This window comes from Camelus ferus, chromosome X (genome assembly GCF_009834535.1).
Source record: "Camelus ferus isolate YT-003-E chromosome X, BCGSAC_Cfer_1.0, whole genome shotgun sequence".
In the NCBI taxonomy this organism is placed as follows: Eukaryota; Metazoa; Chordata; class Mammalia; order Artiodactyla; family Camelidae; genus Camelus; species Camelus ferus.
The window spans coordinates 67,513,388-67,585,106 of NC_045732.1; the positions used below are offsets into that span (position 1 = coordinate 67,513,388).

A 71,719-nucleotide genomic window follows, 5' to 3' on the forward strand; every position below is an offset into this window, starting at 1 on the left:
CCCAGGGGTCATGGGAGAATTCATCAGAAGGAGCTCTGGCCTTTTAAGCAGAAAGTTGCTTCAGAAACAGCATAGGCAGATTAGAAAGAGCCTAGACAGATGAGGTGGGTATTTGTCTTTTTTTTTCTGGCCACCTAATATCAAAAGCCTTTCCTCCACTGGGGAATCCTGACCCGGTCTGTTCTGTGCCCCCCTCCATCTACCACCGCTAGGTAGAACACAGGCCCTAGTATCCAGTATTACTCCATATACATTTGTTGCCTGAGTGAATGGGGTCAAACCCAGGTCTGACTCTAAAACACATGCCTTAAAAAATTTCTCATGAAACATTTCATACATGCCGAAGTAGAATAGTATAATGAACCCCTCTGTATTCATTACCAGAGTCAGTATCTCTCAGGATTTTTTCCTGTTAGCTTGATTTATCCCCCTTTCTTTTTCTCTCTTCTTTTATGCTTTGCCTTAATATTTGAGAGGGAATCCCAGGTATTACATCGTTTACCTTTACATACTTCATGATGCATCTCAAAAAATGAGGGATATTTTCGTATACGGCGACAATATCATCATTGCCCCTAACCAAATTAACAATAACCTCTATTAAAACCAGGCTCTTGAGCACTACAGGGTAGTTTCTCCATCCTGCTTTCTTCCTCGGCCCCCAGCAGGAAGCATTTCTCAGACATCTGCTCCTGTACCTCCTCCGAGCTGGAATTACAGTGTGATGTGTATTGGGTACTCACAAGGTGTCCTCTTAGGTAAGCAGGGGGCCCTGACTGCCCTCTCCTTGTTTTCTCCAAGGTCACACAGTCGATTAGTAGCTGATGAATGAGACTCAAGCATTGTAGCTGGGTCTATACAGCCTCAAACACAGCTTGCAAGGAAATTAAATGATGGGCTCCCAGTCCTGGGGACAGTCCTGGTTTCTGTTGCTGTTGAAATCCTTGCCACTCAGCCTCAAGAAAATCCCTTCCCTGGGACAGTGTGATCCTGGCCCATTGGGACAGCCTGATTGATGAGCTCAGAGGTGCCACCTAGGGTCATTTTCCTCCATCTGATTGGAATGCAGCCGCCACCTACAGGCAGGCCAGCCACATCCTGGAGCTCTTCTCTTCTTTACATGTTCCTGGAGCTGACTCAGTGCAGGGAGGGTGGGTTGGGGGCTCATCTCTCTCCTCTTTCTAGGCTTCCACTTGCTTGATCTCTGTTGAAGGAGAGACTCCAAGAGCACCCACCAGTTGAGACAGGGCAAATGTATGAGGCAGCAAAACTCACTCCACTGCTTTTCTGTTCTTGCCTCCTTGTTTCTTAGGTCCTCGGGCTCTCCTGAGGTTCACCTCCATTTCTCATTCCCCAAACCTCTTCCACTCCCCTAATCTCCCACCCAGATTTTCCAGATAAGTCACTCAGAGCCTTGTGTTCCAAAATGAAAACTGGCCAGTGAAGAGAAGGAATCCTTGCTGTTGGCTGGCAGAAGATTGATCAGTCCAGTCCAACTGGGACAACAGAAACCACGGAGTATTTAAGGGAGAAGGAATTCAGTGCAGAGAATTGGTTACCAGCTGATGAGAGGGCTTCTGTGCCAAGCAGAGGCCAGTGAGGCAAATCAGACATTTTAGCCACAGCGAGGAGCCCCTACACTAGAACCTAGGGACTGGGTCACTCGGTGGAAACTGGAGCTGTGGTAAACCTGGTCGTGGCCGGAGGCACGAAAGAGACACAGTCACTGCTGGGGGCATTACACGAGGCAGAAAGGGAGGGAGGGAAATACCCCAGATTCTCTCTTCCTTCTGCTTTCCAATGTCCTACCAGTAACTCCCAGTGGCCAAACCCACCAGAGCCTGGGAAACAACCTTCAAGGGTCCACTCATCCCTCTCCTCCCCTGCCCCCGTCCCTCTCTTGCTACAATATAGAGCAGAGGACGGAAGAGGAAGAGATGGATTAAGGGCAAATAGGCCTGGGACCTGCATGGGCCTAATGGCTGAATATATACTCCTCCTCCTGCCTGCTGTCCTCAACTTATTTGGATGTATCAGGGTCTATCTGGAAAAAGTGCTTTTACCCCAAACCAACAAGAAAAAAAGAGTTTTACATATGAGGCTGGGGATGGAGCCCAAGCCTGCTTCCTTGACTAGCTACCTGCAGGTCTTATCTAGATTCTACCTAGTTCTCTTTTTCCCTCCTTCCCCCACAGTGCCCCTACCCCCTACTCAGAGTCCAACAAAGATAGGCCACTTTGCTTTCTGGCAACGTGTGACGCATTCACTGGATCCCAGGACTATGTAAACCCAACCTTCTTCCCTGCAGGGTTTTGGCTTGTCAACAAAGCTCTGAATTGCAATGTTGTCAGGCTGGTGAACCTGCTGGCATCATAGTCCAGACAACATACCTACTGATGCCTCAGCTGCTCAACAAGTTCAAATGTGTAGGTGAAGGGAGATGCCTGGGAGGGGAAAAAGAAAAGAACCGAACGACATACTTTGCCATGCTTTATCTCACTTAATCTTCACAGCCCCTCAAGGTGGTTGCCCTTCTGCCTGTTTTTTAAAAATAATTTTTTAAAAAAAATTGGAATAATTTTAGATTTACGAAACAGTTGCAAAGACAACTCAGTTTCCCCTAATGTTAACATCTTACATAACCATCTTAGGTCTGCTTTTACCCATGAGGAAATGGGGGCCCAGAGAGGTGAAGTGATTTGTCCAAGGTCACAGAGCTAGAACACTGCAGAAGAAACAGACATAAATCCAGGTTGCACTTACTGCATTACACCATTGGGTTGAATTATTTGTTTCCATCTCATTAGGTGGGAAGTCACTCTCTGAACTGGAGCCTTTCACTTCACCTTGGAGTTGGCTTGCAAACATTATCAGAAGGCACTTACTTCCACAGAGCCACAGAATGTTTACACTAAAACGTACATCTGAGGCCATTTAATTCACGCAAGACAAATAACTTCATTTCATTTGCCAACTTTAATTGAGCGGTAGAGGCTATTTAGGCCCCAGCATTGAGAATGACTATGTTTGCTCCTCAGGAATGGGCACTGTGATCGATTCCTGGTGACCCTCATGGACGCTGATGAAGAGAGTGGTGGAATCCATGTGACACATTAGTTTCCCCTCAGCAAATCTCATTTTACAAAGTATCTGAGGTCCAGGGAGGAGATAGGGTCTTTGCTTCATTAGTGGTACGGCTAAGAACAGAATCCAGGCTCCTGACTCATGGTCTTGGCTTCTGTCTGCTCTACTATGGACTCACAGTAACAATCACAGCAGCTACCACTTAATGAGCGTCTTCTTGCTGCCAAGCACCGTGCCATGTGAGTTCCAACTTCCGTACCTTACCTTTAATCCTCACAACAACCCCGCAAGGTAGGTATTTTTATCCCCAACTTACCTAAACTTGGGGAAGTTCAAAAATGTGCCTAAGGCCCACAGCAAGCCAGTGGTAAAGCTGAAATTTAAACAGAGGATGGTCTGGCTCCAAAACCTAAATCCTGGACTCTCACTTCCTCCAGACACCATGTTGAATTTGTCTTCACAACCTACAGCAGGTGGAGGTGACCCTGGTCCCACTGATTTTGGTGAGGACTAAACTAGTGCAAAATAAAATGATCATTTTTGTTCTGAATAATTTTCAAAAAAAGATTTGCTTGCAGGCCCTTACCTAGATGGAACTGATTTGTTTGGGCTGTTTCATGTTAGATGTGTTAAAAATTGACCTGTTAGAAGAGCTGACGTGAAAGATGACCTGGTTCACTTACAAATAAATGATTAATACAACCTCATTGTGCAGCTAGACTGCATTACTGATTCTCTCACTTGGGAAGCTCAGAAACAACAGGTCAGGCAATAAAATCCATGCTAGCAAAAGACTATACTGTGGGATGACCATGGATGAGTCAGGGAGAATCAGAAGATAATTAACTAAGAGCGAGCTCTATGGAGTGCAAAGATAATTAAAAATTGTTCCTTCTCTAAGCTAAGAGTGTCTGACATTGTCAGCAATGGCAATGAAAAGGAGAAGGGGAAGGGGTGACTAAAGTGGAATTATTAGATATAACATTTAAAAGAAATTGACAAGGACCAAATTTCACCGGGAAGACATTCAATTCAACCAACTATATTTCAGCAATTCACCATTGATTCGGGATGTATTATGCGTGTGGCTGTGGCCTACGTGCTCAGGGGAGCTATGAAGATACAACACTCTTCCCCCTGACAGTTTGCTGAATAGATACCCAAGTTTTGGCAGGATACTAAAGAATCTCTTATCTACAGATACGGGTGCAATTTAGAAAATTGCTTCTGTTAAACAATATTATGTGCGACTGTACACATATCTTATGTGCCAGATGTTCCTGTTAATGTCAGGCTAAACATTCAAACAGCATGGATGCCTGAATAGCAAATGCATTAATTATCTAGGTATATGCAGTTCAGTGGCCAAAACTCTCCTAAATATGAGGAATCCCTTCCTGAGAGGCCCCGACATAGCCTTACTTTTTGTTTATGGCCACGGGGTCCTTTCTAAGTGTTTAATGTCTATGCTACACTGGTTATTATACATTTTTAAAATTGAAGTATAGTTGGTTTACAACTTTGTGTTAATTTCTGGTGTATAGCCTAGTGATTCAGTTATTTATATATATATTTTTTTCTTTCCTTGTCATATTCTTTTTCATTATAGACAATTACAAGATATTGAATATAGTCCCCTGTGCTATACAGTACAACCTTGTTGTTTATCTATTTTATATATAGTAGCTTGTATCTGCAAATTCTGAACTCCTAATTTATTCCTCCACCCTCCCCTTTCCCCCTGGTAACCATAAATTTGTTTTCTATGTCTGTGAGTCTGTTTCTGTTTTGTAAATAAGTTCATTTGTGTCATTTTTAAAGATTCCACATATAAGTGATATCATATGATATTTTTCTTTCTCCTTCTGGCTTACTTCACTTAATATGACAATATCTGGGTCCATCCATGTTGCTGCAAAAGGCATTATTTTATTCTTTTTTATGGCTGAGTAGTATTCCATTGTATATATATATACCACAACTATTTTATTCAATCATCTATTGATGGACATTTAGGTTGCTTCCACATCTTGGCTATTGTAAATAGTGTTGCTATGAGCATTGGGGTGCAGGTGTCTTATTGAATTAGGGTTCCTTCTGGATATATGCCCAGGATTAGGATTGCTGGGTCATATGGTAAGTCTATTCCTAGTCTTTTGAGGTATCTCCATACTGTTTTCCACAATGGTTGCACCAAACTGCATTCCCACCAACAGTGTAGAAGGGTTCCCTTTTCTCCACACCCTCTCCAGCATTTATCATTTGTGGACTTTTCAATGATGTCCATTCTGACTGGTGTGAGGTGATACCTCATTGTAGTTTTGATTTGCATTTTTCTGATAATTAGCGATATTGAGCATTTTTTCATGTGCCTATTGGCCATTTGTATTTGAATATCTCTCTGCTCTGAGGTGTCACTCAAGAATACTCTACCTTGTCTGACTCCTCCTCCAGAGATTGTAATCTCTCACCAATTCTCACTATTTCAGCTCCATCTCCACCTGCCATGTGTTGTTACTTAAATATGCTATTCTCTTCACTTGGAATATATTTTCTTTCCTTGTCTGCCTAACAATTGCTACTTGTCCTTTAAGTTCTATCTTAGATGTCTTCTCTGTGGAGCTTTCCCAATGCCCCCGGGTATCCCACTAGCCCTCCTAGATCTGCCTCTAGTACAATGTGTTCTGTCGCACAGCAGGAGTGTGTTGGCTTGTGGCCACTTGAGTGTGAGCTCCTTGAGAACAAGGACTGGTGTTTTCATGTCTGACTCTCCAGGATACAAAGGAGGGATTCAGGGCTTGGGTGGTGAATGAATGAATGAATGTCCTAGCCCTTTATTATCTTCAGAGACTATTACCAGGCCTTTAAAATTTGGTCTCCCTTTTCTGCCAAGAGGTGGTAAATACAGGCCAGATGGACTTGATACTTAATGAATTTCTACTAAGTACCAGGCATTGTGCTGACCATTTTACACCCACCATCTCACCTCTGAAGGAGATGTTTTGATGTCCATCCTTATTTTACAGATGAGGAAGTGGAAATTCAGAGTGGTGACTTGTCCAGAGGCACATTGCTGGGAGGTTGCAAAGCCAAGATATGAACCTAAGCTTTTGGTCTCCAATGCCTTCTCCCTTCCTTTGTGTGTTTGGAGGGTGGGGCCAGTTCTGGGTCAAATGGTGACGTTAAGTCAAGTTTGTCTTTGGTGCCTTTAGACTCCCAGTGTATCTCAGGGACTCAGTGCCACAATATCTCCCAGCCCCTACGCCCCCCACTATGGCTCCTACAGGTAGCCCATCCCATTAGGAGCTCTATCCTTTCCAGCCCCTCTAAGACCTTGACTTCTGGGCTGTGCTAACCTTTTCCAGGCCACATATTTACATTTTAACAGTGTTCTCCCTGAAAACAGTTTAACCCGGGAGCAGGTGGTCCCTGTGGGAGCTGTTGGGGGACTTCTGTGTTGTGGTGAGTGGGGCAGGTTGTCTGGGAGCCCCTTTCAACATCCACCAGTGAAGCTCTTCCTACAACCAAAGGGTGCTTGGCCCCTCCCTCAGATGACTGAGTTCTCTGAAATCAGACCAACTTGTCTGAATCCAGCTCCACCATTATGTGATTGATGCTGCGATTTGACACAAATTCCTTCACCTCAGTGAACCTCTGTTTCCTCCTTGGAAAAGTGGATGTCATACTAGTTCTCATCTCCTAGGGTTGTTGTCAGGATGACATGAGATAACACGGTACAGTGTCCAGTATGAAATAAGCAGTCTGAAAGGTTAATTCTTCCCTGAAATCTGTTTTTGCTGCCTCCCCCACCCATTGCCACCCAGGTTTTTCTTCTTCCGCTGTTTCATCCCTCACCTCACCAACACTTCTCTTTTTGCAAAACCTCTCCTTCCTCTCCCTCAACCTTTGGCATGACTCCACATCAGACTGTCCAGGTCAATCCTATTTCCACATCTTCTCTCCTGCCATCTGATGGCACAATCAGATTTGAATTCAGAAAACAGAGTCCAACCGTCTGAGGAGGGTTGGCACAGTTCATCTTACTTGAGAATGGTGAGGGCTGACTTGATGGCCCCACATTGTAATCTGATGGGGGTTGAGAGGGCTTCCCCTGTCCCCAGATAGCTCCTTTGTGCCTATGAGTTATGCCACCCACCCTACCATCAGCGCATGATTCCTTTGAGTCCAACTGCCAGGGGTGGTCTGGCAGGGGTACCGGGGCCAGGCAGGGTGATTATCTATACCTGAGTGCAGATTCCTTTATCAGAGACTTTCCCATTAGGGGGTGGAGGGGGAAGGCTTTTAGGGAGCTGACTCCCCAGGGAAGACAAAGACCAGGCCAGCAGGGGTGGGGTGTGGGGGTGTGAGAAATCGGCAGACTGAAGGTTATGTCCCCGGCTCACTTTGGCCTAGGGTGGGCCCCGGGTGTGGCAACAGATGTGTGCTTTGGAATCACCAAGGTTGGGGAGCTAGGACTCAGAGGGAGTGGCTGTAGGCTGAGCTCATCCTGAAATGATGTGGGCTTGGATTCCTAGAGGGCAGAGAGGTGGACCAGGGAGGAGGCCATGCTTTTGTGGGGATCTAAAGACAGAAAGAGGGCTTTGGTTTCTTTCCTCTTTAGGTGTCGGTGATGGTTGCAGGTAGGTGGGTGGTAGCAGAAAATGGCCCCTGAAGCAGGGCAGGGTCTCCTTTTTCTGATTTGGAACAGGAGACCGAGCTCCAGGACTGCCTCCTTTCCTTGAGGAAGCAAACAGCTTCTGAGGGTGTGGTAGGGTTCACTGAGTGTTCTCCCTCAAGGGAGGCTAGTCCCTAAGTGAAGCTGCCTGGCTGGTGGAAGGGAACTGGGTGTTCCCCAATCCAGAGAAGCAGGTGATCAGGTGCCCCTCCCTGTAGGCTTTTCAGTCTGTCTCTTGCCGAGCTCTGCCATCCATTGCAGTCACTGTGGGAGAGGAGGCAAAGCAGCCAGTGTCTCCCTGCCCCTGCTCTTCACTGAACACAGCTTTAAACAGAGGTCAGAGATGTCCACCCCCTGCCCCTCCCGGTGATTCTACCACACCCTGCAGACCCCACATGAGGATGCTGATTCTGAAATTTTGTGGCCATGCCCATAGGGACCATGGGCCAAGTATCTGAAATCACCATAACCATAACAAAAACACTTACTGACCATTTGGTGAATTATTTGAGCTGCATTACCAGAGGCCACTTTATATACAGGGCCTGAAAGGGCCTTGACCCGAGGAGTAATGAGGAGGTTCCCCCTGCTTCACATGCACGCATGCACGTGCATGCGCGCACGCGTACACACACGCACACGCACATGCACAGCCATCTTCCTCAAAACGTGTCCATGGTACCAAGGCTGAAGAGAACGTTACAGACACATGTTCTGCCCGCAGCCAAAAGTCCTCTGTCTTTCCCAAGTCCTATTGCTGGACCAGACTCCCGGTACCCAGATCCATAGTCCCATATCTATCCTTCCCAAGACCCTAAAGCTCTGCAAACTGAGGACCTTTTGTAAGTTTATGGTAAACTCATTTGGCAGCAAAACTTGAACTGGCATGAGGCTATTTATAGTCTTCCTTTATCATGCCCTGTGTGAATATTCATGTGTTTTTGCTCCAGAAATATCAATGTACTTCATTACTGGGTGCTGCCTCAGACCCTGCTAGAGGTGGTATCGAATATGATGCTACATGCACCCTCTGGCCTTTTAAAATTCCAAAGCATTCCAAATTCCTTCTATTATAGGATGCATCCCACTGTCTTGTAATGATCTATTTGCTCTCTCTCCCTCATGAACCTGTGAACTTCTCCAGTGCTCATCACACAGTTCAACATGTGTCTGGGGCTCTACTAATGGTTTAGGACTGAAGAATGAATGGCCTTTAGTGTCTGAGGAGATGCATTGTTGGGAAGTTCTTTCTTAGATCTAACTTAAAGTATCTCATGCTGTGGTTCATGTATTCGGTGCCATCAATAGTGAGGAAGAAAGAACAGCTGGTCAGCCTTCATTCTTTTTTTTTTCCCCCCTCTTGGGGCTAAATCGTCCTTATAATCCTAATACCTTTCACCTTTTCCCCTAGATCCTCTTTTCCAATCCCTTAATCGTCTTCATGGCTATCTTCTGAAGCCTTTACAGGTTCTTTCATTCTGAAATTGTGGCTGAGTGCTTAGATCTGGTTGCAAAGAGCTTGGCCATTACACGTAATAGGTCTCCCCGTTTCTATGGTGAACTTTCCCAATCAGTTTCATTTCGCTGGGCGAAGAAGCTTTGCCTTTTAAAATACACTTACAGGGCAAACTCGAGGGGCCACAAATGACTCTCCCAAGCATGCTGCTTGGTAAAAGGCAGAGGAAACAGCATGATCTGACCATAAGAAACTGTAATTACAGAAAGCCGAAAAGCAACAGGTAATACGTGTAATAGGAACCAGCATGCAAAAAGCACTGTTGATAATTACAGTGACCTCAACCTGCCATTTTTACCTCGGGAGAACTAGCCTTGTTGGTACGCACCTCGTGTGCCTTTTCACTAACAAGTTTGCTAAAGGCCATTTCTGACCACTTATTTCCCATTAAATGCAGGGAGTGAGCCTGATTTGGGCTGGGTTATTGCAAAACCACTGGCTTAAGTTAAACTCCTTGCTCATTAAGCCTGCTAGACTTCCTGTAACTCACGATTTTTCCTTGGCGTAAGTAAAAACATTTGACTCAGAGGCAAAATGTATTGTATTAATAACCGGGAAAAACAAAATACTATAGACTGTAGAATTTTCAGGAGCTGATTCTGTCATCCGCAGAGTGTTGGAACTGCCATTATGATTTCTCATAATAACCCAAAGTGTTTCCTTTTTGGGGTGGAAACTAGACATCCTGTGATAGGAGATTCAGAGATAAATTTTTGCCAGTCAAATTGCTGGGGGAAAAAATCTATTCAGGTGTGCCTGTTGCTTCTCCCAGGCATGAGTCAGAGCCTTTTGTGGGGTTTTGTGCATATGCATTTTTTAAGAGGCGCTGATGGATTTTTACATACAGGTCATTCTTTTTTAAAAGGTCACATTACAATGTTTCTATCCTTTCTCGTGTTGTTATACCGCAGGGGAGGAGATGTAGGATGCCAAACTGCAAAGGGAGGTTGTAAAAAGAGGAATATTGAAATTGGATGACCAAGAGCTCCCAGAGAGGGCCCTTAATGGCAGAGGGGAGCCCCTTCTGGGCGAGTAGGAGGCAGCATAAAAGCCAGATTAACGTGGGGAGGGGGTAAAGCGAGGGGTGGGGGAGGAGCTGTTGTGGGAATGCTTTCTTTACCTCCCCGTCTTCCCAGGCCTGGCTGGTGTGCACCTGAGAATGCTAGTGCGCCAAGGAGGGGAGGACAACCTGCCCTCACTGCTAATGGGAGAGGCTGGAATTTTCTTCCAGAGTTTCTACATGTCTTTGGCCAATGCTCATGACGGCCATTTTCTCTTTTAATGATTATAGTTAAGTTACCTTTTTAGGGAACATTGAGATAGGCTCTATGCCAAATGCTTTACGTACGATATGTCTTGTAATTGTCACAATCCTTCAAAGAAGGTACTATTATGCCCTTCAATTTCTACAGGGAGAAACTGGCTCAGAGAGGTTAGGCAACCTGGGTGAGGTCACACAGCTGGGAAAGCAGGAGAGCCAGAAAAACCCAGATCTGCCCGCCACCAGATCTGGTTCTGAACCATTCTGTGTAAGTTCTTGGAATGTCAAACAGCCCCCCCTTGATGAGCCGAACTGTATTTTTTCCCTTCACCAAATAGAACATCGGGTTGCTTGATTTTGTGAGGCTGTAATTACAGCAACTAAAAGGATGTTAGCCTCCTCTGAAAGACCTAGCTGAAGGGCTTTCTGTTGCTTTGTCTAGGGATTCGTTTTCCCTACCCCACCTCCCCTCTCCAGCTGGATAGCAACCTTCAAGAGAAGATTCTAGACTGATTTTTATATTCTTCTGCTTTCTCTAGCCTGCACAGTGCCACACACATAGTAGGTGCTCAATAAATATTGACCCATTAATGGATATCTGGATGTTCCCTTCAATGGTTTCTGGGTCATTAAAACCTTTAGTTAATGCTAAGCAAACAGGTTAGAACCTTCAAGGGTTTGTTGCCTTAATCTAGCTGCTTATACTGAGATGACTTTTTAATATCATCTCTGCACAGGAGCTGAATGCTGTCTTTGGCACCTGGATGATTGATTGTGTTTTTCCCTTTTCCTCCAAAAGCTCTGGCACCAGGCAGACATGGCTTGAGGTGATTAACCATGCAGCCAACTTTGCCAGACACCTTTTCAGACAATTCTTGAATTTTCTAAGAACGTGGGTGCCGTAGTTAAGTATAGTTCCTAATTAATCTGGCTCCCCAATTCTGGTCTGCTCAATGACTACTTCTCAGATTGCCTTTGTGGGATGAGATAGGATAGAAAAAAAAATGTAAAAAGCATTCTTTTTGCCTGGGAGAAGAGAGCCTTTCAGATTTTCCCAGCCTGGTATCTCTCAGCAGATGCAACTTCAGCCCAGATGCAGACCCATCCTGGTCAGCCTCAAAAAAACACTTTTAACTTGGTCTGGAAGATAAAGTGGAAACATGCAGAATGGGACAAGTAACATTAGCAGAAGCCAGTTTTCAGTGCACACCATGTGATTCCCAGAATAGCAACAATAACTATCATTTTCTGGTGGATTACTGTGTGCTAGGCACTCTGCTAAGCATCTTATAGGCATTCATTTCATCCTAAGAAGGACAGTATGGAGGTAGGTACTATTATTATTACCATTTTCTGAATGAACAAACTGTAGCTCAGAGAGTCTAAGTGAAACTTCTAAAGTCACTCAGCAGTATGAGGTAGACCTTGGGTTCAAGGTCCGTTTGATTTCAGAGCACAGACTCTTGGCTACGGTGCTCTGCAGGGAACTAGGCTGGGTTCTCAAATGTTCGGGGGGCTGTCTGTGCGATGCTGACAAGAAAGCGCTTTAAAAGACTGGTAGAGGAAAGCTCAGAGGGTGGCCAACTCTCCTTCTCTTCCTATTTGCAGAAGAGGATTCTTTTGTCTTTCAATATCCGATGGGAATCTAGGTGTGGGCAAAGGGCTACCGGGATCCGGTGAGACCCAAATTCTAACCTGGCTGTAGTCGGACCTGATCTGCCGATTATCAAAAGCCCTGGCGGGGATGGAGAAGGGGCTGAGGGTTGAGCTGCAGAGTGGAAGGGCCGCCATCTGCCGGTAGCGGCACCCTTGGCATGGCGTAGGAGACTCCGCTGCGGGAGCTGAGCTCAGTGGGGGCACTCAAAGGGAGGGGCAGCAACAGGTTGCGATGCAGTCAAGCAGTTCACTTCGTTGGAAGCTGCAGTCCGACTCAGCCTAGCTGAACCGATGAAGAGGGAGTGAGGCTTATGAGTCCTATCAGACACTGGGAACAAGGATGGGACTCCATTCCTTGGGGGCAGGGGTGAAGGGGATGGGAGTTTGGGGAGAACCAGACAAAGCCCAGTTCCATGGAAACTGAAAGGCTAGACCCGTGACTCGAAACTGAGCGAATACTGCCCCCTAGGGGACTTTGGGGGAAATCTGTGAGCTCATTTAGTGGACAGGAAATGGAGATACTAGATGTCCCCCTCTGCCTGGGACAGTCTTGCAAAATGGAGAATAGTCCAGCATCCTGCATGATTTTTGAGTGTTCTGTTGGACTTCCACGAAGGTGAAAACCCTATTTATAATGATCAGAACATTGACTATAAATATTTTACCTATATGCATAAAAGGTTTTGCTTCCCTACCTCCACACACAGTTTTAATGAAACTATTGTGTAGAGAGAGGGAAGATTGAACTTTTTTTCTTTTCCCAGAGGTTTATCCAGAGTCGGTCATTGTTTAAAAAAAAAAATCAGGCCAACAATTGCGATGTTGCTTTTGGAACTAGAGTCGGTCATCAATGCAACGTCCCTTAGCACTTTGTGTTTGTAGCTGTTGCATTTGTGGGGGTTCTAGCTGAAAGCACAGGCCTCTGCCTACTTCCTTCAGTCTTTCAATGCCATCCTGTGTGAGTATTTACATATTTAAATACATTTTAGTTGAGTATGGATTACTTTCATTTCCTCTTTGCCTGACTGGACATCTCTTGATCTTATGTATGTATGTGGGTTATTACATCTATGTCTTTAATTTCAGGATAATAAAGGGGTGCACCAAAAAACATTTATTATAAAAAGAGGTGTTGATTCTGATAGGGTTGAAAATGTGCTAGCCTGTTGGCTTCCTGTGGGCCAGGACCGTGTCTGTTTTGCTTCCATTTGGCCTAATTAACCCAGTGCCAGGTCAGAGTAGGTGCTGAGTAAATAGTGGGTGGGTGGAGAATGAATAATGAATGTGGACTCAAGCACAGAGCCAAGGAGTCAGGGATCTAGGGCAGCAGAGTTGGGGGAGAAAACTGGTCGGACATGGGGGCTCTTGATCACCTAAAGAGGGCAGGATGCCAGCTCTGAGAAGAGGTCATAGTTCAGAGCCTTCTCCCAAAGCTAGAGTGTCCAGATGTCACGGTCCAGTGCTTTTTACAGGCCTGTTGTCTCATGAGTCATGCTCGGGCCCAGGGACTGAGGTCAGATGATCCCAGTGGTGGAGAGAGATGTGTTCAGACCCTCACTTGCTGGTACCAATCTTAGGAGCCACAAGATCTCACCAGCTTAAAAAAAGGCTGGTCCCAGCATGGCTGTACCTCTTTGCATGGTGTTACCTGGGCTGTGGCAGAGTTGACCCAGGAAACATGAGCCTTGGATGTGGTCCCTACAATATGTCAATGCTCTCTATGTCCACAGTGGGGTCTCAGGCTGCCTGGACCATCAGGTAGATCTAGCCCCCATTTTTCTGTTGTTGGTACTGTTTTTCTCTCTTCTGGCCCCCCTTTCCCAATGATAATGTGCGTACCTCTTCTTCCTGGGTCCTGTCCTCAAAGGTGACTACTCAGTGTCTGACAAGTGAATAGCAGAAGCCTTCAGGGCTCCTGATGAGAGAGTGGGCCCCCACTTTGCCTGGGGATGGGGGGTGAAGGGGAACACACCTCTTAGAGATAAAATACAGAAATGCTGAGGGAGGTATCCAAGCACCTAATGTAATGGGTTGTGGGGAATAGCTCAGTGGTAGAGAGCATGCTAAGCATGTGTGAGGTCCTAGATTCAATCCCCAGTATCGCCATTAAAAAAGAAAAATTTTCCCAAACCTCTGCCTGAAGTCAGAGGTGGAAGCGACCTTGAGGTCATCTGGCTCACTGGATCCCAAACCTGTCTGCAAGTGGAATCACCGGGTGTTTTGTTGAAATATGGATTCAGTGGCCCCTAACATTCAGGCAATCTTATTCAGGAAGTCTGAATGGGGGCTTGGAATCTGCATACTAGTAAGTACTACTGGTGATTTTGATGAGGAGCTTGGCTAGGGAATCCACTCAGGCTGACCCGCTCATTTTACTGGAAGCCACCTGAGTCCCAGAGAACGGAAGTGACTTGCCCCAGGTCACACAGCAAGTCATGGCAGGGTTGGAGCTGGAACTCAGGTCTTTTCCCCCGGTGTTGGTGGTGGGAGGACCTGACACTGTGCCTGGTTGGAGAGATCCTTGGCATGGGAAGAACAGCCTTAAATCTCACTGCAGAGGCTGGCTGCCCACTCTGCCCGTAGGTAGGGGACAGAGGGGATGTTATGAAGTGGTTTTACCTTATTACCAGCAGTAAATTTACTGCAGGGTTTAGGAGAAAAGCAACAAAATACCCACCAAGATTAGTAGGACGATAAGAACCTGCCAATATGTTCAGCTGTGTCCACCCATGGAAAGCCAAGCGAAATAATAGTGGCAATTATCCACCTATTTTGTTCGAACACTTTGACCGAAAATCTCCTGGTACTGAGGGAAAACATGAGTTAAAAAAAAAAAAAGGCCACCTCAAGTGGCCTGAATGACTTCAACCCCCACTTCACTTTTCTTTTTCTCTGGAGACACCTTCCTGCCCACCTGTCTCCTGGAGGTGTGACAGTGTCCACGTGCCCAGGGAAATATGGACGGAGAGGGGAAGGCTTGTACAGGAGACACCACGTGAAATGGACTACGAGGTCAGGCTGTCTTGGGGATAGTGTAAACCCTTGTCCTTTTAAGATAAGCTTTTGAATTCTAGGCCTGTTCTAGCTAGGACCTCAGAAGAAGCCCCAGAAGTCTCCAAATGGCCAGAGTGATGGCTTTGGCCTAATTCGAGGCAGGCCCCTTGGAAGACTCCTGGGAAGGCAGCTGCTCCATCAGCCACTGAATGAAAACAAGCCAGATTTCTTTATTTAGAATAGACACTTCCTATTTTGATTCTGAAATGGCAAATCTGTCTGCCCTCTGCCCCCCAGCCCTCTGCAGCCAAAGCTACCTCAATGGGAGATAGCCCAGCCCAGGTCAGCAGGTGTTTGCCTATTCATAAGCAGCAGGGCTGCCACGGGGGCTGCAGTCCTATCTCTGCGCGAGAGGTCAGGGGGCTTATTGGAAAGGGAAAGGGCCGCGGCCGTGGCCGTAGCCGTGGCCTCAGACCGTGAATTTCGGCATGGGTCGAGAGGGTGGTTCAAGTGTGCTCGTGGGTGGAGCTGCGGCGAGCTCAGTTATGTCTTGCCTGCCATAGGAGTCAGCCCCTCCTTCAATTTCTGTTCAGTTCTGCCACCACTAATTTGCTATGTGACCCCAAGCAAGGCTCTTCCTTTCTGTGGGCCCCACCTCACCATCTTTGGGGAAAAGGACACACCATTTAATTCGGGGTAGCATTTATTGTGACAACTGGCCTGCCACTGGGAAAAAATAAAACCAAATCTCCACCTCCCTCCTTATTCCCAGATAGATCTCAGTTTAGTCAAAGATTTAAATTTTTAAAAAGAGAAACCTTTGAAAGATTGGAAGAAAGCATCAGAGAATTTTTTTTAAATATTGAGATTGGCAGTCTTTGCAAAGCAAGAAAAAACCCTAGGAGCTATAAAGAAAAAAGAATGACAGATTGGACCATGAAAAAACTGAACACCTTGGCTATGGCAAAAGACATCTCATGCAACGTTGAAAGATTAAGGACAAACCAGGATAAAGTCAAAGTCAGACAGAGGCTTATTATTCATAATATTTCAAGAGCTCCATTATGGGAAGTGCACTATTTTCTTTCCAGCACTCACCATGATCTGCAATTACATTATTCAGTGATTTGCTTATTATCTGCTTCTTCCACCTACATGTCCGCTTCATGAAAGCTGAGGCTTTGCTTATTCCCCACTGTATCCCTAGTCTGAGGGCAGTATCTGGCACACAGTAGGTGCTCGATAAATACATATTGAAAGAATGAATGAGGGAGCTTCTATAGATCAGTGAGAACATGATGAACCATCCACTGGAAAATGGTCAAAGAATAATGAACAGGCAATTCACAGAGAGGACACAAAAGGTTTATGCCCTATAAAAGCGTTCACAATCTTGGTAATAATTCAGTAAGAATAATGCAAATTAAAACAGTGTTGAGATGGTTGATATGTCATTTTTCATGCCTCAGATTGGCAGAAATTTAAAAGGTTGCTAACACCCAGTGTAGATGAGGATATGGTGAAACAGGCACATGTGTTTCAGTGCGCATCTGTATTAGCACAACTTCTGAAGAGCAACTTGAAATATTATTTGACCCAGCAAGTATTCTTTTAGTTTATCCTTTTGAAATCCTCCATGTATAAGGATCTTCATTTCAACATTATTTGTAAATAGCAAAAAAATGGAAATAACCTGAATGATGTCAGTGGAGGACAGGTGTTATAATTTATAAATAATTTATAGCATGTTTGAATAATGGCAGACTAAGCTTCATGAGGCTAATGATGAAGAATTTGGACTCTGTGGTCAGACTACCTGGGTTTGACTTCCTCCTCTAGTCCTTGTGAGCTGTGTGACCTTGCCCAAGTTGCTAAACCTCTCTGTGCCTCCATTTTCTCATCTGTAAAATAATGCCTCCTTCATAAAGTTGTGAAGAGTAATGAGATAATCCCTATGGCATATGAAATACTTAAACAGTACCTGGTACAGACCATTCAATAATCGCCACCCATTACTATCCCTACTACTACTGTAATGATGGCAGTGACAATGTAGCCACAAATAAGGGCAAGCTAGATCTATATATACTGATACACATAGCTAGATCATTATGTATTGATACTTTTTATTCTGATTGATGTCTCCAATACAGTATTGTGATAGAAGCAAGTTGCAGAAAATTTAGTACAAGAGGATCTGATTTTCGTAAAGGATATTATATATTATTCATAGGAAAAAATCTGGAAGGATAGACAGATTGTCAGCAGTGGTTACCTCTGGGGAAAGGGATAGGGGAGGTGGATTTTCACTTCAGTAATGGTTAGAATTGTTTGAAACAAGCACGTGTTAGTTTTATAATAAACAAAAGATGTAAAGGGAAAAAAAAGCTTCATTTGGAAGTCTGAGGACAGTTAATCCCACCGAGCCTCACATCCCCCAGTTCTTGGCTACAGCCCAAACGTGAGCCTCCCTGCCCATCATCTGTCCTCTCCCATACCGTCCCCATTCTGCTCTGTGCTCCCGTTCCCCACCACCCCTGGCTCACCCACCTCCCTACTACTGCCCCCTCCCGCTCTTCTCTGGACCCTCTGGAAACCCCACCCCATGGGAAATAATTCCCCCTACACTCTAAATAAGCATCGCAGAACACCGTTCTCTACCTCCGCGCCTGGAAGCGCTGAAACCTGTCTCCGCGGAGGAGCCCACGGCTTTGCCTGCAGCGCCCTCTGGTGGACACTTCTCAGACTCCACACCATAGACACCCTAGGGCTGGGAGGTGGGGTCTGTGCTCTAGCTTCCCCTGTTTGCGTCCAGATCGTTACTCCTCCGCCTTCGGCCAAGAACTCCTCCTTCTGATGCCATCTGGCTACAGCACCCTCTTCTCTCCTCTCCTCTCCTCATCGACTCTTCTTTTTAGCCACCCCTCCTGGTCAAACCACCCCCCTCACCCATTCAACGAAGAGTTCGACATCTGGCTCACTGTCTTCTTCTCCACCCCAAGTCCTGACATCATCCTGGGTGAGTTGACATCCATGATCCATGTGCAGGACACACTCCCATTCTAGCCGTACCATCCTTCATCATCGGTCGGAACTGCTTCATCTCAGAACCCACCATTATCCATATCCTGCCCACTGACCTCAAAGCTCATCCTTTTGCCTCAAGAGGATCTCCAAGCTCTTGAGCCCCCTTCATTCTCCCACCCAGTCAGCCCTTCCCACCTTCCTTCCTTCCCCCCATCCTTGAAAATGATGATGATGATAAAAATAATAACGAATATGTATGTGCCAGGCACATACTAAGCATCTTACAACATCATTTCAATAACTCCATGTAATTCTCACAATAACTTTACGAGACAGGTATTGTCTTTTTTTTTTTTTTTTAATGAGGTGACTGGGGCTCAGAGAGGTTGAGTGACTTACCCAAAGTCCCACAGCTAGTACAGGACAGAGATGAGATTTGAAGCCAGGTCTGTTTGCTTAACTCCTGGAGTGTAGACTTCAGGATCTTGCCTATATCCTCAGCTCCCTTGCCCCTTGTCTTTCTGACACATCCACTAGGCAAAAACCCAAGCCTGGATAAATTTAACTGACAGCCTCCTCCTCGTTGCTTACACCCAGATGGAGGAACACTGCTGGAGAAAATCCGATCACTTTGTTGATTAGTCCCACTCAAAAGTCATAGTTTCCAACCTCAGCTGGGCCCTCAACTCGGCTAAACAATCCTTCTGAGTAACTGTCCTGACAACAGCACTTTCAAACTTTCTCCACTGCCCTCTGGAGTCAGACTGTCTGAGTTAGAATCCTGCCTCGGCCACTTCCCTGCTCCATACCGTGCCAGCCTTTAAGGAAGGGTGAGGTGGAAGGCAAGGGAATGAGGGGAAGGGGTCGGAACATGTCTTGAGTGTCTTCTGGGTACCAGCCACTGTGCCAGGTGCTTTGCATGCAGTATCTCATCTAGTTCTTCCAGAAGCTCCAGAAGGGAGATGCTATGGTTATTCTTGCTTTACAGAGGAGACTAAGGCACAGAGAAGTTAAGTCACCCACTAAGGTGACACAGCGTGTAAGTGGAGAAGCCATCTCAATCGTTTAGACCCTCCTTATCTTAATCGATGACTGTGACAGCCTGCTAAATGGTCCCCCTATTACCTCTCTCATATCCTTCCCATCTGCCCTCCATTCTGTTGCTGGGGCAATTTTCTTCGAATGTGTATCTGACTGTGCCACTACCCTGCTTAAATTAAATCTTTCCGAAGCTCCCCCACAGTCTTCAGAATGAAACCGAAACCTTTAATTTTCATGATTTGCCCCCCTCCTTCTGTTCTTGCTGCGTCCACTGCCGTCTGCCTAGGATCCAACCATTCTGGACTATTTTTGGCTACCTGATGACACCTTGTTTTCTCCTAACGTCATGCCTTTGTGTATGTTCTGCCTGGTCTACCCGATCTCCTGCTCCCCGCCGCCAGCCCATCTCCAGTGCTTCTCTTCTGTGCGTTCACAGCATTTATGCATTGATCACAGGCGCGCTCTAATTTCTCGCTGACTTGTCTGTTTCTCTTGCTAAACTGGGAGCTACTTGAGGGCGGGGACTGTGATTTTGTCATCTCTATCTCCGCACTCCCCGAGGCATAGCATCAGAACCCGGTTCAATCCATGTTTGTCGAATGGCTGACTGACTGAATGAATGGAGTCAATGAGGGAAGAAAAAGCCCTCACTTGGAAAGTTTAGTGACATGAGCTTTATGGTATCTGGTTCTTGGCTGAAGCTGCTGCAGTTTTTCCCTATGACTACAGTGCTGTAAAAATATGTCTGCACGTGGATAAAGACTGGAAGAGAACTTTCCACACAAAATTAAGAGTTTTGTTAGAGTGGTGAGTTGATGGATGCTTTTTTTTCCTGTTTTCAAAATGTTCTCTAGCGCTGCTTTCCGAGTGTTTTGGCAATGTAGCAGACACTGTAGAAATAGAATCTGGGGCTCTCGTGCAGGAGTCGACAACCAATGTGTATTGATGTCCAGTGTACCCTGTTGGGTTCTGGGTGCTGTGGGGAGGGTGGTGGGTAGAGAGGAGTCATTCTGATTCAGGTTCACATGGCCAGGAGTCTCGCCAATTTGGTTGGATTTGCTGGAATAAAATGAGAACTTTCAAGAATTTTCCAAACTCCTGGGTTGAGGTATTTTTTCTCCCAAAGCTGGGCAGCAAACAAAGATGGCTTTTGTTTGCAGTAAAATACTCATTCCTTCTTCTTCTTCTTCTTCTTCTTCTTCTTCTTTTTTTTTTTTTTTTGTCCTGCAAAGTGACTTCTGCAACTTTGGGGGATAGATTTAACTGAGTGGGGAAATGGATGGCCCATGTTCGCGTGGCTTAGAAATGACCCCAACTATTTCCCTTTTCTGGCTCTCGAATAAAATGTTTAGGAATTTCATTGGCAAAACGATGAAATTGTTCCTTTACTGTGGCAGGATTTCCAAAACTACATATCGTGTGTTAACCCAGAAGAGGCAAATAAAATAAAATAAAATAAAATTAGGAAGCAGCGCTTTCCAAGATTCAGATGATGAGTATGCTGCCTCTGTTGGGGGCTTACTCATTCTGCGGTGTCCAGCACTGTGCTCAGGACTTTGGAGCTATCTCATTTAAAACTCGGAATGGCCTTGAAATTGGGATGGTTAGTATCCCCACGTTAGAGATGGTGGAACTGAGGTTCAAAGAGATTCCACTCTGAAATCATGAGGCTGGGCTTGGAAGCTGTGTTCAACTAGTTCTGCAGGCAAGTGCTAACCACTTGGCTATCCTGCCTCTAGGCTAGTCTTGCTACAGAGGGACAGAAGTACGGGCTTATTTTTATTTAACAAATAGCTTGATGGTGTTTACCGTGCACCCCTGCATGTGGTAAGTGCCTTACAAACATTCACTCACTAGATTCTCATAGACCACTATGTGAGGAGGTACTATTATTGGCACCTTGTGACAGATGACAAAACAGAGGTGCCGAGAAGTTAAGTCACTTGGCTGGGGTCAGGTGGGCTAGTATGTGACAGACCCAGAGTACAGTCCAGGCAGCCCTGTTTTGGTGTCTGACTCATCCTCTTGACCCTGTGCTGGACAGCATACTATTCCCTGGGTCCTGTCTACATAGCTCAGGCTCCGAAACACTGAAGACACTGGCCTCTTTTTGTAGTTTTAAAACTGATTTGTATTTTTGGAGCATTTCCCCCCAGTCAAGCTGTGTGTTCTCTTTCCAGGGGTTTTGAGGGCATAGGGGATAAATACGTACCTCTGTCCCTCTGTAGCAAAGAGTAAGCACCCGACAGAGGCAGTGTACTCATCATCTGAATCTTGGAAATTGCTTCCCAATTTTTTTTTTTTTTTGCCTCTTCTGGGTTAACACGCGATATGTAGTTTTGGAAATCCTGCCGCAGTAGCCAAGGGGTGAGAGTATTTCTGTGGCGCCAGCTGAATGCTCTGCTTTGAAGCCCAGTCTCATGATTTTGGAGCTGAACCTCTCTGAAGCTCAGTTTCCCCCCCTCTGCCAAAGGAGAAGGGAGCTTTCTCCTGACACTTTCACTTCCTTCCATTTTTCAGTGTTTGGAGCAAGAGGTGGGTTCCCTCAACAGCTAGGCCCTGGATGGGTGAGGGGCTTTTGACATGTCCCTTCAGGCATCAAACCCACCTCTGATCATTCAGCAGAAACTTCAGGAGAGCACCCCTTCCAAGGCAGTTTGCTCAGTCACCAAGAGCAGAGCAGACAGCGTGCACTTCCCTACCCACCTCGGCCCACCTCGCCCTCCCCACTTCTGATCCCTCCTGCCACCCTGCTTCTGTCCCCAGAGCCCCGCGAGACAATGGTGGCGGCTCAGCTCCGAGGGAGGGGGAGTGAAGGGGCAGCAGGCCCAACCCACCAGCTTGAAAGCTTCATTTGACAGGGGACGAGGCACATCTGGTTTGGGTTTTCCATTCAATTCAACAATGATTTATTGTGGGCCTGCCAGCTGCAGAGGTTCTGGGCGAGGCTAGGCAGGGAGAGATGCAGAGATAAGTCAAATATTGTCTGTGCCCTTAAAGGAGTTTCATAGCTTGTAGCGAAGTATAGACCTGAATGTGCGATTTTTATGGGATGGGTCCCGTGCTGAGCAGTTTACCTGGTGTCTGTTGTCTTTGAAACTTCCCAACAGGTTCTGTGATGCGGCAGGGAAACTTATTACTTCCTTTCGCATGTAAGGAAACTGGGTCTCAGGCAGGAAGTGACCAGCCCAAGGTCACACAGTTTGGAAGTGATGGAGGCAGACCTGGAACCTAGATGTGTCTGGTTCCCAAGCCAATGCACAATTAACCATTACTGCACCCTGCTTCCCAGAGATGAGGAGGATGGTGATTAACCACAACCCTCACTAACTCCCTAGACCAAGCCTCCTGCTGAGTGGGCTGCAGATATTATTTTATTGGCAGCTTCTAACATCCCCTTGAGGCAAGTTGTTGTATCCCGTTTTCCAGAAGAGAAAACTGAGGTTGCTTAAGGAAGCAAGGGAGTTATTCCAGCCCACCATCTGCTAGCCAAAAGAGGTAGACTCAGGGTACCATGAGGGTTCAGGGACAAGGCAATGAATTGTGCCTGGGAAGGTTTCGTGGCAGAGATGGCACTTGGATTTGACCTTGAAGGGTGAGTTGGGGGTTTGATAGGTAGAGTTGGGACAGAGCACCTTCTAGTCAGAAGGGATATTACGAACAGAGAGATGGATTGTGGGGCATTTTGATCGCGAAGGCAGTAGGTTCACCCAGTTTGTGGGCACGGTACCCTGGGTGTAGGGGAGCAATGGGAAGGAAACTGGATCCCCCTGAGGGTGTTCACATTGTGTCAAGTTGAAGTTCTTGTTTTTCAACTAAGAGCAAGTCCTCCATCCAAAAGGCTTTTCAAATGATACGATCATGTAACCCATGAGCCAAGGCACAGGGGACTCCCGCTGTGTACATACTCCTGTGCTGAGAGCTGGGAGAAAACAAGATCCACACACCAGAAAAAGCCACAGCCAGCCCAGACAACTTGTGATCAAGGCCAAATGAGCTTTCCCAACTGTCAGATTTCCAGGAACAGGAGGGTGGGGGGAGGTGGGGGGTGCAAGTGGAGGCTTCTCCAGGAGAGTGGGTCTGGGCTTTGAGGGGGTACTTTAACAGGCATGAATGGAGAGGAAGGCTGGCAAGCTGAAGACCAGGTAGAACCACTAGTGTTGCTGGCACGAAGGGCTCCGCAGAGGCCTCCCTTCCCCAAACGGCTGCTGCCCCAATCCGTGTCTTGACCTCCGGGAGTTTACTGGGGAAGATGAGACTGTCCGGGGTCAGAGACAGCCCGTGGGAGCTGGGAAACAGGGCTGGGTACCCGATAGTCCTGATCCTCCAATTTTCTACACTTAGCCTCAATTCCTGGCAGCTCCCCCAGCTGCTGAATTGTATGTGTATGTGTGAGCGGTATTTTAAATTAAGCAGTGAGTGCTTTCAGCTCATCATAAACATGCTAAAAAGCTTCAGCCGCGGCCTGAGCCCACCCCCGCCCCTTACACTCAGGCGGCAGCTGGGGCCACTCGACCCTACACTCTAATGCGCGTTGCCTATGACTCACCAACGAAATAGACTATATGTTTCAGTCTTCCTGGGTAGCTGCTTCCTAGTTGTGGTGGGAAATCTCAGTCCGAATTTGGAAGGCAGAGGGCCTCAGCCCCGCCCTGCTGACTGACAATTCTACAACATATGGAGTGCCTACTGTGTGCAAGGCATTGTGGGTAAGTCCATTCATCTCTCTGGGCTTTCCATGTCCTCATTCAAGATGCAGATTATCATCCTGCCTGCTTTACCTCCCTCCCAGGGCTGCATGTCTCAGCCACATAGTGCTTTTGATTTCTGGCTCATTCCCAGGGTCTTTTTCCTGCCCCAGGGCCTTTGTGCATGCTGTTTCTTCTTCTACCTCAACTGCTTTTGCTCTTGCTTTTGACACGGGAGGCTTCCCCTTAACCTTTCAGACTCCACTTAAATGTCACCTCCTGAGATATGCCTTCTCTGACCACCTCCAGTTAGTTCCCTCCTGCCCCTCCCTAATATTCCTTTAATCAGCAATACTTCCTTAATTGCACTTACCTCTCCAGGTAATTATGTTTGTTTCTATGTGTCTGTTTCTAGTCTGTCTTTCCCACTGGAATGTAAACTCCAGGAGGACAGGGACCTTATTTTTATTGCTCCAAACTGTGTTTCCCTCATCTAGACGGGTGCTTGGCACATAGTAGGCTGACATAAACAAAACCATCTGGGAAATATTTTCTCCCTGAGGTTTGTGCCAGACATATGGTTGCTGAGGGGAAAATCATGACAGAACTGTGTCATTCCAAATAAGAAAAAAAAAATCAGGCTAAAGGGAGGAGTTTGTTGAAAGCAGTTTTGTTTTAGAAACCAGTCCTTGGAGTCTCATCACCAGACACAGTCTTACGAAAGTCAAACAAAAGGAATAGAAAACATAAAAAGCTAACTTTTTACTAGATGCTTACTGTGTGCCAGGAACTGTTCTAAGTGTGCTACCCAGATTATCTCATTGAAGCCTCATAATAACCTGATGATGTCAATTCTATTATTAGCCCCATTTTACAGATGAGGGAATCGAGGCTCTGAGGTGGTAAGCAAACTGCCCAAGGTCACACAGCTAGCAAGAGGCAGAGCCAAAAGTTGAACCCAGGGTAGTCTGAGGCCATGAATCGAATCATCTATACCCCCTGCAGCCCTGGTCGTCCGTCCTTCCCACTAGACTGGGAGCTTCTCAAGTGCAAGGACTCTTATCTCCTTTATTTTTGCTTCCCCTGTGCCTAGAATAGAGCTTGTTCCAGAACAGGTACCAATCAATATTTGTTGAGTAAATGAATGAGTAAGGCAGTGAGTGAACCCATGTTCCTTTCTATTCTCAGGCTTCAGGCTTATGGGCTCATGTTTATTTCCCTGGTTTATATTAAAATGTAGCACTGGAGCCAAGGTGTGTTCTGATGCAAGAGGTCCCTCTCCCCACAGGATATAAGGGGGACTGGCTTTGACTGGGAAAACCGAGGCAGCGTCTCTAGAGCAAGGCACTTGATTGTAAGAGTTTCATTTTGTCGTCAATCTAAAAAGTAGCTGGACCTGTTTAGGACTTAAACAAACTTTCAGTGTTCCAATCCCATCTCAAATCCTTTGCAGAACGAGGCAGGGTGTGGGGGAGGAGGAGCAGGGGGAAGTTATAAATAAACAAATACCCACAAACCGGCTGGTTTTTTAAACAGAATTTGCTTCAATCAGCACTGCGCCACATTTTCCCAACTGGCCTCCGTCATGAGAACAAGTGGGAACTTTCATACTGAATGGCTTTATTTTTTTTTTTTTCCGACCAGATGAATGGTAGGAGTTTTGGCTTTGGAAGCAAGTTTCAGATCCTCGGCACACACTTTGCTGCCCTACTGTGCCCCGTCCATCACACACAGTGCCCTGCACAGCATAGCCACTCATCACATCTGCTGCTTCAGCCCTCCAAAATAATTGGGTCATTGTTTTATTACACCAGTGAGAGAGCTGCGAGCCTGTTAGGATTATGTCATTGACATTTGCGTGAAAAGGCAATCATGATATGCTGGTCATTTAACACAGCTGGGAATGCAACTGTGTTGTCCGTTTGAGGTTCTCATCTGACCATCTGACTTCGTGTCACAGCCCAACCAGTGTCAACGGATCGCTCTGATGTCTGTCACCTTTAAAAGGTGTTCTAGCCCTTTCCAAAGACCAGGCAGGATCTAACTCTTTTCATGCACTTGGACTTTTCTGCTTGTAGACACAGTGGGCAGAAGGTGAGAGATGCCTGCTCTTCAGGCGTGAGGGAGTTGTACACTCTAGTGGCAGGAAGCTGTAATACAGTGTCATTTGTTCACTAACTGCTGAGCAGAGCCAAGGACAGTTTTGGCTCGAGAACAGACGAGGGCTAATGTTGTCTGTGGGGGGAGACTATTTAGACAATTTATGAATCAGAGTTCTGTTGCGATTTCTATTGTGTGTTACTTTCACTAGGACCCGTGCTTTGATTGCAGTTGTCAGATGCTTCAGCACAGGTCTCTGCTAATGAAGTTAGCCTATTTGCACTTATCAACAGGTATTAATGATGGCAGAACATCTCAGTTGCCAACAAGGAAATGATGAGCACTGATTATAGAAGTAGAAACAGACCTCAAATTCACGTGCCAGTTTTTTCTAGTGCAACTCACTGATCCACTTCTCCCACTAACGTGCTAGCTAGAGTTTCATGGCATGTGGCCATTAATGTCCTCTTCGAAGGAATCTATTGCAGACACCTGTCCATCCCTCTTCTGGTCCCAGTCCTTGCCAAGCCAGCCCTTACCAGCCACCTCGAGGTGTGACAGGCACAGCTGGCCCAGTAATGGAGTCAGCTCAAGAGAGGCGGTGGCTTAGATGCAAATCTCCTAATCCCCAGTGCCATGACTATAAAGAACTCAGGTTCCTGAATTTCTCTTGGCAACCGATTCCAAGTCCTGTGCCTTCTGGCTGCTTTGGTATTTCTGCTGTTCCTGATGCCTGCTTTTGATCTGTCTTTTCCTTATGGCTGCAGTTTCCCTTTCTGTAAAATGGGGCTCTTGCTGGGATCAAATCAGAGAACTTTACCCAGACCTGGCACAGTGCCTGGTGGAGAACGAGTAAGTGCTCAGCCAATGGTAGCTGCCATCTCCTTTTCCCAGTCCAGGCTTCTTCTTGTTCTGGTCTCTGAACCTCCACTGTTGGCCCTGGACCAGGGCCTGTTCCCTCTCCTGGCTGGCAAGCCAGGTCATCTACCTCTCAGACAATCTGAGCTCTCTTCTCTGGCAGCTTTCTGCTGTCCTTACCTGTCACCATGTGGCACTCACTGTAACCACAGGTGGACCTCTGCCAGCTGCTGACATTAACCTGTTGAATTCTGGCAGGGCAGAATAAGTTTCCAGACAGGAATTTGCATGTCTGGGCCAGATACAAGACCAGGAGGCCAAGCCATATTTACCTGCCCTCCCGGAGGGTGAGCCAATCACCCACATTCTGGTTACAACCAGATGTTTCACACCCATGACTGCAATGCCACCCATCAAACAGTTGCTTACAAGAAGTGTAACCTGTGTATGACTTCTCAAATTTCTTAAAAGCAGCTACCACACCCGGGTACGTTTCCCTTGAAAAGGAGCACCTTGTTGAGGGTCTTGTAGGAACTTTCATTTGGAAGCCCTGGGTGTGCTTCTATGCTCTTTCCAAGGGGGTCCCTGACTGTTTAAATTTGCAGGGAGTTAAAATATTGGAGAAGATAAGAGATCTTCCCCAAACTCACCTGATTTTTGAAAAGGCTCTTCGGTTGCCTTGGCGAACAGCCAATCCAAACACTAAAAAAGAGTCAGAGAATGCAGGAATCCTGAATGCAATGCTCGGTGCATGTCCAAACAGGACCGGGGAGGGGGGCAATAGAAAGTGGAGAAAAGGCAGCTTTTGCATCCTAAGCTGGGAGCCAATCCCACCCCATCTTGTCCAGTCTCCCGTCTACTCCTAAAAAGGAGAGAGGACATGTGGTGACATCACTGACAGCAAACTTCCCTCCCAGGACTGAGAGTGAAGGGTCTGTCCAATGTGGTCACTACCCTGATCAGTTCTCAACTGCTTTGACTCGTTTTTTTTTTTTTTTTCTTCTGTTTTGGCCTTGTTGGTTATTTGTGCATTCGTTTCTTCCCATGTGGGAGGGGTTGATATGACCAGCTATTCAGTATGTGTCGCATTTGTCCTTTTCAACACTTCATCACATTCTGAGAGACCTTCTGAGCTCCAGCAACTGTGTGGTTGTGCTGTGAAACGGCGGCTTCTTTCTCCGCATTCACTGGGAATGGTTTATTCTGATAATGTGAATTTCCCAGTGTTTCCAACATTAGGTATTACATCCTAAGAGATAGGTGGCCTCTTACTGGGAATTCGATCTTCCTCCTTCAGACCTCAAGCAGATGCTAAAGGGCATCCAGAGGCATCCTGAGTTTCTTTCAGGCCATTTTTTTTTTTTTGAAAATACGTATTCACTAATTCGTCAGATAGCTTTTTTTTTTTTTTGAGGCGTTATTCTGTGAGGTACTGTGCTATCGCATGCTTTACAAACCACGTCTTATTTCATCCTCACCACAAAGCTGTGAGGTGGGTACAGTCATGATCTTAATTTTACAAACGGGGAGACTGGGCTGGGGGAATGTAATGCAAGATCACACAGTCGATCCGTGGGGAGCTGAGGTTCAAATCCAGGTTTATCTGCTTCAACGACACTATTCCTCCTCCACATAGCATATTCTGGGCCCCTCACAGCCCTTAAGAACAAAATTAATCCTCGGGGAAAATTGCCTACTCCACTTTTTGCTAATCATTGCAATTACTACTGCTATTACTCCTGCGGCCGCCGCTGCCATGGTTACTAGTCCTATTATCATTTTCCTAACACTGGTGTGTGCTTTCTTCCCAGCCGCCAGTTACAGGTTTCCTACCCAGGCCCAGATGAGTCCAGTGCACCCATTCTACTTTTTCATACTGCCTGGAATGCCACTCAGTAAAAGTAAGACACACAGAACTGGGGCAGGTTACCGGCTGTTAGCTCAACTTCCAACATACACCCCAAACGTTATTGAGCACATACTAGATGAACGATCTATAGTTGCTGTCCTCCCTCGAGTTGCTCATAAAACCTTCCAGATAGACAGATACGGGAAGCATACATTTAAATATAGTACATTTACCTGATGTAAAGAACAAGCGTGACTTGTAATTAGCATATCAGTATAAGAAGGCTCTGCCACTAACTAGCTACCTGGGTGATGTCCCCTTAACCTCTCTGGGCTTCTGTTTCCACATCCAGGACCCCACCGTAATAGTCAGAGCCATCTATTAGGTACTTTACTGTGGACCAAGCTCCGGACTAGGTGGTTTCCATTTAGTCTTGACCACCATTATTCTCACATTGCCTTTTCTGGAACTGAGGCTCAGAGACAGCAGGTCATGTGCCCTAGGTCACACAGCTCTTCAGTGGCCAATTGTTTCCATCTCCAGAATCTTCTAAGCCACTGCATGGTCTCCCTTAACTCATGGGTGAACTCCAAGTCAAGTGTTCTCTACTATGTTGCCTTAAATTTAAAATCAAGGATGGTCTTGTTCCACGAAGCCAAGAGGATAAACATTTGAAAGAGCAATTAGTAGGTAGAATGTTGCCAGGAAGAGTTATATAAAAGTGCAGAAAGACACCCAAGGGAGTTAACGATGTTGGGGGCGCTGGGGGCAGCAGTCGCATGGGGTGCTTAATTGGATCCCAGTTAGCCCTTACCTTCCTCCTTCACCATCCTGCTCTGCAATTTCTCAGGCTGCTCTAAAGAGCACAACCCAGCTAAAGACAGCCCGAGCCGCCACAGGAGGGCACCAGGCCAGGATTGGCAGGCCGAGGGCAGTTGGGCTCTGGACTGGAAACCATAAATAACCACTTTAATGAAAACCAGCTTTGGTCAAGAGCCTGGTCATTTCTTAAGAGATTCTGTGCCTCTTATATGGACCTAGTTACTTGAGAAAGGCCGAGCTTCGCATATATGACAATGATGATAATCCTAACAGCTTCCGTTTAGTGAGCACTTATTATGGGCCAGGCCCCGTGCTAAACACTTGCAGACACTAATCTGACATGGAGGCATCATGCTCAGAGAGGCTAAGTAATCTGCCCAAGTTCATACAGCTTGTTGGAGCTGGAATTTGAAGCCTGAAGCATCTGGTTCCTGGGCCAGAGCTCTTAATTCCTGTATTTAATGAATGTCTGTTAAAGGGATAAACAGATGAATGAATGGACAAACGTATTAATTCATTTCACTTTCCTTTAACAAACATTTATTGAGTGCTCCATATGTATCCGCCCCTATGCCAGGCATTGAGGATTCAAATGTTAAACATTTAAACACAGGCACCCCCTACTCCCCGAACATGGCCCCTGCCCACGAGCTCACAAAAGCACTCTCTAATGTGGCACGATTTCTTCTGGGGAAAAGTAATTTGACTTTCTTGAACAGCAGTTTTTAATGATGCTATTAAATTTAACCCAAAGTGGGGGTTGTGCACCGGTGAGCAAAGAGTTTCAAATGAGAACGTGTCTTTGATTAATCATCAATTCAGCCAGAGAATGGTTACTACCAGAAATGGAGCTGCAACTCCCATCACATGAGCTGACTCTCCTTCCATCTATCACGTCTGTACCCTCTCGAACCCTCCCACCATAACAAAATGATCTGTCCTCTAATGGACAATTATCCCATTCATCATCTTCCTGGTCCTGCTGATTGCTGGCAGTCTACTTGCCCACGGAGGAGACTTACAAGTAGTCACTACTGATGATGCACTGGAAAATTGCTCATTTTTACACATTTCAAATCCACGCAGACTGAATGCCTTTGCAGGCTGCCCTTTAAGCTACATTTGTTTTCCAGGCTATATAAGAGCAAGTTATGAATTCTTTACCTGTATGTGAAATGTGGCCTCTCAGAATATTTCAAAAAGCCCCTAGGCAGCAGCCCTATAAATATTAAAATAATAAATGAATGGAACACACCTGGGGTAACAGCAGAGGCGCAGGCGCTGTTCCTGGGGCTCGGGTGGCTGGTCAGTCCCATTAGGGTGATCACCGTCTTCCTTTCCCTTTCCAGGTATTTTGATGAGAATCCCAAGTTGATTAGGGTCGAGGTGAGGACTCATGGCGCTGAAAGTAGGGGTTGAGTGGACAGTGAGAAATGCCTGTTGAATTCCCAGGGACTATTGCTAGGAGATTAGAGAGCATAAAACCCCTCCTCACCAACCTCCCACCCCAAGTCTGGTAACACCTTCAACTTTTGATCATTGTAACCAACATGCCGAGTACAATCAGAATCAACAGTTGCCTAAGGCAAAAATCCAAGGGTTATCTTTCCCACATCCTTATTTCTCACCTCTTCATTCAGCCAGTCACTCAGCCCTGCCAAGTCTACTTCCTAAGCATTTCTCCAATTTGACCCATTTTCTCCATTCCTCCTGCCAGTGCTTTAGCTCAGGACTCCCTTGCAGTCTTCCCTTGCCTTGATTCTTTCAATAGCTTCCTGTTTCCTCGCCTTTTTTTTTTCCCCTCTGTGATCGTTCTCCCCAAAGCGGTCCTAGTGACCTTTCCAAGAGGCCTATCAGACCATTTCACTCCGCCTCCTCCACTTAAGCCTAACTGGCTTTACAATACCTGAGACCAGAGGCTCTCAAAGTGTGGTCGTGGGGCTAGCAGCCACAGCATTTCTGAAAACTTGTTAGAGTAGGTACTTCGTAAGAGACCTATGGAATCAGAAGCTTGGGGTGCCCCTCCTCGCTGGCAATTTGTGTCTGACAAGCCCTCCAGGTGATTCTGATGAGCGCTCAAATTTGAGACCTCCCACCTCTAAGCCCTGGTTCTCAATCCAGCTTGCATATTAGAATAAACCAGGGGAACTTTTAAACATTCCAACGGGCCTCCCCCACAGGCTAATTAAATCTGAGTCCCTGGGGGTGGGATCTAGTCATCTGTGTTTTCTTAAAGCTCCCCAGGTGATTTCAGTATGCAGTCAAGGCTGAGAGCTACTGCTCTGCAGCATGCAGTCCCAATTCCTTAGCTTGGTGTTTAAGGCCCATCTCTTTTGTCACATAGCCCTATGTTCCTCCTATGCTCATTCTAGAATTGAATCATAGGGAATCATTTACAATTCTCTGAGGCCACAGACAGTCTCTCACCTCTGGGCATTTGCACACATCTCTTCCCCTCCTCGGCCCGCCCCTCCCTCCTTCTCTTCACCTAGCTAACACCTTATCTGCACCACAGGGCTCAGAAGACACTTCTACAAAAAAGCCTTCCGTGACCTCCCCAGTCTGGGTTGGAAGCCTGTTGCCTGTACTCCCATAGCACTTTCCACATCAGCTTGTTATTCTCTGCCTAGTTGTCTGCCTCCCCTACCAGCCTGAGAACAGGGATTATCAGCCTAAAGTACAGTGCCTGGCAAGCGGAAGATGTTCCATCATACCACACATTCTGTTCCCTCTTCCTGGGGTGCCCTTCTGTGCCTTGTCCACGGTGTGAATTTCTACTCCACCCTCAACATACAGCTCAGATAACACACCTTCTCAAAAATCTCTGAATACCCTGTCTGGGTTTAGGGGACCTGCCTTGGAGCTCCCGCAACATCCTAAACTTAATCCGATCCCGGCCATTAGCACAGGGGGCGGTCATGATCTGTTTACTTAATCTGCCTCTGTCACCGTGAGCAGCTTGAGGTCAGGGGTGGAGTCACATGTATCCCTGAAAACCATCCCTTAGCACTATTCCTAGCACACATCAGGTGCTCAGTAAACATCTGGAGAATGGATAACTGCATAAAGTGAAGACCCCTCTCCTTCTCCATGTCCGTGTCTTCTGCCACTCTTCCTGTCCAGACCCCCACTGCTTTATTGTAATTGTCTCCTGACTAATCCCTATCTCTCCTTTCTCCAATCCATCTGTACCCCCAGCCCCATGCGGCTTCCTAAAACCACAGTCACCATATCCCTCTTGGACTCACACACTTTCAGTGATTCCTCATTGTCTGCAGAGCAAATGTCAAAGTGGCATTCAAGGACTTTCCCAAAAGTGCCCCTGTCTTTCCAGCCACACCTCCACCCATTCCCCTCTACAGGACTGGCTGTATCATTTGTGGATGAGCCCTAGGGCAAAATGAAAATGTGGAGCCCCGTGTGGAAAAATTTTAAAGACTTCCAAGATGGCGACAGCAGTACATTCAACCAAGCATGGGACCCTTGTGAGTGCAGGGTCCTGTGCTACGGCATGCAGCATACAGCACAGGCCTGCATGTCTCCAGCGTGCCGGCCAAATGAACTCACTGTTCCCTGAACTGCTCAGTGGGATTATTTTCTCCATGATGTTGGTCAGGCTATTCCCAGTCCCCTCTGCCCCTCTCACCACTCCCAAGCTCCTCCTCCCCCCAGATCCACTGCTTCCCTGTCCTTCAGGGAACTTCTACCATTCCAGACCACGGTGGTTTCTAGCATGCAGCCTAAGAGTGATGGTTATTTTTCTGTGTGTAGTTGTGTCTCTGTACTGACTTTTAAGTTACTTGAGGGCAGGAACTCTGTGGTGTTCATCTTTGTAGTTTCTACAGATCGAACACAGTGCTTTGTACCCATCTCCCTCCTTGACTGACTCAGGGAAAATATGCCCCAGCCCCAGTAACCGAGTCTGCCAAAAAAATTAGGCACTGAGAACCTGACTTGAGTCCTTGTGATTAGCTGTGGAACACTGAAGGAGTCCCTGCCTTGTCTGAGCCCTAGCTTTGCCATCTATTGAAAGATGATACGTTTGCAAATCATTTTCTGCTAGTATTTTGTTCTTTGCTAATGTTTTCAAAATCTTTTATTTTTAAATACACCTGAAATTAAAAAAGATACCTTTTCTATCACGTAATTGTAATATCTGAATCTTGGAGCATCGGATTCGCTTTTTGTTGTTTCTGGCTTTGTTGTGTGCTTCATAATTTTGGATTATGAGTTCATGTTCAGCCAGACTATCCGTGGGAATCTGAAATTAGATGGAGGGTTGGTTCCTCCAGGGAGAATTTGTGTTTGCTTCTTCTAGATGCTTCTGGGCATTGTTAGCCCAGGACTTTGAGTGAATTGTTTATTCCCAAAGGCAGGAGCTGTGCCTTATTTGTCTGTATCATCTGGCTTAGCTCAGGGACTTAGAGAGGCTCAATGTGTATTTGTTGATTGAATGGATAAATGAATAAGGCATCTCTGAGCTTCTTTTGGAAGCCCAATAAGAACTGTACCTCTGGTGGTAACAAAGGAAAGTAGGTACATCAGGAAAATAATAATTACTAACATTTATTGAGCACTTACTACATTCCAGGTATCATCCTTAGTGTGTATTAACTCATTTGATTTTCACTGTAACTCTGTGAAGTAGGTACTATTATTGTCATCATTTTTTTAAATTGAAGTATAGTCAGTTACAATGTGTGAATTTCTGGTGTACAGCACAATGTCCCAGTCATGCGTATACATACATATATTCATTTTCATATTATTTTCCATTAAAAGTTATTATAAGATATATATTTCTCTGTGCTATACAGAAGAAATTTGTTTTTTAATCTATTTTTCTAGATAGTGGCTAACATTTGTAAATCTCAAACTCCCATATTTATCCCTTCCCACACCCTTTCCCCCAGTAACCATAAGATTATTTACCATGTCTGTGAGCCTGTTTTTGTTTCATAGATGAGTTCATTAGTGTCCTCTTTTTTTCTTTTTCTGGATTTCACATATGAGTGATATCATATGGTATTTTTCTTTCTTTTTCTGGATTAATTCACTTAGAATGATGATCTCTAAGTCCATTCATGTTGCTGCAAATGGCATTATTTTATTCTTTTTTATGGCTGAGTAGTATTCCATTGTATAAATATACTATTGTCCTCATTTCACAGAGGAGGCACATGGCTCAGACAGGCTGAGTAGTTTGGTCAAGGTCACATAGCTAGTGAATGGCAGATCTCAGATATGAACCCAGAGATACATCCTACCCTAGAGATACATCTAACCACCATCCTATATTGGAGGAGAGAGCAATAGTTGTGACAGTAGCAATAGAGTGGAAAACTTCAGTACTGCCAGAGGAACTGTAAGAGGCATACAGGCTACACCAGGCATGGGAGGAGACTTGGCATGGTCTTGTCTTGTCAGTTAATCCTTGTATGTAGTTTCCCCATACCACCGCCCCCTAACTAGAATAGGAGCAGTTTGAAGATAGGAACCAGGCTTTACAGCTCTTTGAAATGTTTAATATATATTCACTAAATGAACAAATGAATTTAAAATTGATTTGAAATTAAACAAATGAGTGCTTTAAATAAATTTCTTCACATGTTGGTTGTCAGACTGAAACTGGTGAGAAAGCTTTCACTTTGCTTTAAAACCTGAAAATGCCTAGATGTGACCATAGACGATTGGGTATAGTCACACCTTGCATTTGTCCCAGTGTATGGTTTCCAGGACACCCTGGGAATAGGAAGGAAGAAACTTAGATTTTGCCTTCCTAGGCCCCGAGGCTGTTAGGAACCAAAGGCCACTGTGTTTGTAACCCGTTCCTTTGGCTGCTGTCCAAATCTAGGAGGGCCTGGAGGGAAGGGGGCGGCTTTATTTGCTCTTATCCTTGCCAAGGCCAGGAAAGAATTTGAGTGTGGACTCTCAGTAAACATTCTGGGTCTTCCCTCCAGCACTGGTCTGATGGAATGAAATTCCCAGTCTCCACCAATCTTGGTTCAATATTTATCTGGGGGGTTTGCAGTGAAACTGGGGACAGGGCTCTAGAATGAAGAGGAATGGAGTTGGGGAGTGAGGGGAGGGCTGTGTGTGTGTGTGTGTGTGTGAGTGTGTGTGTATGTGTTTACTGGATGAAGAATGGCTGGGGAGGGGGCGATACCAGGATTACAAGGTAGTGAGAATGGGGTTGGGACAGAGAGTATTGGAGAAGAAATAACTCCTTAGCACATATTCGTTCCTTTCCAAGGACTTCTCTTTGCTGAAACAACTTGCCTGGTCCCAATCTTAGAAGCCCAGATTGGGCAGATAGCCACCCAGGTTCCCAATTTGACTTATGGGTTGGGGGTGATGATTAAGAGGGTGAAGAGATGCCCTGGGAACAGGAGTTGCTCCATGACTGTGCTAATATTTTCATTGCCTCTATCCTGCTAGGGGCCATACAGCAAGTCCTTCCCTCTGCCACTGCCTGAACAGACCAGGACTCACTGCTAGAAAACCCCTGGGGACGTCATTGCTGAAGAATTTCATATGGGGCCGGGTGGATTTGAGGAGCACGAGGAGCATTCGGGCAGCTGGCGAGGTCTAGGCTGGAAAGAGATATGGGAGTTAGGAGCATATAGGTGAGAGCTGAGCCTGCCCAAAGGGAGCATGTAGACAGGAAAGTTGAGGAAAGGGCTTGCAGAGTTATTATGGCCTGTGAGGTGGGAACAGGGCTTAGGAGTCATATAGGTTTGAGGAGCTTTCGTGTACTCATTTATCCAACCCATCCATTCAACATTTATTGAGCTTTGTGCCAGATACAGAGTTGGAAGAGGAAGTTGGGAGTTTAAGAGGGAGAAGGGTTAAGAGGGGATCCCTGGGTGGATTCGGATGAAGGAGAAGGGAGGGGCTGAGGGCCTGGGCTCTCTTTTGCCAGGAGAGCACATCTGTTAACACAGAGCTGCATCTGTTTCCCAGCCAGATCTCCCCTCTTCATCCCTTCCTCTCTGCTCACCCCCACAAGATGGGGAGCCACACGGTGGCTTCCTCCACCCCTGTACCCCCTCCATGTTCTTTCTAAGCACTTAACTGTGGCGCCAGCAACACCCCTTCTGAGCGCTCATGCAATCCCCAGGGGCGGGTTGGGTGGTTAGGTGGTTGAGGGGGAGTTGATAGTTGAGAGAAAAAGAGAAGGAGCTGTCTGTCTGTAATTAGCTCCAGCTGCTGCTGCCTGGCAGCACCGGGGCCGTGGGGAGTGTGAATGCATGCGTATCAACCTGTGCGCGTGGCTCCTCATTGCTATCATTCTATTTTTCACCGTATTGTGCACTGGCTTCGGCCTCCCTGCTCCGCAACCTCTCTGGTCCCTGCGGATCCCGAAGGACAGAGTGTTCCACAGGCAGCACCAGCTTGAATCACTAATGCTGCTAAGCAGAAGGACAACAAATATAGGCCCCCATATGTCCTGGATACACAAGCCCCCACTCCCTCCCTCCACCCCCACTTCCTGAATGTTTCCTACTGAGCGAAGCCCCAGCACTTGAAATTAGCATCACCTCAGTTCTGCACAGCCTTTTGGCAAAGAGCTTTCACAGCTGTCATGTCGCGCCTCCTCAGACAGTCCTGAGGGGCAGCATTTTACAGGTGAGAACCCTGAGACCCAGGCAAGCAGGGAGATTGCACAAGGTCACCTGGTTGGTTGGTGGCAGAGCTGCGTCCAGGATGCTGTTCCTACGACTCCTGACCGGGTGCTCCATCTCCAGCAGGGCGCTACCTAAAGGGCTGCTGCTGGGTGGCTCTGGCTGCTGATCTCTGTGCTCCTGAGAACCTGTGAGCTGTGGTTCCAAGACCTGCCTCGGCAATTGCTGAAAACTAGGACCTCCGAAGCTGAGCCCAGACTAAGCTTATTTAGGGCCTGCCGTATGCCTACCATCGTGCCGGTGCGTATAGGGGCCTCCAACAGGGGTCCACCATAGCCCCTGCCCTCAAAGAAATGACAGTCAGAATGGGGAGACTACGTTAGACATCAAGTCCAAAGGCAATCCCAAGGGCCTCCCTCTCTTCCACTTACTAGGGACCTCGATGCAGAGACGCCTTCTGCATTCACCTCTTTCCTGCCCCAGCCCTAGGGGGTGATGAGGATCTAGGGCTAAGGATGAAGGATGGGAAAATGGGGGAAGAAAGGAAAAACTAGAGTTCCTGCTTAGTGTCAGGCACAGTGTGGAGTATATATGTTATACGTATATCATCTAAATGATGTTTATAATATATATTTATATACACACAAACACACACATACATAATCACTTTCCATGAGTTAACTTATTTAGCTGACTGTCATCCATATAGAGTTCAGGACAGTGTCTTGCACATAGAAAGCACTGAAGGGATGCTAACCTTCATTCTTATCATAAACATCTTCTTTATCATTATCTGCATGAATATTTTATGTGTTGTCTCATTTAATCCTTCCAACTCTGGGAGGTAGAAACTATTCTTTTCATCTCCGACTTACAAGTGAAGAAACCAATAGTTTATTGTAGCCAAGGCTGGGTGATACTGAGAATGCAAAGGAGAACCCACTACGGTCCCAGATAGCCTTTGGGGACCTCTCCATCTAGCAGGAGGGACTGAGATGTACATAAATGAGATGCATGGTCCAATGGGTGCTCTAGTCAAGGAGCGTCGTGGGGGCCCTGATGGTGAATGACCTGGTATCTGGGGAAGTTTGGCAGGTTTCTCAGATGAAGGACATTTCAGCTGGATTTTGAGGGTGGAGGCTTTTGCCAGGGGGAAGGGGAGCATTGGGGGGAGGAGAAGGACATTCCGGCAAATGGAACAGAATATCTATGAAAGTGCCTGTTCTGGAGGGGAGGGGGCGATCGTTGGTGGGGTGCGCGATTGGCGGCAGCAGAAGTGGGGGGAAATGTGGTTGGGAGCAACTTATTCAAGGCTTTGTTGGCCAGGCTGAAAGTTTCACCCTTTGTCCTGTGAGCGATAGGGAGCCACTGAAGGTTGTATGAAGGCAGAGGAGTGACAGACCAGGAAGGCAATTCTTAGAGAGGCTTGGAGTGAGTAGACCGATTGGGAGGCCACCTCAAGGGTCCCTGGAAGAAGTGGCCAGTGCTCTGGACCAGGACTGAGGCAGTGAGAGCAGAGAGCAGAGGACCATTCTGGGGACGTGTCCACAGGTAGTAACCACAGGGTTGGGTGTCATGGAGGGTCAAGGAGAGAGAAAAGGTGACAATGACCCTGGGCTTCCAGCTCGGGTCCGTGGTGATGCTATTAACTGAGGCGGGGAGCACAAGACTGTTAGTTGCCGGGGCGTGAGTGGCGACAGGTGGCAGATTCAGCTTGGACTCCTTGGGTTTGGGATGCCAGTGGGATGTGCGAGTGGACATGTCCAGCCGGGAGTGGGGTGAGAGGTGGGCTGAGAGCCACCAGGGTCCAAGTGGCATGAGTTGACCCCATGGGACCGGATGGAGTGTCTCTTCTCCCATTTGCTCCTTCAGGGCAAGGGCTGCAGACAGAGCCTGGTGAGTCCCGGCACAAAAGGGGCGAGGTGGTGGGGGACACCAGCTTGGGTTGAGAAGGCATCCTTCTTCGAGCCTCTCCCAGAAACCTTGTCCCTTCCCCTCAGGACCAGTGTCCCCTTCCCACGGCTGTGCCCCTGCCAGCAGAGGGAGGTGCTCTGTGGGCAGGTCTCATGTTCCACAGGGGCCACAAGCCACGGAAAGGACAGTCTCTTCAGCTTTTGAGTTCTTTAGAGGGGGGAGTGTCTTCTAGTAAAATCCAATAAATTAACAACGGGGGATTTGGGACAGAAAGGACAGATACCTAGGCTATACGATGACTGCTGGGGCATCCAGTGCCAACAGCTGAGTCTTCAGTGCTACGAAGCCAGAAGCACATTCACGACGGCATTTTTAAAGATCCAGCCTGTGCGAGCCACCGCGGGTCTCCTAGGAGTCCTAAAACTTTAATTAGACCCAGCAGGTCCCATAACCAAATCCCATAATCCCATAAATCCATAGCAACAAGTTAGCCATGAGTTTTAGTTACACTCTGAATGAAAGTGGCCCCAAACGGCCATCTTCTTTCTGAGTCTCTGACCAACTCCTGCCCTAGAACTACTATCCAGGATGGCCTGGATCTCCTCTGAAACCCTGAGGATGGCTACTGATTTCTGTGTTAAATCCCTGGGACCACGCCGATAATACTTCTGAACACTTTACACATGTAAACTCATTTATTCCTTGTGAATACTATAGACCCTGTTTACATATATAATATTAATAGTAATAATCATAACAGATCACATTTGCTGAGTGGTTCATGTAGGCCAGGCATGGTTCTAAACACATTAGACGAAATCACTCATAATTCCACATGAACAACATCTGAGGTAGGCGTTACTACTCTCTCCTTTTTACAGGTGAAGAAACAGATCACAGGGAGATTAAGTCGCTCAAGGTCACACAGCTTATAAGAGGCCTGAGCTGTGAGTCCAAGCTTGCCAGTGTGGCTTCAGCATGCTCTGAACCACCCAGGTCTTCTATAGCCCCCAGTAGCTCACAGTGCCTCCATATAAGGACTCGCTGTCCATTTATCACCTCAGGCTGGTAGCATCACTGATGTAGCTCAGATATTTAAAACTGCTCTAGGTCCTCGTGAAGCAGCCTAGGAGCTGCTGCCTGGGCTAGAGGTCAGGACTCAGAAGTCATTTACATGTGCTCCCAGAGAGTCAGGATGTAGGCTGGGGCTGGTTATAGGAATCAGAGCCCCGGGATCTTCCTCCCCACCCTCCCGGCCCCCATTCCACAGGATGGAGTGCACCATCTTATTAAACCTGCAAATTCCAGAGATGGACCCCAAACCCAGAGCCTCTGTATCTCTATGGAGATGGTAGCTGGAATATTGCACTTTAGCAAACTCCCTTGCTGAAAAAGTTCTAGAACTGCTCTTGCTTAAGTCTTTGAGAGGATAGAAGCCTGTCTTCAGGTTCTGGAGGTCCCCAAAGCATGCCTAGCGGTGCTTCCTCCCCCTCCCCTTTGCTGAGCAAAGAGTTGGGGAGGGCTAGAATGCAGAGAGCACGCTGAGGGCATGCCTGCACAGAAGGCAGAGCTTTTTCTGCCACCACACCCCTTGAAAGAGAGTGAATTCTGTATCCTCTGGAGAGGGTGGGGAAGGGGAAGAGAGGAAGTGAAGGAAAGCCTCTTGAAGCCGCAGCACCCTGGGGCCCAGACAAGGGAGTGTCCTGGGGTAAGCAGGGTGAGGGGGAGTTTAGGGGAAGAGGAGCGGAGGGCCAGCAGCCACAGGGTCAGGGAGCCACAGCAGGAGTGGACGTGGCTAGGTATTGATGCCACAGCTGCCAGAAGCAGAGATGCAAAATTTGAGGTGGAACGCCCTTCCTTTTGTTGCATGCTTAAGGAGTTGCACCCTTCTGGACCCCGCCCTCCCAGAAATGATTCCATCTCACCACTAGGGGATGGGTGGCAAAGCTCAGTCTGTGGTTGGGGAAAGCCGAACAAAAGATTTCATAAATCCTTAGTGCTGAATCCGTCTATTTAGTTAGCTGGGGTATGGAGTGGATGTAAAATTAGTGAGAGGAAAGGCTTGAGAACACTTTCATCTTGTGAGACTGGGAGGCAAAGGAGAAGAGGGCTATGTTAAGGAAATGGTGAGCCCCAGAAACCCTGGTGGTGTTAGATCGCCACTGAGCAGGACCATTTGCTGCTCTAACCCATTCTCAGAGGATGGCACATACAGCAGAGAGCTGGGAATCTTAATCAGGGCTGATTTGTGTTAAGTACTTACTTTGTCCCAGGCACTATGCTGGGCTTTACATGCATCATCACATGTCACAACACTCTCTGATAGGTCCTCCTGTTATTGTGCCCATTTTACAGATGAGGCTGAGATAGGTTATATGACTTGCCCAAGGCCATGCAGCTAGTGAGTGGCAGAGCCAGGATTTCAACCCAGGTAGTCTTACTCCAAAACCCTGTTTCCTAGGCCCTAGGAAGGACATAGGGATATGGTGGTTCTGCATGGGCAACCCCTCTTTGCACCTTACGGCTTTTGATGATCAAGGTGAGTCACTGTGTCTATCATGAATCCCCTTGGGTAGGAGTTCAAGGCTGGTCCCAGAGAAGGAAAGGGCAGGGCAGAGTCTCAAAGTCTAAGCCCCTCTGTGATCCTTTCCTTTAACCTGCCCTCCTGGGTTGGAGAAATGCCAGGGTTGAGAGATGACAGATTCTTTGATCTGTTTGATTCTTCATACTGAGGTCTGAACATTTGTGAGAGCCCCTAGTTCAGTGGCTCAGGTAGCCAAGCTCAAGGGAGCCTTTGCAGGGAACTTTCCTATCTCCTGTCCCCCCTCTAGGAGGTACCATTCTTCCTCCTCCTGGTACCCCAGTTTCATTAACTGAGTCTTTGTCCTATTACCCAAATCCTGAGTCTCTGCCTCAGTAAGCTGTCTTGTTCTCCATTTTAGCAAGAAGAGAACTTTCCCTTTCTGCCAACAGACCTCCTTGGTACTTTTGGCCTTGACCCAGGTTCTGCTTCCAGACTCCTGCTCTGAGGCTACTCTTTGTCCCTGTTGTGATCTCATTCCTCCACTCTCTTTCCCCCTGTATCAGAATTTGCTGTCAGAATTTACATGGGATGCATCCAGATGAGGCTTAACAGGTTGACTATCCCAAGAGTTTGGTGTTTTCACTGATGCCAAAGCCCTGGGTCAAAGGAACTATGTACTTAAGAATTTTCAAGAACTTGGGAGTGGATAGGGAGAGATTTGGAAGGGCAAGGGAATGTTCTTAATAATTCTGGAATGCCATTGGGTAGACATAAAATTCCGGCTACCACCAAGGCATAACCTGGTTTATTTTGGTTATAATCAGAAGCCATCACATAGGGCAATCTCTCTTCTCCCACACACCGCTCAAGGCTTTGACTGAAAAGTCTTCCCGACAATGAACTTCTATGATCCAAGCATCATTTTCTCAGAGCTCTTCAGAAAGAGAAAGGCTGGGAAGCTCCACGAGTTACCAAAGACCCCACAAACAAGGCAGTAGCCAAAGCAAAACCAAATTCCTCCCAAGACTAGTTTCTTTCTCTAGCCTGGGAATGAATCCCGACTCCACCAGAGATAAGGTGAATTTCCTCTTTTCATTTCACCAGCACCGATATTAACATGGTTCTCCTCCAATCCTCCCCAAACCCGGCACTCTTAGCAGAATACAAATCAGAAGCTGCTTATTTCGCCACGCTGAGAAATTTAAGGTAGCCAGCCTTGGTCTAACAAACATCTTCTGCTTTTTTATTTGCTAAAGACAATGTTCCTGCTATGGTGCTGTGTGGAAATAAAAGGCCAAGAACTGCTGGCCTCATTCTGTTCTTATTCATGGCCTGGGAAGTTGGTACAAAAGCCCCAAAGGACAGCTTTCTATCAGACATTCCTCACCCTCGCCTCCAAACAAATCTGGCACCCTAAGAATGATTTGGTCTTGGTGGTGGGGGAGGAGAACAGGTAATAGGGCCTGGCTCTGTCATCCGGGCTCTTTTGAGGGAACTTCAGCAGTCCCCCAAAGAAGGGCTGAATGTCCCCTTTGGAGCAGTCATTTGAGCTGCTTCAGGGACTGAGGCTGGTCAGAGACCATGCCAGTCTCTCAGGAAAGTGGTAAATAAAAACATCAGAAATGTTCCTTTCCTGGGAAGCCTGTAGCTATTTTGGCCTCTCTTTCCATTCAAACAGGGAGGCATTGAAAGGGACCATCTCAACGCAGAGCACCGAGCCTCCCCTTTGTGGCAGTGTCTCTGACTGTGTTGAGAATCAGCCTGAGCCACACTGCTCTTTTTACCACGGAGGAGTTTCTAAATTCTTATTTAGAATCCCCACCCCCCCGACTCCGCTTACAAGTGTATCTTTCACCGGTTCAGCAAATTGCTACATAAAAGATGGAGAAGCCAGCAGAGGCTGTGCCCACGATAGTAGCTGGGGTTGCATTTAAGAAATTCAGATGCTAAGGGTGTGCTTCTCCCATTAAGTCCAACATGAGACATCAGGTGTGCACAGCACTGATGAACACAAGACCTCAAAGGTCAGGTGGAGTTGCTGGGATGCTGGGGGCTTGGGAAAAAACAAAGAGGCATTTTCATTTTCCAAACCAAGAAGCAGTTCGGAGGCAGGGGGCGGGTGGTGGTTATCAGGAATTCTTCCAATGCCATGGGCCAGCCCACACCTGAGTCAGATATAGATGACCTTCCCCAGGCCCTGCCTTCCTCTCCCCCTCCCCCGCCCCCCCAAAAGAGCACGAGTGGTAACGAGCCCCGAGCCAAGCCCTGAGCCAAGACCCGATACTTACAGGTGCAGAGGATTTTAGGACAGGAAAATGGAGATGGCAGGCTCCTGAATGCCTGCTGAGTCAGTTGGATCAGGTTAGGAAGTGATGATTGTAAGAATAAGATGTTTGCAAAATCTGGTCACCCCACTCCCTGCGTTTTTTCAGTCCGCATCCAAACTCAGACCACCTCCCCCCACCCTCCAGGACATCTGTCCTTCCTGGCTGCCTGGTGCCTCCATGCCCCTTACCGTGAGGGTGCTGGCAGCCACACTGCCTCTTGGAGCCTGTGGCCCGGCAAGGTAGTCAGGCTCCTGGGATTAGGCTGGCAAGAACGACTGTCCTCCAAACGATCAGCCCAGAGAGAGAGAGAGAGACCGAGAAAACCCGAAAACGGGTCCAGGACGGAGAGCTCCTGGTCCTTAGCATGTTTCTGGCGTATTCCGAAAGTGGCATCCACAGCAGAGAAAGTGTCCCAAAATAGCTCAGGCTGCCAATGCTTCGCTGAAACCTGAGAAAGAATTGCTGAATTCAAAGATCTGGGTCGCTGTGGGTGTGTGATCAAAGTGCGGATTTGTTGGGAGGAGGAACTCAAGCCATGAGCTTAGGAGAGACATGAGGTCACCTGGGGCATGGCCTGCCTTCTCTTTTCCAACTTGCTTAGGTTGGTGGTGGTGTCAGAAAGCTCCCCTGTGCTGAGACAGAGGGCTGGCAAGAGGTCCTAGGAATGCTGTGTTCCTTCCCAGGTCTCTGATGCACTACCAATATGAAATAGCAATGCTCTATTTTCTGCATTTCAAACAAGGGAACGGATACTGTGCAAAGGTTTCTTTAAGATATTGCTCCATAACTGATGCAATCCCCTTTCCAGTAGATTTTTCATTTCTTTTGGCCTTTGGCATAAGTAAATGTCAATGTCTTAAAAATCAACAGAGAAGAGCAAACAGTAGGGTCTCTGTGATTTTTCTTGGGATTTGAGAAATCTCCCCTCCCGGGCTTCTGATTGGATGGTGTCTGTACATTGCTGCCCATGGTACTGGGAAGGGTGAGGTCCACCCAGACACGCTGTCTCATTTTTGTATTTGCTGAGATCTTGGGACATTCACTTGCACCAGGTATGTTAAAAATTTTAGGATCGTCTGCCTAGCATGGGGCTCAGTATGTAGAAAGTTCAGCATATGTCTTCCTTGGATCAGCCTTGGGGTTTAAGAAGAAAAAGCACAGAACTTGGTTTCTAGTTCCATCTCTGCTGTCTTTTGCTGTGTGATTTGGGGTGAGTCAATAATCCCTACCCCAATCCTAACCCAGCAGTATGTATAATGAAGATGAATGCCACTAGGGGAAGGGCTTGCCACCCTCAGTGAATGGTAACAGTCTTTAGTTCTTCGGGGGACCCTGACTGGTGGCCACTAGAGTCCTGTATTAACATGCCTGCAGGGAACCCGACACATACCACAGTGCTAGGCGCAAGGGGCTTTGTGCCTAAGGGTCCAAATTATTTCTGACTCCAAGCTGTAGGACTTTTGGCTGGTTGCTCAGTGCCCAGGAGCTCAGTTTTCCCATCTGTCAGGTGGGTATACACATTATTAATAATGTGGACTACAATCCCTTATCTGAAACCATTGGAGCTAGATATGTTTTGGAGTTCAGGAGTTTTGGATTTTAGAAAAGCAATAGGGTCCATATAACATGTATTATATAACATCCTTTATGGCTTCTGAGCCAAATAGCCTGTAATCAAACACACTAATATTTCTAAATGGGATAAACGAATAGCCTCATGCCAATTCAGGCCCAATTTGGCCACCAACTGAGCCTGCCACAAAATGTCAGTTTTCAGAATCTTTTGGATGCCAAAAAGGCAGGTAAGGAATTGTGGACAATGAAAAAAGCTAATGCTTCTTTAGTACGTGCCACGCACCAGGTATTGTTTGAAGTAGTTTCTGTGCATTAATTGATTTAGTTGGGCCAATTACACTCTGAAGTAGGCATTGTCACCCCCATTTTATGGATGAGGAAACTGAGGCTCAGAGAGGTTAAATCACTCATCCAGAGTCCCAAAGCCAGTGAGGGGCAGAGCTGGGATTCTAACTCAGACAGTTCGTCTTCAGAATCTGTGCTCTTAACCACCTTCTCTACCGACTCCATGAGGTTAAAATGAGGCTTCATACACCCACAGGGGCTAAGCAAGTCATCTTGAAAAAGTAAATGTAGTCAGTGGTATTGAAAACAAACTGGTGAGCCAGTGACCCATCTTCAAAGAACGGCTTATTCAGCTCCAGCTGCCTGTTGTCGTCTCAGAATCAGGATCTACGCCCTTTTGTTTTTTCTCAGAGAAGCCAGAAACCCAGCTTAATAGGTGAAATCTAACTTTCAAGTGTTGGCAACTAATTAAAAAATGGTTAAAAAAATTGTAGGGGTCAAATAAAATCTGTCTGCAGTCTGAATCTGGTCTGTGCCTGCCAGTTTGCAAGCTGTGCGAGGAGGAAATAGATGCGAAAAGTGCTTTGAAAATTTAAGAACGTGTTATAGACACAGACAGTCTCCTTTTTAGGGTTAAGTTTTTTTTTTCCCCTTGACTGTGTCTAGTATTTTGAAAACTGATGTTCCTGGCCTGATGGAGATGAAAAGTCGGAATTAAATAGAGACTTCAGTGAACTTGAATGCTTCATTCCTTTGGCAGGCTGGATAAATGAGAAGCCTAGGTGTACGGGACAGGCTAAGCCTCAGGATTCCTGCCACACCCACGGGCCCCTTCTAAGGAGTTTCCATCCGCAGACCCTTTCCTAGCTGAGGGAAGCAGCAGTTTCTTATGAATAGGTGGCTATGTTTGGTGCCACGTGACCCTGCTTCCCCCTGGCAGTAGCCAATTAAGCCAGGAGAGGGCATCTGATCCCAGAGCAGTCACTCTATAGGCTGGCAAGTTGCCTGGGAGGGAACCTGGGATGAGAACTTTGCCTAAAAAGCACAGTGGTGACTAAATTTGGACCAATGAGAATCTCTGGCTTGGGAAGTCTGAATACCAGACCTAGAAAAAGCGAGCAGTTAGCAACAGGGGCTGAAGCTGAACGCTGAGAAGGCAGGCGGCAGGGCCCACGAATGAACAAGACCAGGGGAGATTACTGAGCTTCAGCTAGGTGTCAGACACTTCACACATGTTTTTTTGTTTAAAACATTTAAAGAGCTTGTGGGGTAGGCACTTTTATTATCCCTATTTTACAGACAGGGAAACTGAGGCAAAGTCACTCAAAGTGCAGGGGCTGGAGCCCAGGCTGGTTGGATGTTAAAATCAGGGTGTATAAACCACTAACCCAGCAGTTCTTCAACGCTAGAGGGTTTCAGAATCACTTGGATCTAAATGCGGTCTGACTCTTTGAACGTGGGGTCCCGCCTCCCCAAGTCTGCATCTGCATTTTAACAGTCCTCCTGGGGGGCGGCTGATGCCCGAGGGGTTCCCAACTACACTTAAGGGAAATGCAGTTTGAGGTGGGGGAGGGTATAGTTCAGTAGTAGAGTGTGTGCCTATCACGCACAAGGTCTTGGGTTCAATCTCCAGTACTTCCATTTAAATAAGTAGATAGATAGATAGATAGATAGATAGATAGATAGATAGATAGATAGATACATAGATAGATAGATACATAGATAGATACATTGATAGGAAGAAATGCAGTTTAAGAGAGTACAGCAGGCACTGGAAACTGCACTGCCTTCACCTTCAGAAACAAGGTCAATGTCCACAGACACAGTCCAAGTCCAATTGCAACTCTTTTGGAAATGGGGCCACTTTTGCAAATAAGAGGACATCAGTTTGTCCCCTTTTCTGATCCAGGAAGTATCCACTGACACCAGTCACCTGCGTGAAGATGACAGGGCTGAGATGGATGCCCCACAGTTTGTATAGGAGGACCTAGCTGCTCTTCAGAGTGCAGAGCTCACATGTTCACTAAGCACTTTCCATGAGGAACACAAATTGCAGGAACTTAGTGCATTGGCAACAAAAAACAGGAGAGAAAAATGACAAAATGCAGAGAGATAGATTGTAAACCATGGGATTTAAAAATGTAAACCTACTTCCTAGGCTGAACCTAGAGGTTCTTCTCAGCCCTAGAATAATCTGCTCAATTTCTTTGGCTACAATGTGGCACAGTTTGGGGGCCATAAATATGAAATATGCCCATTATAACCTATCTTTAGGGAGTGAGGAAGTCCTTAATGTTGGAGAGAGAAACAGAGCAGGTTGGGGAAGTTCACTGAATATTTATTTAATAGATGTTCATATTCTTTCACATCCCTCCCCTGGTCCCCTGGCCACTACCTTAGCTCAGTTCTTTGTCCCTCTTATTTACACCATTGATAAAAGAGTGGAACAGGGCAGGATGAAGGCTAGCAGCCGCCTTCTAGATTGTTGTAGAACCCCAGTCTGGCAATGGTATTGAGCCAGTTGTGAATGCCTTCTTTAGGAACTCTCCCTGAGGAGACAAGTAATAGTCTGAAGGTTGCTTGGAGAGTCTCAAGTCAGAAACTGCTTTGTGGTCCAAATGCTTAATGGCATCAGGCACGTATTCCTACAAGATGGCTGTGTGGTCCAGGGGATGGCATAGATCAAATGCGCCTCAGCAGGGCTTGACTTTGCACTTGGCGAGTTTTCTTTCTCTCACGCTCCTTCCTGTGGACACTCGCTTTATCTGAGTTAATGTCCTCACTTAGGCTAAGGTCAAACTCTGTTCTTCCCTCTCCTGGCCAGAAAGACTTCCCGTCTTATAGGTATCTGATCTTATCTGTTTTAATGCTTTAACTCGGAGCAATTCTCTAAAGAAGGTCCTTGGATATGTGCCTATCCTCCAGGAAAATTGCAGCAGTCCCTGGGTGCAGTAAGAAAGCCTGAAGACTACATAGCCAGTATTTTGTAAAGTGAAATCTATTTCATTTAAAGGGCTGTCCTTTATTTTGAGATTGTTTCCTTCTCTTTTGATGTTTAAAGAAAACCCTCTTTATGAAATGATAATTTGGGGGTGTTTTGTCTTGTTTCTTAACACCCTTACTTGGAAAAAAAATCTGGCAACCAACTGTCAGTCCCCTAGGTTTTTGGTTTGCGATAGCTGCCAGTCTGGAAACCTGGTTCAATTTGTACAGTTCTGCTAGAACCTCTAGCTACCTCCTATCATCACTTGCGTCCTAAGTGCTTATAAATTACCTGCTTCATAATATGCAGCAGAATCTCTCTGAGGATTGACATCAAGCTTACAGCTCTGGAGTTTACAGTATACTGGTCTGTAGTTTCCTTATTTAAGGAAATTGGGACGCTGCCCATTTGCAGTCCTTTGGTATCCCTCCTGTTCTCTCCGATTCCACAGATCCTTCAGGGCAGCACCTAATGCAAGGCAGTTCCGTTTGCTCCTCTTAGAATGTTCTTTTCCCTATAGAGTTGGACATGCATATACATGTTGTTTGGGGAATTTGCAGCACATCCAATGAAAGTGTAATTCCCAACTAACAGTCAAATCCTTCTCTTTGGAGCTACCCAGAACACACCTACCCTCTCTTCCATATGACAGCCCTTCAGAGCCTGGAAGACAGTTGTGTGACTCTCTCACGAGTTAAGAGCACCAGCTGAGTCAGACAGACCCGAGTGACAATCCCAGCTTCACTCCTTCTCAGCTGTGGGAGCCAAGGTAAGTTACCTGATTTTATTCTCTCTCTACTTCATTTCTTTGGCTGATTTATAAAGTGAGAGTGAAAAAACCCACTTCATTGGTTTATTGTACAATGAATAACATGATGTATGTGAAGAGCTTAACACAATGCCTGGCAGGAGGAGCACTCAGTAAATGCTATGCCCCTTGCCCTCTATTTATAAACAGTCAGGTGGGCATTTGAAGCATCAGGGCTGTTGAGGGGGGCGGGGGGTGGGTAAAGGGGTGAGGAGGGTTTCTCCCTCTCTGATGCATCAGGGAAGGCACAGGACCCTAAAGTAGACCAGGTGTTTCTTTATCCTGAGGTTGTCTCTTTTCTGTTATCTGAGCGCTGGTTTGCTAGGGCTGGAGGAAAGGATATTGTGCAGAATCTAGGGAAAGGTTTATTTTCAAGAGCTGGAAAGCTGTTTGTTGACATATTGAACCATCTCTTGTTTATTCTTATTTCCCCGAGCAGCTGGTCATGCAATCCCCCAAACTCAATTACCTTCTGTGAGGCTGCAGGAGCCTGACACCTCCTAGCCGTATTGATCAGTGCAGACTGGGCAAGACGTGAGAAATCCGAGAGATGCTAAGCAGCAGTTTCCGGGCTTTTCCTTCCTTAGAAGGCCTCCCCTCTTTATGATTGCAGATACACTGGCACAAATAAAATGGAACTCTGTGACCCAAATGACTCTCCCAGTAGCCTCCTTAGAAGCTGGCTGATGACCACTAGTCACAATGGACCAGAACTTGGACTCTGAGAGTGACCAGTGCAGAGTGGTTTTCTGACTGTAGGTCTTTGCACACACTGGGTTTTGCAAGCAATTGCATGATGTGAACTCTGAATGCCATTGTAGCTAGAAAAAGTTTGGAAGGAGACACACCCAACTGTGAACAGACAGAGGAATGGGACTTTAGTGGATAGGGGGTTGGGTAGGCACAGGACTAGCCTATCTCTGTGTAGGATTTCAAGTGTTTAATCTTGCGAATATATTCCTAGATTACTTGTGTCATTATTAGACATAAATAATAGTAGAAAAACAAGAAGTTTTGTTTTTAAAATAATAATTAAAAAAGAAGAGTGAGCTATTGGAAACGGTTTTCAGAGGTCATTACTGACCAAGGATCTGAGTGGTGTGAGGATTAAGCTTGTTGGGGAGAAAAGTTGCTTGGGTGGGGAGATGTTGGGGATCTTTAGAGAGAGGAAGGGAGACTGCCAGAGACAGAAGCCTAGTGGAACATACCTTTTAAAAAGAAGAAAAAATTTTCTTTCTTCTAATATAAGCAATATGGGTCCATTACAGACAAAGGAGAAAACACAGCTAAGGAAAGTAAAAGTAAAAATCTTGAATCTCATCCCTTGGGTATGCTCCTTGTTAATGTCTTGGTATACATCCTTCCAAACTATACTGTTTTCTTTGCAAAAATATCCATGTTTGTTTTATACAAATCAGGTAATCATTTTCACTGGTCACTGCAGATGCAATGTGATTTGTTTAATCATTAAATGAATGGTGTTCTAATATTGGCATTTTGGTTATTTCCAAGTTTTTATGATCATAAACAAACATGTTCTCTAGCTGTGTTACCTTGGGAAAGCTAGCTAATCTCTCTGTGCCTCTGGTGCCTCATCTGGAAATGAGAGTGATAATAGTTCCTACCCCACAGGGCTGTTGTCAGTAACAAATGAGATCACGTATAGAAAGTGCTGAGCACAGTGCCCGGCACAGTGAATGTTAGCTTTTATTATTAGGTATAATCATCACCATCATCATCGTCATTGTTGTTAGGTTTCCTGTGCGTATTTTTTGGTGTAAGGGAAGGGGAGAGTGACTAGAATTTTTCTTTTTGAGGAGTATACTCCGGTGAGTTCTGGAGTCAAACAGACCTGTGTGCTTTTGGTCATGTCAATTCACCTCGCTGAGGCTCAGTTTTCTTATCTGTAAACTGAGGATTAAAAAAAAAAAACCTAGCTCACAGGGTAGCTCCTAGGATCAAAGGAGAGAATGCTGGTGAAGCCCTCAGTACAGTTCTTGGCATATGGGAAGAGTTCAAAGTCGGTTGATACTATTATTAGTAGTAGTATTAGTATTAGTACTAGTATCACTGGGGTGATTCAGCCATTAGTGGGGGTGGGAAGAGGAAGAGGAAGGCGGCAGTGAACAGAGCACTTGGAGTGTTTCTAACCACTTGTCTGTTTGCAAAGAGAGGAAATGATTCTGGAATCAGACTGCCCTGGGCTCAGATCTGGGCTTTGCCATGTACTAGCTCCGTGATCTTGGTCACAACTTCTCTAAGCCCCTCTCTCATTTGTAAAATGGAAATGGCGTCAGTGCCTACCTGCAGGTGTTGCCAAGAGGCCTGACAGTATAAGGCAAGTGGAGTGCTTAGGCCAAGTGCCGAGGTATGGCTGGTTGCTAATTATTGTTGGCTGTTGGAGCATGGCGAGGTTTATAACGACCTGAATGCCTCCCCACCCCGGCTCTGCATCCCTTTACCTGGGCTACTTGAACTTCACCTAAAGGTTTTGCCCTCTCCAGGGCTCAGGGACCAATTCTACCCCTAGTCTAGGGGTTTAAGGGCTCCTGATTCAGAAGGCTAGAGGGCTCTGATAAACCTCCCTGCCAGTTCTATTTTGACCTTGTGCCCCAGTTCTAGAAAGCAGGCCAAAGCCCTGCTTCTATGAGCAAGCCCTCACCTGGTATGCTCAAGATTGGCAGGCTTTTCTCGCCAGCTGTCTGAACTCCCTGCAGTCTTGCTGTCACTTTCTAGCCCCATGGTGTGGTCACTAGCTGCCAGGTTTCCCTCCGTGTCCATGACACTGGAGCACAATGGCTTTTTAATTATCATCATTGCTGGGCTCTCTTAAGTTCCCACGACCCCTCCTGGCCAACTCTGGTTTGCCTGCACCTGAACCTTTTTGAACTCTTCACAGCTCCACTCAGCCTCCAGCCCGAGTTCCCTTCCCTCTCACCCCTGCCTACTCTTGCACAGAACACCGGTTGCAGTGCCTGGCTCCCAGGACGCCAGTGTCTGCTCAGTCGCAGAGGGAGTGTCTCATTTGCTGAGCCAGGACCCTTTCCGTCTCATCTCTTTGCTTGTGTGAATCTCTTCTTTCCTTCGGGACGGCCAGAAGCGGGCACAGTGGGCTGGTGCAGCTACTGGGGTGAGGGGAAGAAGGGTGGAGTTGCATAGGCCGAGTGCTACAGTGGAGCTTCTGGAGGACTGTCAAGTGAAAGGCGGCCAGAGGCAAATGTCAGAGCCTATATAGAGGCAGGAATCTGGGACCAGAGAGACAGAGCAAGCACTAGCAAGTCAGGAGCAGTGGGGCGGGTGGGCGGGCAGGCTGGCTGGCTGGCTGGCGGGCAGGAGGGGGGCGTGGCAGGGGATAGCTAAGGGAGATTGCAGAGAACAGCTGCTGGTATTGGGTCTTACTTTAATGAACTGGCTGGGCATGGGGCATAAGTAAATTGGCCAGACCAAAAGAGCTAGGGGCGCAAAGGACACACTCTCCCTCTTCTCCCTAAATGGCAAGGTAAGATCTTTCCGGGCTTTGCCTGGTGGGAAACTGGTACATTCAGGGATTTTTCTGAAGATGGGGGTGGGGAGGGTGGTCAACTATGACTGCTCTTTTGACTCATCTTTCCCACTGCACCAATGATTAGAGTAGCCAAGGTGCCAGCAGGAGGCCAGTATTTCTTTTACTACACCCCATCTCCACCCATGTCCAGGCTGAAGATGGGGGTTCTCGGTCATGTGACTGAGTAAGAGGGACAGAGGGCAGACAGAGTGGAGCGTTACAGGACAGTGGAGAAGAGTAGGGGCTCTGGAGCGGGACGGACCTGGGAATCTGTGTGACTGCAGGCAAATTATGAAGCTTCTATGCGCCTTAGTTTTCTCCTTTGGAAGATGAGGATAGAGTATTACCAAAATCGCTTGGTGCTGCTGTGGGGGCCAAATGAGACGATGCATGTAAAGTGGACAGCAGAGCGCTTGCCGGGCACTGCCTGCTCAAGAAATGTTGGCCATTGGCATTTCTGTCACTAGGATTCTCATTATCATTATGGAGGTACACTGCACAAGATTGATGACTTGGGTCCCATTGTCCCAAATGAGCCAGTGCTCCATGTGGGGCATGCGCAGGCCCTGGGGATGTGATAACATTGTGTAATGTGTGTGTTGGTTTCCAAGCTCTGTGCCAAGAAGCCCCTTCAGGGGCTGCTGCAGGGAGTGGGCCAGAGGAGTGAGGCTCTGGGACTGCCCACCCACAGGCCATCAGAGAAACTTGAAGTTTGTACTTGCTGTAGACTAGTCTTCAAGGGAGCCAGTGATCTTGGATGTCGGAGAGATAAATGAATGCAGCCTTAGAGATGCCAAAGGCTGGGCAACTCCGAGGAAAGGGTGACAGTCAAAGACATACTGTGTCTACTTTAAGATGCAGTGACCTTATTATAGCCCCAACCCTGGCTAATCTAGAAAGCTGGTAAAATGGGGATAATACTGCTATCTATTGTAAGATTCAAATGGGTAATGCTTGCAAATCCCTGTACATGATAGAGTTTAAAGTTAGGTAGAGTTGCCTAAAGTATAGTGCCTGAGACACACGAGGTGAGCGGTGAGTGGTAGTAACAGTGGTGATTTGGGGTGTTAATAAAAATTATATTAAGCAGGAATTTCAGTTCATGGAATGATGCTCTCAGTCATTGATCAGTTAAATGCCTTCCTTTTCCTGAGGAAAACATTCAAGGCCATCAGAGTAGTAAAATGGGGACTAAACCACTGGCAGGACTCTGAACCGTACAAATTAAATATTATCCCGGGGCAAAGGGCCTTCTCATCCAGGCCTGCCAGTATCTGGGCTGGCTTGCTAGGGCTGGAATGGGAGAGAGCCTAGCTTAGGAACCGGTACTTCTCAGAGTTTTCCAGAAGGTGGTGCTGCTGCTTCATTTGAACCAGGACAGCCCAGGCTCTTGGCTGCAGAAGTTGCCCTCATTTACAGCTTTCGTAAACTGAGAGGCGGTGCTGGGTGACTGAGCCGTTTGATTTGAAAAGGATAGGGGTGGAAAGGATATTTGCTCCACCTTCAGATTTGTTTATTGTTGCGCAGTTTCTTTCACCTGATAGGCCCATCTCCGATGCCCCATAGCTGGCAACACGTAAAAACGGTCTCCATCGTAAATCATTTGTCTGTTTCCCCATCTTCTTGATGCTAGATTTTGACTGCTAATCTTGTTTCCTGTTTACAGATTTTCTTGCCACTTGGGCTTCAGCAGGACCCCTGGTATAATTACCTAAGAGGCTCCCTCTACACTGTCCTGTGGCCACGGCAGATATGTCAATTCCCTCACATTCACTGCGATTCAACAACATGCTGAGGGAGGAAAATGTCGACCCCCAAAACAGGAGGATGACCTTCTCTGGACCAATGACAGAGACCACAGCAGAGGTCCAAATTCTGCCTTCTCATGTACAGCCTATGGTTTCAACTTCAGCGTCAGATCCTGGAGGGATGTCCACACAGCTGACAACATCCCCAGCCTTTGACACCATGGCCACACCTCTAATGGGAGAGGCAAACTCTGGAGCAATGTCCTCACCGCTAATGCCAGTCTCAGACCCTGGGGCACTGTCCCCGTTACTAACCTCAGCTTCAGATTCAGAGGCACTGTCGCCGTTGCTGATGCCAACCTCAGACTCTGGGGTGCTGTCTCCATTGCTAATGCCAGCCTCAGATTCTGGAACACTGTCCCCGTTGCTATCCACTTCAGACTATGGATTAATGTCCCCAGGGCTGATGACAATTCCTGACTTTGCAACAATGTCCACAGCACTAATGGCAACACCAGATTCTGCAGAGATATCACCCCTGGCAATGACAGCTCCGTCCTCTGAAGCTATGTCCACACCGTTCATGCTAGCCCCAGATCATGGAGAGATCTCCCCACTCCTAATGCCAGATGTAAACCCTGGAGAGATGTCCACACAGCCAATGCCAGGCTCTGAAGGAATGTCACCATTGCAAATTACAGATGAAGACACTGAAGCAATGTCCAAAGTGCTAATGACTGCCCTGGCCTCTGGAGAGATATCGTCACTGCTCATGTCAGGCACTGACTCTGAAGCAATCTCCTCACTGATAATGTCAGCCCTAACTTCTGGAGCAACGTCAACCCAGCCAGCGAGCAACCAAGACTCTGGGGAATTGTCAACCCAGTTCATGTCAGGGCCAGAGTCTGGAGTAGTGTCTTCACCACTAATGTCAGCTCCAGGCTCTGTAGCAATGTCCTCACCGCTCCTGTCAGTCCCCGATGCTGGAGAAATGTCTACATTGTCAAAGTCAGCCCCTGACGCTGAAGCAATGTCCCCACTGCTAATGATGGCCCTCAGCTCGGGAGGGATGCCCACCCAGCTGGTACCAGCCCAAGTCTCTGGAGTGGTATCATCACGGTTAACACAAAATCTAGACTCTCAAACCGTGTCTACTCCGCCAATGAGAGCAACAGCCTCCGGGGGGATGTCCACACCGGCAGTGAGAGCCTCAGACCCTGGAGCAAGGTCAAGACCACGAATGAGAGCCTCAGCCTCTGGAAATGTGTCAACATTACTCAAGACAGTCCCAGACTCTGGAGCACTGTCTACCCCGGTGATGACGGTCACAACCTCTGGAGCAATGTCCACAGATCCAATGTCAACTGCAGCCTCTAGGGCGATGTCCATGCAGTTAACAATGGCCAAAACTTCTGGAGCCACATCCACATCCACGGGCTTTATGAAAGCCCCAGCCAAGGGGGGAATGTCCACACCGCGAATGAGAGCCCCGGCCTCTGGAACTAAGTCCATGCCACTAAGGAGAGCTCCGGCTCCTAGAGCAATGTCCACCCCGCCAAGTACAGCCCCAGTCTCTGAAACAATGTCTATGCTACAAATGACACCCCCAGCCTCTGGGTCAGTGTCCACACTTCAAATGAGAGCGCCTGTCTCTGGAGCAATGTCCTTGTCACAAAGGAGAGCGACAGCCTCAGGAGTGACAGCTGTACCACAAATGAGAGCCTCAGCCTCTGGAGCCACGTCCACACTGTTTATGAGAGACACTACCTTGGGAGTGATGTCCGTGCCCCAGATGAGAGCTACGGCCTCGGGAGCACTGTCCAAGCCACTAACACCATCCAAAGCCCCAGAAGCAATGTTCATGCAGCAAATAACCACAGCTTCTGGAGACATCTCCACCGTGCCAATGAGAGACACAGCCTCTGGGGCCATGTCCATGCCGCAGATGTCAGACACCGCCTCTGCAGGGATGTCCACACCACTAATGAGAGGCCCAGCCTCTGGAGACACATCCACACCACAAATGACAGCCGCAGCCTCTGGAACTGTGTCCGTGCCTCTAATGAGAGCCCCGGGCCCTGGAGTGATGCCCACAGTACTAATGAGATCCACAGCCTCTGAAAAGATGCCCAGTCAGCCAATGAGCACCCGAGACTCTGGGGGCATGTCCATGTCGCTCAGGAGATCCGTGACCCCTGGAGGGATCTCCCCACTGCAGATGCGAGCCCCAGCCTCTGAAATGATGTCCACACCAAAAATGAGAGCCCCAGCCTTTGGGGCTGTGTCCGCATCATTGATGAGAACCTCAGATCCTGGAGAGATGTCTGCGCTGCTCACAAGAGCTTCATCCTCTGGAGAGATGTCCCCAGCACTGACGAGACCCCTGGCTTCTGGAGACATAGCCACCTCTCTGAGAGCCCCAGCTTGTGGACCAATGTCTACTCCGCAAAGGATGGCCACAGCCTCTGGAATGATGTCCATGCCACAGATGAGGGCCTCAGTCTCTGGAGCAACAGCCACATCGCTAATGAAATCCATGGCCTCCGGAGTGATGTCTGTGCCTCAAATGACAGCCACGGCCTCTGGAGGGGTGTCCATACCACCAATGAGAGCCCCAGCCCCTGGGACAACATCTATACCACAAATGATGTCCACAGCTTCTGGAGAGATGTGCACTCCATCGATGCAAGCTCCTGCCTCTGGAGTGATGTCCCCGCCATTATTAAGTGCTCCAGTCTCTGGAATTATGTCCACACCACTAAGGAAACCTTCAGCCTCTGAAGCTGTGTCCACAGAGTTAATGAGAGCTCCAGCTTCTGGAAGGATGTCCACTGCACAAGCGACAGCCATGGCCTCTGGAGGGAGGTCCAAGCCATTTGTGAGAGGCACAGCCTCTGGAACAATGCCCACGCCACTGATGTCAGCCGCGGCTTCTGGAGAGATGTCTGTGCCGCTAATGAAAAGCATGGCCTCCGGAGCAACGTCCACACTGCAAACAAGAGTTGTGAGTTCTGGATCCATGTCCTTGCCACAAATGACATACACAGTCTCTGGAGGAATGCCTGCACCACCAATGAGAGCCTCAGCTTCCGAAGCAAGGTCCACTCCGCTTATGAGAGCCTCAGCTTCTGGAATGATGTCCATGCCACTTCTGAGAGCCACAGCCTCTGGAGGAATGTCCGTGCCACAGATGACGGCCCCAGTCCCGGGAGCCACGTCCACACCAGAAATGGCAGCTGCAGCCTCTGGAATGATGTTCACTGCAGAAATCAAAGGCACAGACTCTGGGGAAACACCTGCCCCTCACATCAAGATTACAACCTCTGGATCAAAGTCCACACCACACATGACTGCCACCACCCCTGAAGCAATGAAGCAACCACCAAAGGAAGTCCCATCTTTTGGCATGCTGACCCCAGCACTCTGTTACCTATTAGAAGAACAGGAAGCAGCCCGGGGCTCATGCTCTGGGGAGGAAGAGATGGAGATTGATGAGGAGAAACAAATGAAGGGATTTTTGAATGATTCAGAGAAAATGGCCTTCCTGGTGTCTCTTCATCTGGGGGCAGCAGAAAGGTGGTCCATCTTGCAGATGGAGGTAGGCAACCCCCTCTCGGATGAAAATAAATCTTTCCTGAGTCGATCCCAGGGCTTATATAACTCCCTATCTGAGATAGACATCCTCAGTGCAGTTCTTTGCCATCCCAAGCAGGGCCAGAAGTCAGTCAGGCAGTATGCCACTGACTTCCTGCTGCTGGCTCGACATTTGTCTTGGTCTGATGCCATTCTACGGACCAGGTTTCTGGAAGGACTCTCGGAAGCTGTTGCCACCAAAATGGGCCGGATCTTCCTGAAGGTGGCTGGCAGCCTAAAGGAGCTGATAGACAGGTCTCTCTATACTGAGTGCCAGCTGGCTGGAGAGAAGGATTCCCCGGGCAGCTCAAGCCAGGTTCTGCCATCAGCCTGTAAGCGGAATAACGAGGAGGCAATGGGGAATGAACTGAACTCTCATCAGCAGACTGAGGAGGTAATGATGGGGAAATCCACTTAAGGTTTTTGAGTTAAAAAATGAGGAAGTAATGATGACACACACAGCATGCTCCTTTGAATAGGCTAAGGAAGAGGCGAGGGGGAGGCATTGAGCTCCTAGATTCTACCCCTCACCTGGAGTTTCATCAGCAGGCCTGGCTCTGCAGTTATTTTGGGTGTATTAATCACTTTGAGGAGCCATGCCCTACCTGAGTTACTGAGGGCCTGGGATGGTTAAAAGTCTAAGTCTTCTGATTCTGAGGGAACTGGCTGGGCTCAGTCCCAACTCTCCACTTACTCCAATTCTAAAAGAGGGGTCATGTTTTGGGGGCTGTGTCCCACCTACAGTCACATGAGTGTAGACCCAGGTCACTAGGGAACTGGGCTAGTCTAGTCCTCAGTCACACTTTATACAAATAAGGTACATTAGCCAAGTTCTGTGATCTAAGTTACTGAAATTATCCAGGCAGAACCCTGGAGTGATAGTGAGCATGGCTCTTACCTCTGCTGTTTTTTTTTTTTTTCTCACTCCCAGCACCAGCATGTCCCTAAACGCTGCTACTACCTGAAAGAGCATGGAGACCCTCAAGAGGGTCTGCACAACCACCTTCGACAGAGCACAGGTCATCAGAAGGCCTCCACTAGCAAGTAATGCTTTCTGGATTCTTCTCCTGTGATATCCAACTCTGCTGCTAACTTCAGGACTGGTTCCTGGACCCATTCCATTCAATTACATCATTAAACCTTGTGGCCTTCCCCCTTCAGCAACCCCACTCCAGGCATATACCACCCTATCTCCCACGTGGCTGCCTTGACCTTATCTTTCACCCCACATGCCTTTGACCTGCCCCAACAATCAGAGCGTGGACTTTAAGAGTGTTTGGTGTATGAGATTCTGAACTCCCATTACTACTGAGGCCAGTCCTAGGTCCTGGTCCAGGGAAAAGTCTAGGCAGGAGAAACCGTGTCCTACCTCAAAAACACCTTAGAGTGTCTTGCCATGAGTCATCAGGCAAACTTGAGGAAGCCCTGGTCCCATTTCACCTGGCAGGGGAGCCTGTAAGGAGAATGATGTCCACTCCTATATACCATCCTTTTCATCTAGTAGACTTGTCCCTATATGCCCCAACTCACAGCACCTAAAGTGAGTCTCCAGGGCCCTTGCCTTGTTTATAATCTCCATCCTGAACCATTCGTTTTGATCCATAGTAATAATCATAGTAATGGCTAACATTTATTGATTATGTCTTGTATGACACGTACTGGGTAAACTCTTGACAACTATCATCTCACTACATTCTTACCATAACCCAACTTGTTCTTGTGTTGTCAACTTCTGATGTCTTGATCTGTTGTCTGTGGCCCTTATCTTGTTCCTCAGTGTCAAATCTCTAGCTCTGACCTCTGGGTGACCTCCTCAGTTGTTAGTTCCCCTCACTCCCCTTGGCTATTGTGCTTGCACTCTTGATATTGTGGCCAGCACTCTTGATAAAGGTCTTGGTCTTTAAACAGGCATAGATAGTGAGAACATAATGTGAGCCGTGTTTTGCCTTCAGGAGGTGGGATTATGGGTGTTTCTATTTTCTTCTTTCTACTTCTCTGTACTTTCCAGATTCTCTACAGTAAGCATGTATTACATTTGTAATTGTAAAAGTAAATAAAGTTCACTTACAGAAAAAAAAAGAATTAACTGTGGCTAACAGAATTTGATTTATTGAGTCCTTCATTCAATCAGTATTTATTATCTAGCATGTGGCAGCCACTATTTTGGGGGACAGACAGATAAGAACTTTTATCAAATGAAAACTTTATTCCAAGGGAAGTGGGAGACAGACTATAAGCCAGAGAACACATAAGTAAGATAGATTGAAATCATGGTGAAGGCTATAAAGACAAGAAATAAGGATAATGGGGAATTTGATACTAACAGAGCCAATTTATTCAATAATAGTCCACGTAATTTGGTTACTCAAAGATCTTTGAAAAACAGTAGCAGTGACATGATTAGAAACATATTTTAGAAAGCTAACTTGGCAACAGTTTGGAGGCAGGATGGGGGAAGGGATCATAGAGCAGTTATGAGCCCCCTACTGCAATAGTACAGGTGACTGATTCATCAGTGCCTCAATTTATGGCTGGGGCAGTGAGGATGGAAAGAGAGGGACAGGTACCAATCCCTCTCTGAGGACTCAAGTCCTCTGTTCTATTATCCTAAACATTGGATCTGATTCCAGGTGAGACAGGATGGAAGAGGGCCGGACACAGCCATTCAAGGAATGACAGCAATTAACACCAAAATGTGGAAGATTCAACTCCCAGTTGGCCTTGAGGATTAAGACGGTGGGAAGTTTGACTTCTAGTAGACCTTGAGCTTCATTATATGCTCATTGTAACATATTAGTGTGATCAATAATATGCCCGCAGGTGCCATGACAGTCCCAAGGCTAACCGCAAAAGGCCAAAGAGTAGGCCAAATTCCTGGGGATCCCAGCCCCTTCCCCAGAGGAGTTAGAGTGGTCCCACCTGTAGGCATGTGAAGCTACTGAGCCCATAAAAACTGGCAACACAGCGCCTCGTGGCCGCCTCTGTATTTCCCCCTCCTCTTTGGAGATGGCCTGCACTCTGTCTATAGAGTGTGTACCTACTTTTACTCTAATCTGAGCACCCAATCCCCACACTTCATGGCCTTCTCTTACCTTTTGAAACAGCCTACACTCTATGCATTCTGTATCTCTTTAAATAAATCTGCCTTTACTCAACTGTGGCTCACACTTGAATTCTTTCCTGCACGAAGCCAAGGACCCACACTTGGTGAGGCATGTCCCAGGGACTCAACCGAGGCCTGGGACATGGCCCTCCTCATGCCCCACATCCATTTTTCCTGCATCACAGGACGAGGAAAATGAGTCTCAGAAGAAACAGATTGTTGGATAAATTGGCAGCCCCGTGGTGATATAGACAAGAATCTGGCTCTATGGGCTGTCTGTAGATGCCTTGGGAGAAAGAGGGTGTGATAAGTTGGGAAACCCAAATTCTAGGTAGTGGACCCAGCTTTCCCCTCTTCTCTGGCCCTGTTGGCTCACACCTGGCCCAGTCCAGGCCCAAGTGGACTTTGGATCTCCATGTTCAGCTTGAGTCACTCTTAGCTCAGGAAAGTGCTGTTGACTCTCTCCTGGAAAAGAAACTGATGATATGGAATCATAATTCATGTCTGGAACATGTATAAGGGAAGGAAAATGTCTTACAAAGGAAAGGAATTTTCTGATAGCCATGATAACGGAGAACAATAGCAATTCTTTTATTTTTCTCCCCAGTCATTCTTCCTTTTGCCTTTGCCTCTCCTGTCATTTAAGCTAACATCACTAGAGATAAATGGAATAAACAAAGCCCAATCATACCCTGCCAGAGCCCAGTCCCTGCTCTACTACCCACCCCAAAGTTATAATTAGAAATTTCAAGAGCCATTTAGCATCTACATGGAGCTGGGCTACGGTATGCCCAGGTACTTGAGACAATTTCATTTGCTGTAAAGTAGTGTTTCAAGTTTCTCCAGGGCTCACTGGCCTATGGGTAAAAATAAGGTCCCATAAACAGTGAAAACTCAGATGTCATTGACTCCTGTCCCCACCTGTGTGTTATAGGACTTCAATCCCTTGAAGTTCTCCTCCCGTTATTTGTAGAAGACCCCAGCAGTTGCCTGTGTTCTGATAGTCTTCTGTTCTTCCATTCCTACTTTGCCTCCTGAAGGTCAGTTGCCCATATTGCCACACGAGGGTGACCCCTCCACCCTGCCCCAGCTACTGGTAGCTGACTCTGGCTGTGGGAACATGGAGGCCCCTGCTGGGGTGGGGCGTGGATTCTGCAAATCAGCTGGGGGCCTAAATGTTGCTGCCTTCTCTTTAGCTTTAGCTGAAGCCACCGATGGGTTCACTGGAGTAGGAGTTCGGGGTGGTAATTCCCGTCCCTGTGCTATGCCACACTTTGTCACCTGGACACTGAAACAGCATTACTTCTCTTCTGTATCTCAATGAGGCCCCCATGAGAAGAGCAGCTTCAGCTTCTTCCTGCAGCAAACTTTCCCTCGCTGCCCCTATCCCCATGGCCTGGGCTCAGACTTTCAGACTCAGGTCCTCTACATAGAGAACAAAAGCCATCAAGTCCTCTATCCGGACCCAAACTTCAGCCCCTATTTCTGTGTCTCTATCCCTTCCCCCTAAAGCACTGTAAGTCTACAGGTCTCTTCAAAACCATTATCCTCCAAGTGAATAGGTGCTACAGACTCTCTACACACCCAGTCCTGTGGCCCAGGTGGACAGCAAATGTCACACTGTCCTGGTCCTCTACCCTTCTGCCATCCTCTCACCCACTGCTTGGTCTGTTTCTGCCCCTTATGGGCCAATAGTGTTTAAGACCTTCTAAAGACCACTTCCTCCATGCAAGTATAGGCTTGGGCTGCCAGTGAATGCCTCCGACAGCTTCCAAACATTTTTGAGTCTCACTTTGGGCTCAGCTGAGATCTCACTACTCTGGACTAGTTTGGTCAGATCAGATACAGTGCATCTTCCCCTCCTTCCTTCCAGTAAGCTGGAGACCTTGAAATAGTCTAAACCTTACTCTCCAGCCAGAACATTACATGTAAAATAACTGGCCCTACCTCAGAGCTACAGAGAATTTAATTTTTTTATGGCTTAGGTGTCTCCTTCCTTCTTACCAGGTCTGAAAGCTCTGCACATCTTGAGCAGTTATGGGGTGAGGGAAGCAGGCTGCTCAATCTTTTGTGATCTAATGGGGGATTTATAGGAGAATAGACATTGTAGGAGGTTGAAATGACCAGGGGAGGAGGACACATGACTTTACAGGCCATGTGATCTCTCAGGACCTCAGTTTCCTTTTCTCCAAAATGGGGATGATTATCAGTATCCTGCTAACCTCACAGCATCATGGGGTAAACATTGTGAAAGGGTTTGGAAAAATCAAATGCAAGATGTACAAATGTAAGATCTTGTTATTATTCGTCAACCTAGGCTTGGCCCTGAGGAGGTTGGGAAGTGGGTGGGATAGGGCTAGTTGGGACATGTTCAGCATCCAGTCTCTTCAGGGATTCTATTTAAACTGTGGCAGAAGATCTAAAAGTAAATCTTTGGCTGCTGACTGGCAAAAGCCATAGTTTAATGTTAACAACTATAGAGCACTTATCAGGGGTCCAAGCTCTGAACTAACTGATTTATCTGGATTATTCCATATAATCTTCAAAACAACCATGGGAAGTGAGTGCTCTCATTGATCCTATTTTATTTTATTCTTTTACCAAGAATCTCTGGCACAGAGAGGTTAAATAACTGGCCCAAGGCTATAGAACTAAAAATGAGCAGAGCTGGGACTTGAACACGTGCAGTTTGACCCCAGAGCCCCCACATGCAACCACTCCACTTATATATGCATGGCTTCATTATTCGGAGCCAGATGGCCACTGTGAAGACTTACCCTGTTACCCTGAACAAATTTGCCACCCAATAGCAGCCAACATTTGAAGCTCATAAAGTCTGAGGCCTGAGCAAAAATGGCCCTGCTTTCCCCTTTCCCCATCTTAGATCCAGATGTGAATCCTCCTAGGGGTATTTGGGGGAAAGCTTTAATATTCAAGGAAAAGAATCAATCATTGTGGGATGCTACTGAGCTCAGGAGGTTCTGCCCAGGGGCTAGCTGCAGCCCCAAAGTAGAACAGCCTCTGTTCTGAGCTCTGGCCTGAAAAGGAAAGTTAACTTCTCCCCTGGACATCTTCCCATTGAGGAAAAAAATGCATCTTGGACCCAAGCATCTGTGGAAGAGTATAGGGCTTTGAAAAGTGGAAGGGACTTTTGTGGTTACACCAAGAGCTGGCATTTCTTTCTCAGCACTTATTTTCCTCTCTTTGTCACTTCTCTCTCAAGAAAGGAAGGAAGTGGGTAAAGAAGGAAGATGATCAATCATTTAGATACTCCATACCCCTGCCTTCCAATGTCACCCTTTTCCAAACCCCTCACCTTGGAAAGTGGTCCTAGTTCTAACATTGGGGGGAATTTACACATTAAAAGGCACCATTTCATCCACCCCTCAACCACCTTCCCCCATGAGTGAAGGAGGTCAATTGTATGGTAAAAGATGGTAATTAGAACTTTGGTGGTGATCACTTTGTAGTGTATACAGATGTTGAGTTATAATGTATACCTGAAATTTATATAATGTTATATACCAATTTTACCTCAATTTAAAAAGGGTCTATATAAGTCAGAGTATATTTAAAGTTGTCTAGAGGCATTGCTCAATAAAAAATTAGAATATTCATATTTTTTAAAAAGGTACCGAACTCTTCTGGTTTAAGCAACTTGATAGAGATAATTTGGAGTGGCTTCTCCCATTATATACTCAAAGAAATGCTAGATAAAGTGTGGGAGGAAACTCACAGCTGAGCCCGAAATAAAGAAAGGGAAATCCTCAGGGGCAGAAAACTACGAGGGATCTTAATGGCAGACCAATAAGCTCTTGAGCCCTCCAGGGTGGATGTGGTAAAGCCAGAAGAGATGTAAGCTAGCTGACAGGAGAGTATTTACAGAGCACTTGAGCAGCAAAACTGTAAACTTCTAATTCTATATACTACTCAACTATCACTCAAGAGTCAGTATGAAGACTGAGTCAATTTATCAAAGAAAAGAGGCTGAAAGAGGTTGCCCTTAGAGCTGGGCTGAGCTTGGAGAAGCTGGCAAGATTTAAAAAGAAAAAAAAACCTCCCACTGTTTGACAAACTTTGCTAAGAATTTCACTGGTCTAAGCACTGATGTATAAATGGGTAATGAACAGAATAACCCTTACTTTCCCACAATATTCCCTAGTATCTTTTAAAAAATTATTTTTCTTTGGTCAGAGCTTTATTGAAATATAATTCATGTACCATATAATTAATTCATTTAAAGTATACAACTCAAATTTTTTTAGTATATTAACATAGTTGGGCAACTATCACCACAATCTAATTTTATTTTATTTATTTTTGCCATAATCTAATTTTAGAACATTCTCATCACCTCAAAAAGAAACCCGGTACCCATTAAGCCATCACTCCCCATTCCTCCCCACCTTCCCACTCCTCACCACAAGCCCCTGGAAAGTACTAATCTACTTTCTATCTCTATAAATTTACTTACTCTGGACTTTCCATATAAATGGAATCACATATGATATGTGGCCTTTTGTGTCTGGCTTCTTTCATTTAGCATAATGTTTTCAAGTTTCATCTGTGTTGTAGCATGTGTACATCTTTTTCTAGCTGAATAATATTCCATTGTATGGATATACTGCATTTTGCTTATACATTCATCAGTTGATGGACAACTTGGTTGTTTCCACCTTTTGACTATTATGAATACTTCTGCTATGAACATTCCTGTACAAGTTTTTGTGTGAATATACATTTTCATTTCTGTTGGGTACATACATAGAATTAAAATTGCTAGGGCATATGCTAATTGTATGTTTAACCATTTGAGGAATGCCGAACTGTTTTCCAAAGTGGCTGCACCATTTTACATTCCCATCAGCAGTACATGAGGGATTCAAGTTCTCCACATCCTTGCCAACACTTGTTACTATCTGTTTTTGATTATAGCCATTCTAGTGGGTATCTCATTGTGGTTTCGAATTGCATTTCCCTGATGACTAATGATATTGAGCTTCTTTCTAATATATTTTTATTACAAACTGAACTGTCTTGCAACATATTACCATAAATATTGTTGGAGGCTTCACTTTTCAAGAGTATTCTGGGAGAAGTTACTGCCCTCCTTGCTCTCCAGTCCATCCCAGCTATGCTATTTCCCCAAATCTTTTCAGGATTCAAGGAGGAAGGCAGCTAGAAAGGCAAATTCTCATGCTTCCTCCCAGACATATAACAGCTTTATTTTTTTAATTTTTAAAAAAAATTTTTATTAAAGTACAGTCAGTTTACAATGTTGTGTCAATTTCTGGTATACAGCATAATGTTTCAGTCATGTGTATACATACATATATTCCTTTTCATATTCTTTTTCATTATAGATTACTACAAGATATTGAATATAGTTAGAAACAGTAGAAAATGTTGTTTATCTATTTTATATGTAGTAGTTCATCTCTGCAAGTCTTGAACTCTCAATTTATCCCTTCCCACCCCTTTTCCCCCGATAACCATAAGTTTGTTTTCTATGTCTGTGAGTCTGTTTCTGTTTTGTAAATAAGTCCATTTGTGCCATTTTTTAGATTCCACATATATGTGATATCATACAGTATTTTTCTTTCTCTTTCTGGCTTACTTTACTTAGTATGACAATCTTCAGGTCCACCTATGTTGCTGCAAAAGGCATTATTTTATTCTTTTTTATGGCTAAGCAATATTCCATTGTATATAAATAAACCACAGCTTCTTTATCTGGTCATCTGTTAATGGCCATTTAGGTTGTTTCCATGTCTTGGCTATTGTAAATAGTGCTCCTATGAACACTGGGGTGCATGTATCTTTTCAAATTAGAGTTCCCTCCAGATGTATGCCCAAGAGTGGAATTGCTGGATCATATGGTAAGTCTATTTTTAGTTTTTTAAGGACTCTCCATACTGTTTTCCATAGTGGCTGCACCAAATGATATTTCCACCAACAATGTAGGATGGTTTCCTTTTCTTCACACCTTCTCCAGCATTTATCATTTGTGGGCTTTTTAATGATGGCCATTCTTACTGGTGTGAGATAAAACCTCACTATAGTTTTGATATGCATTTCTTTGATAATTAGCAATATAGAGCATTTTTTCCATGCACCTGTTGGCCATCTGTATATCTTCATTAGAGAATTGCTTGTTTAGTTCTTCTGTTCATTTTTGGATTGAGTTGTTTGTGTTTTTGTTATTAAGTTGTATGAGCTGTTTGTATATTCTGGAAATTAAGCCCTTGTCAGTCACATCATTTGCGAATATTTTCTCCCATTCTGTAGATTGTCTTTTTGTTTTGTTTACCATTTCTTTTGCTGTGCAAAAGCTTGTAAGTTTAATTAGGTCCCGTTTGTTTATTTTTGCTTTTATATCTATTGCCTTGGCAGACTGCCCTAGAAGAACATTGCTAAGATTTATGTCAGAGAATGTTTTACCTATGTTTTCTTCTAGGAAGTTTATAGTATCTTGTCTTGTGTTTATCTTTAAGCCATTTCGAGTTTATTTTTGTGTATGATGTGAGAGAATGTTTTAACTTCATTGATTTACATGTGGCTGCCCAGTTCTCTCAACACCACTTGCTGAAGAAACTATCTTTTCTCCATTGTATATTCTTGCCTCCTTTGTCGAAGATTAATTGACTGTAAGTCTGTGGGTTTATTTATGGGCTCTCTCTTCTGTTCCATTGATCCATATGTCTCTTTTTTTGTGCCAATACCATGCTATTTTGATTACTGTGGCTCTGCAGTATTGTCTGAAGTCTGGGAGGGTTACTCCTCCAGCTTCCACAACAGCTTTCTTTTGACTGCTGCCTTCTGCAACAAGATTGCCTCAGAATAAAGGTGAGTGTGGGCTTGTACATTGGAGTTTGCTGGAGTCCCAGAAGCCCTGGCTCAAAGGAAAATTCCCAGAGAAGTGTGGGTCTCTTTTCTGTAGATTCTTCCTCCTTCAACCCCAAACTAAAATAACCCAAACAAATAATTCATTGCTGTGGTTACTCATAACCATAAGAGTCTAAGACCCACTTATTCTGACACCACTCAGAATTTCTCCATAACCCAGTCACCAAAGGTTACTTTCCTCTACCTTGAGGAAAAATGAGGAGGACAATGAGGAGGAGAAGGAGAGGGAGGGAAAGAGAGAATAAAACAAGGTAAAAATCTACATTCTAACTCTAGCTGTGCCAGTGACAATCTTTGTGACCTTGGGCAAGTCACTTGATCACTCTGGGCCTCAATAACCTCATCTGTATGGTAGTTCAGTTTTCAATAAGGAAACAGAAGAGATGATAACTCCATTCCTGTTTAGACATGCTCTGAAGTAGGAAGGTATCTAAGTGGCGTGGGGAGAGGACTGCTGCAGTTGAAGCCCAGTCTGAGCCATTGCTAGATGGCAGCATTGTATCAGCAATTATTCTAATGATACTGGCTGAGGTGTGGTCGTCTCAGAATTCTTTAATTCAAAAACATAGTGTTTTCCTCTCCCATAAATTGTATTCTCACAAAAGGAAGGTAATTTCTGGATATCTGCAGAGAAACCAGAGAGAGAAGAGTGTTTCTGGGCTTCTGCAAATTTCATTGCCTATTAACAAATTTAAGATTGAAAAGAAAGATTGTGCATTTTAATTTCTAATTAAACCTATTTGGTTTTGGTCACATTTGGATACAGTTGCACATATATCTCTTCTTCTTTGAAAAACCCACCATCATCATGAGGAAAATGTTCAGATTTATTTGAAACTTCCTCCAGAGGTTTGATTCACAGATTCAATGACAGAATTTCTTACTAGGGCATTTATTATTTTCAGTCTCTTCCTTCTTTGTCTTATATTTATTGCAACCCCCAAATGGAATACTTAGGAAATAGATTTATTATAAAGAATCATCCATAATTTTGCCACTGAATCTTTTGATTACTTGCCACATGTCACAGTGGTTAAGTTTCTGCATGTCCAGGTAACATCCCAAGCCACCTGTCTGGGGCAAAAAAATATATATGGCTGCAGTAACTGTTCAAACCATATATTTCTAGCTGCATCTCCTCCAGCTATTGCTGGTTCTTCAGTCCTCCATGAGGTCATGCTCCTCCCCCCAACCTCAAATTCTCACAGACTATTTCTAGGAGCATCAGGGATTGTCTTACTTGTTATGTGCTCATAAAGATAGTTCTCTCATCATTTATTAAGGGAAAGAATGAAATGGACACATTGCAACTCTATAGCAGTGGTGGCAGATACATTTCCACTTACATGTTTACTCCAATAATTTGGTAATAGCCTCTTAGAGCGTTGTTGAGAAGAATTCTTAGGTCACATTTGGAATCCATAAGAAAAAGGGCAAAATGAGCAATTCATTAGTAATGTCTGCTAAGAACAGGGGTCTGGGTGTAGGTACAAATCAAGAAAATTGCCATCATTAAGGTAATTCATGCAAATAGCTTTGCTTTATTAATAATAATGACAATAATAAGGAAAATAATATTTTTTAATACAAAGTTGGATATTATTGGAAGAGACCTGGGATGTCTCAAAAGACATCCAGGCTAGGGCTTGTCCTGGTTGGGAGAGTATAGCTGATCTTCAAGAACTCTTAGAATCAGGAACTTGAATGCCACCAGTATTCTTGGTTTTTCTCTTTGCTTTTCATGTCTGCACCTTTCTGCATATTGACTTACTTTTCCCCTCTCTATAGGCTGGCTTTCTCCACCTGGTGGGTGATCTGGGCCTCTAGAGCTACCCTGTCCAATTTGGCAGCTACCCATCCCATGTAGCTATTGAGCACTTGAAATGAGTCTAGTCTAAATTGAAATGTGCTGACTGTTAAGTGTAAAGCACATAATGGGCTTTTTAAAAATTGAAGTATAGTCAATTTATAACGTTGTGTTAATTTCTGGTGTACGTAATAGTGATTCAGTTGTGCATATATATATTCCTTTTCATATTCTTTTTAATTATAGGCTATTCCAAGGTATTGGATATAGTTACCTTCACATACTGGATTTTGAAGACTGAGTACTAGGGGAAAAAAATGTAAAACATCCCATTAATTAAAAAAACATTGATTTCATTTTTAAATGATAACATATTGGATGTATTTGGTTAAATATAATATGTTATTAAAATTAATCCCACCTGTTTCCTTTCTTAATGTGGCAATTAGAACACTTAAAATTACATACTTGGCTCACATTGTATTTTTATTGGACAGCTCTGCTTTACAGCATTACAACTTATATAGCTACTCAGGGAGTGATTGATTGAGTTCTCTTAGAGCAAAGCACAAAAAATGAGATAAAGGGGCCTTACTGGGAAGTTGGACCAGAGGCCTACCCCTAGAGCATTCCTATGTGGCCTGACTGAGGTGGAGAGTCATGTGAGAACACAGCAGCTCCAGATAGGACACAAAGTTGGGGTAGCCTGAGAGACAATTCCCAGAAGCATGGAGGGGTCTACTGGATCGATAAAGCAGTAGCTATCCTCCAATCTGGGATCATCCTAAATGTCTTTCAAAAAACCCTCTAGTTCCCACAGCCAATCGTGTAGCAAGTTCTATTGATTCTACCTCCATCCACTTTTCTCCATCCTTGATGTATCTTTCAGTCCCCGTCATCTCAGCTGGGGTGAGGCAGTCACTGGCAAATGACTTTTAAATAAGCATAATATACAACCAAAAGACTATTTCTTCCCTCTAGCTTGGCATTTGGGAAAATCACACTTATTTCCAAGCAAAAAGGTTTCAGTTAATCCAGGTTCTTCTCATCATACATAATTAACTAGTTAGCATTGAATTGCTTGCTTTTAAAGTAATTGCCAAATAACTAACTGATGGTTTAAGCTCTAAAACCAATTATTTGACCTGCCACCAACTTCTTCTCTCCTCAGAAGTACTTTGGGACTCTAAGTCCAACTGTAGCTGGAGCTCAAAGAAGTATTTGTATTTCTATGTATCCATGTTCTTTGATGTAACTCTCCTTTCTATACTCACCACAGTTCAAGGCTTCTTTCCCAGAATCTCTGATTAAAAAATCCCCTGGCTGCCCTTAAAATAATTGAGATATGTGATCTTTGCTAAGAACC

General features: G+C 46.1%; 1 protein-coding gene across 2 annotated transcripts; it reads left to right on the forward strand.

The window, feature by feature from the left end:
- The first annotated feature begins 18,594 nt into the window (after positions 1 to 18,594).
- On the forward strand, positions 18,595 to 60,591 carry RTL9 (retrotransposon Gag like 9). 2 transcript variants are annotated; one of them, XM_032475345.1, is made up of 5 exons: positions 18,595 to 19,043; positions 37,320 to 37,496; positions 49,427 to 49,573; positions 54,823 to 58,931; positions 59,469 to 60,591. In XM_032475345.1, the coding sequence occupies exons 4-5, from the start codon at positions 54,909 to 54,911 to the stop codon at positions 59,583 to 59,585; spliced, it is 4,140 nt and encodes a 1,379-aa protein (XP_032331236.1). In that variant the 5' UTR covers positions 18,595 to 19,043; positions 37,320 to 37,496; positions 49,427 to 49,573; positions 54,823 to 54,908; the 3' UTR covers positions 59,586 to 60,591. The 2 variants fall into 2 exon arrangements, with proteins under 2 accessions (XP_032331236.1, XP_032331237.1); XM_032475346.1 differs by lacking the exons at positions 18,595 to 19,043; positions 37,320 to 37,496 and having other exon boundaries at positions 49,333 to 49,573.
- Positions 60,592 to 71,719: the final 11,128 nt, after the last annotated feature.

Excerpts from the sequence above, each read along its gene's own strand:
- RTL9 (XM_032475345.1), top strand. The coding sequence starts at position 54,909 with ATGTCAATTCCCTCACATTCACTGCGATTCAACAACATGCTGAGGGAG. Across the intron at positions 58,932-59,468 it reads CTCATCAGCAGACTGAGGAG|CACCAGCATGTCCCTAAACG; the intron begins GTAATGATGGGG and ends TCTCACTCCCAG.